At 33.8% G+C, this 60,948-nt stretch overlaps 3 protein-coding genes, 1 long non-coding RNA gene and 4 pseudogenes across 4 annotated transcripts; 5 read left to right on the top strand and 3 right to left on the bottom strand.

Moving 5' to 3' along the window:
- The first annotated feature begins 390 nt into the window (after window positions 1-390).
- On the top strand, window positions 391-4,386 carry LOC128173335 (uncharacterized). The gene is made up of 5 exons (XM_052839032.1): window positions 391-416; window positions 581-586; window positions 3,299-3,413; window positions 3,915-3,979; window positions 4,275-4,386. Exons 1-5 carry the CDS (start codon window positions 391-393, stop codon window positions 4,384-4,386), a joined length of 324 nt encoding a protein of 107 aa, XP_052694992.1.
- Window positions 4,387-10,240: 5,854 nt separating this feature from the next.
- LOC128174604 (uncharacterized) lies at window positions 10,241-11,180 on the bottom strand. Its single transcript, XM_052840117.1, has 3 exons — window positions 11,113-11,180; window positions 10,797-11,015; window positions 10,241-10,706 (listed from the first exon to the last, which is right to left on the bottom strand). The coding sequence occupies exons 1-3, from the start codon at window positions 11,178-11,180 to the stop codon at window positions 10,241-10,243; spliced, it is 753 nt and encodes a 250-aa protein (XP_052696077.1).
- A 9,543-nt stretch (window positions 11,181-20,723) lies between these two features.
- Window positions 20,724-24,101, top strand: LOC128173315 (uncharacterized; annotated as a pseudogene).
- A 10,005-nt stretch (window positions 24,102-34,106) lies between these two features.
- On the top strand, window positions 34,107-35,774 carry LOC128173318 (uncharacterized; annotated as a pseudogene).
- Window positions 35,775-40,993: 5,219 nt separating this feature from the next.
- Window positions 40,994-43,420, top strand: LOC128173343 (uncharacterized). Its single transcript, XM_052839038.1, has 3 exons — window positions 40,994-42,153; window positions 42,454-42,627; window positions 42,956-43,420. Exons 1-3 carry the CDS (start codon window positions 41,993-41,995, stop codon window positions 43,305-43,307), a joined length of 687 nt encoding a protein of 228 aa, XP_052694998.1. The 5' UTR covers window positions 40,994-41,992; the 3' UTR covers window positions 43,308-43,420.
- Window positions 43,421-52,290: 8,870 nt separating this feature from the next.
- LOC128174603 (uncharacterized) lies at window positions 52,291-54,773 on the bottom strand (annotated as a pseudogene).
- Window positions 54,774-55,638: 865 nt separating this feature from the next.
- On the bottom strand, window positions 55,639-56,744 carry LOC128173352 (uncharacterized). The gene is made up of 7 exons (XR_008242479.1): window positions 56,714-56,744; window positions 56,576-56,608; window positions 56,448-56,483; window positions 56,266-56,286; window positions 56,097-56,132; window positions 55,838-55,957; window positions 55,639-55,697 (listed from the first exon to the last, which is right to left on the bottom strand). It is a non-coding gene; the product is annotated as an uncharacterized LOC128173352 (long non-coding RNA).
- An 838-nt stretch (window positions 56,745-57,582) lies between these two features.
- Window positions 57,583-59,419, top strand: LOC128173332 (uncharacterized; annotated as a pseudogene).
- Window positions 59,420-60,948: the final 1,529 nt, after the last annotated feature.

Genomic DNA, 60,948 nt, shown 5'->3' with positions numbered 1-60,948 from the left:
TGAATAGACTGAACAGTCCAATAAGGTGTCAGCATTTTGTGCGAATGGCCAAGAAAGGATCTTCCCATCAGCAAAGGAACAGGAAACATACTAGGCCACAATATAGCAACCTTGGTAATTAATTAATCGCATAACCTTGGCAATGACGGTGTAATGTGCAAATATCTGGATAAACATACACAAGTGCACGCCCGCACACACACACATGCACACACACACAAAAGCTCAGCAGTCAAGACAATGTTTAAAAGAGACTGCAAGTTCTATAACTTACTTTTTCAATGCAGACAGATTTTCAGAAAAAAAAGATTTCATATATTTTTATATTATGTTATTCAATGTAATTTTTAACAGTTTTCAACACACATCAAAGCTAAGCTGAAGGAAATAATGGAATTAGAGGAAGGTGACAAGAGGTAATCAAATGATAAACAATAAAAGAAGCCAAAATAATGTCATCTCCATATCATTTTTATGGCAATGAAATAAAATATCATATGATGTTTTTTATAATGTAACCCTAACTGTTTCAATAATATGATTTCAAAATTTTAGATTAATTAGACTTCTTATATTACAGGTGTTATTAGCTCACCTGAGCTGAAAGCTCAAGTGAGCTATTCTGATCACTTTTTGTCCGTCGTCCGTCCGTCCGTCCGTCTGTCCGTCCGTCTGTCCGTCTGTCCGTCTGTAAACTTTTTACATTTTGAACTTCTTCTCTAAAACCGCTTATCCAATTTCAACCAAATTTGGCACAAAGCATCCTTATGGGAGGGCGAATATAAATTGCAGAAATAAAAGTCAGATCTGTATTCAAAGCGGAGAAAACCTTGAAACTGTAAAAAAAGGGGGGTGCATTTTAAAAAATCTTCTTCTCAAGAACTACTGATTCCAATTCAACGTTGTTTAGCATAAATTATCCTTATGGGAAGGAAAATATAAATTGCAAAAATTAAGGTCTAATTATGTTTCAAATCTGAGTTATTACGAAAATAATAATAAAGGAAAGGCGTGTTTCAATCAGTTTAATAGCTTCGGATTCGGCATTCGGTAAAATGGGTAGACAAGACTTGGCCTAGGCAAAACAAAAGATTGGCAGTTATTAATCTGCCAATCTCATTAAAATTTCAGGATATTTGATGGACCAGTATATTTGTATTTGCTGTAAATATTGCTGCAAAATAATGCGTATTTGGAATTGACGATTGCCGATCTGCCCCGGCTTTTATTTTGCCACGGCCCAGGTTTGCGTACCCATTTTACCAAGACTCGTATTCCATACATCTAAAACGAGGTTCTTTGTTTAAAGCAGCCATGACATTATACGAAAAAGGGTCGATCTGACTATGATGAATTTGCTTGTTGTGCAACAGTTCGCGAATGAAGGAAGAGTTTTGAAACATGCAAAATGTATTTGTGCCGATTTTGTGAAGTAAATTGAGGCTAAATATTTCAATGCGTTGACAGTTTTCACACATGACGTTGGTGTTAGCTTGTTCTGATTTTCGTTTCGTTTTCATTATTTATGCTTTGTAACCTGGGAACTATCGTCTGTATTTCGTGATTTTTACGTATCAAATCAAACAGAGACTTCGGTAAATCAAACAGTTAACTGTTTACCTGCGCAAATTAAGCAAAATCTGATGTATCAAAAAAGTACTGAAATACAATTCATTCTATCGGTAATTCGGCATTATATTTTGCGTAATGGTATATTAATGCAATAGGTTTTGTTGAGATGCTCGGCATTTTCTCGAGTTTATTCAGTTTAAATAGAGTTTGATATCGCTGTCGGAAATATGTAGGTATATACATGTACATGTATATATATGATTCATTTCGAAAAAATAAATTGTGTTCTTTATTTGTTATAGTGCATGTTTCTTGTGTTTTATATAATTGTTTACAATTTCTATTTACTAACCATATTTGAGTGTTAAGCTTCGAATTATAAGCAAGATACAGAGATTTGCTCACAATTCTATGTTTGTACACAGATCTTAAAAACTAAAGATTAAAAAACTAAAAAAAATTTCAATATTTATTAAGAAAATTTTCAAAGTCTCTTCTTCCAGAAACCAACTTTAACAACTTATTGCATTGTAAACTTAACCTTTTTTAGCTCACCTGAGCCAAAGTCTTCTCAAAATCTATTAGGCCAGGAAAGCTCAAATTTGAGTGGAAGCATCCTCAGATAGTGTAGATTCAAGTTTGTTCAAATCATGGTTCCCGGGGGTAGGGTGGGGCCACAATAGGGGGATCATGTTTTACATAAGAATATATAGAGAAAATCTTTAAAAATCTTCTCAAAAACTATTAGGCCAGAAAAGTTCAAATTGAAATGAAAGCATCCTCAGGTAGTGTAGATTCAAGTTTGTTCAAATCATGATCCCCGGGGGTAGGGTGGGGCCACAATTGGGAGATCAAGTTTTACATAGGAATATATTGAGAAAATCTTTTAAAAATCTTCTTCTCAAAAATATTTGGCCAAGAAATCTCAAATTGGCATGTAACCATCCTTAGGAAGTGTAGATTCAAGTTTGTTCAAATCATGGTCCCTGGGGGTAGGGCGGGGTCACAATGGGGGATGAATTTTTATAGATAGAGAAAATCTTTAAAAGTCTTCTTCTCAAAATTATTAGGCCAGGAAAGCCCAAATTTGAGTGGAAGCATCCCCAGATCGTATAGATTCAAGTTTGTTTAAATAATAGTCCAGGGGTAGGGTGAGGCCACAATGGGGGATGAATTTTTACTTAGGAATATATAGAGAAAATCTTTAAAAATCTTCTTTTTAAAGAATTTTTGGCCAGAAAGGGTTTAAACTTGTGTAGAGGCATCCTCGGGTAGTGTAAATTCAAGTTTGCAAAATCACAGTCCCTAGTGGTAGGGCGGGACCGTGATGGCGGTTTGAATTTTTACATAGGAATATGAAGAGAAAATCTTTAAAACTATTCTGGGAAAGTGTTCGGTTCAAAACTCAGTACTTAGTGTGAAAGCAAAGGTTATGCAGATTTAAGTCTGATGAAACCATGATTCCCTAGAGAAAAATGGGGCCATGAAATGGGGGGAGGGGGGGGGGTATATAGGAATAGAGACAAATCTTCTTACAGGTACAACAACAAAAGGGGCTTGGTATTTACCAAAAAATAAGAGGTTGATAAAAATTGGCAGATTTTCAATTTTTTTTAGCAAGATCTACTGTACTCAGTTGTCAAGATATTTTGATACTGTAATGCTAATTTGATCAGAATTAAGGCAATTGTTGCTCAGGTGAGCGATGTGGCCCCTGGGCCTCTTGTAAGCCACACTGGAGACATATGCGGTGGATTGACAGAAATTATCTCACAGACCACAACATTATGAATAAATCTTTTAAAGGAATGGAAGGAAGAATTAAACTTTTATCTAAAAAGGTAGCTTACACACAAACACATATAAATATATATTTATATATACAATTAAACACACAGTGTATTTTACTAAGTTTTGACTGCATTTACATAAATTCAAGTTCAATAATAGAGAATGTTTTAATGCATGACTTTCTGTCCATATGAGGCATCTGGCAAATTTAACTATGTGTGCATGCATTAATTGCACCTTAGGTTACTGAAAGTACAATTTGCATACTATGAAAAAGTTTTCCAGAATACATGTACATGTGTAGCAATTATTGCTAACATGTACATGTATTCTGGAAATCCACAAAATGTTGGGATATATCCAATAGATCATGTTTATTGCATGTACCGTAATGCTTTCGCATTACATTTAGAGAGCTTGCCAATGATATATTACATGCTAATCATTCCTTTAGAAGGAATAGTTGTTAGTTCTGTATTGAAGTTTTTTTTATATACATGCATGTACATTACAATAAAAAAAATAAATTACTTTATTTTTCCTTACCATAGAGTTTTACAGAAATTAGTGCCCTTGTTTTGGAAGATTTTGCCTTGTTTAAACCAAAAACAGTCATGTAAGTATTTGTTGCAATTTAATTTGCATTGTAAATGAGCTTACCATAAGATATTTAATCATCCCGGCCTGAACTTTACAAAATTTGAAATCTTTAAGTTCACCTTGATTTTATTCAAACTCTCTTAATTTAGTCATGTTTACTTTGATTTATATATTTTATTTCCTTAAGACATTTAAGTAATATGAAAATATTTAAATATACGACTGCTTAATAAAAGAGAGTGGTGAAGGCCTCCATTTAATAGATGTTGCCTTCATAAATGTACATAGTGGTTCTTTTCTTTTTATTTAAGTGGTCTCCCGAGTCCCCCAGGATATTACCTGAGCGTGAAAAATTGCAGGAATGAGAAGTTAATGGCAACACTTGAGGATGGGTATGATAGTTTATACTCGCCTATTATATAAAAAACAAGAGGCCCATGGGGCCACATCGCTCACCTGAGCAACAATGGGCGTTCAAAAAGTATTGTGCCTCGGTAGAATAACAAAAAATATATATTGTAAAATATTCGAATTTTACACTTATTTTTGCATACACGTAATTGTACATTGTACCTTCATGAAATATTATTTTTTACCAGAATAAGAAAATCCTACGCAAGATAAAAAACTAACCATTTGGTAGGGGTACACTGTTAAGTTGTTAACTTCCAATTTCCTATATTTTCGTTCTCCCCCCCCCCCCCCCCCCAACTTTGTAAAGCGATCAAAATATATGAGAGCATATAGGTACATTTTTTCATCATCTACTTACTAGTTATTGTATTTAAAAAAAAATATAATAGTTATTGTTTTCTATTTTAAAAATCCTACATGTATAGATGTGAAAAAGAAAATTGCACCTCAATGTGCTCAATTCCTCAAATTAAAAACATTCAAAAATTTAATTTGTCTTCTCCATTATAATTAAATGCCTGTTATTTACCTCGCGTACAAACCAGGATAATTTTCCGTTGTGATATTTTATTAGGAATATGAGGCATGGATATTAAAGTCCCCTAAATGGTTGGAACATAACTGATAAATTCCTCTTAATGGTTTGGGCATGACTGTTAAATCTCTTAAAAGATATGAATGCAGCAGTCCCTAAATTGCGGGTTAGTTATAAAGTTATTTGTATATTATATGCGACAAACCAGGTTTGTAAATCAACTAATGTTTAGGCTGTGACATACATGTTAGAGTTCTTATAATGTGTGATCTGTAGTTTCACAGGAAAATTCCTCTATAAGCAGGAATATATGATATCAGAGTAGTTTTGATATGCATCGCCATATTAATTGCCATTAGTGATACAAGTAATCAGTTAAATGTTTGTATTTGTTTATCTATTGCAACATTAATATTTGCAGTTGCAGAAAGAAAAAAATTATACAGTGAAAACAAATTCCTTTTCAGTTTTGTCATACCGTGCTTATAATGATTGCAATCGAATACATTGGTGTGTACGTACTGAATTTTAGATGAATGTCCAATCTGGTGGAAGTCGTCGGAGGGGCAGGAGATCAAAGCGTTGCAGCTGGATCAGCAGAACAGGCGGCGCAAAATCAGGCCAAGACGATTCAACCCCCGCTGGTAGCAGTAGTAACGAAGAACGTACTGCAATCATTGAGGGAAGAGAGGACAGTCGCCAAAGAGGCTGTAAGCAGAAAAGGGACAGTGTACGATCAGTCTTATCAAGTACATGTACCACTTCGTGTAAAAGTGATTTTGGCTTAGACAGCCCAGATTCCAGTGAATGTGATTCGGTAGATTCGGACGATGAGCAGCAATTGTTATCAACTCATATTGCGGCACAAATTGACGTCAAGATATGGCAAACTATGTACATAGAATTTAAAAAACTATTGCCCAATGAAGAGTTAGGTTTTGAGAACATGTCAGTGCATCTACAAAGCTCAGTGAAATCTGATTTCTAATTGGTTAAGTAAAAAAACAGGAGCATCATAAAATAAACTGATCAATGGATATTTGCTTTCCTGAAAAATTTTACGATATATTCAGAGAAATTTCCAAAATTGGTTTCAGCGTGTAAACATGATGAAATTGTCAGGGCCCTATCATGTAGCATGTCATGGTATGTGTATGTCAGATAAGATAATGAGGCCATGCAGAGCCACACCATGCGGAAAGATACACTATGAAGAGATATACTAAGTCTCAGTGTAATGTTTCATCATTAAAAAATGTCATGGATTACTTTATTGTCCCTGTACCTCGTCATATTAATCATATATATCATTATCAAATGCTAATAACGTTTTGTGACAGAATCAATCCTTATTTACCTGATCTTGAAGAAATGTATGCACTTTGTATCTTGATTAAACACATGAGGCTAATGTCACTTGTTTTTGTTTTCTTAGTTTGAATAGATATTTAAAGAAAATCAGCAACAGCATTCATAAGTAATCCTTGATTAGTGTGACGCCGCTATGGAGGATTAAAGTTTTACATTAAAAAAAACATGACCCCAGGGTCAGGGGTTCAGATCATAGGGTGGGACCAATATCGTCACAAAGTCAAAATGTATTAAAACTTAAAAATCTTCCTTCCCATTTACTATACATTGAATGTATGTATAACTTAACATAAACACACGGCTACTAATAAGTCTGTAAATTTTGCCGTTTTCAAATGTTAGTTTTTTCATGTTTTTTTTTTCTTTCATAAAATGGGGTTTGGTGAAGTTGGTAAACACCCATCGTAATATTTCTTGTTAAGACAAAGATGGAAAGTCACAGTTTATTTTAAATCTACGAGTGGAAACGTGCTTCTTTTTTTTGAGAAAGTTTCCTGGTGCCAGCAACTTGAGTAGTTGATATGGTTGTTAAGCTTCATTTAATATTTCATTTAACAATCCTTCTCGGTGAAAAAAATGGTGGTGAGAAAGTGGCAATGACGCTTGTGGAAAAAAATGTGCAGCAGATAATTGCGATATGTAAATGGAAATATATTTATTTCATCGTTTTCGGAGAAGTACAGACTTCAGAACCTGTACAGATAATGATGTACTTCCAAAGCTTACTTTTACAATGATATCACTAAGGCCTAACAAAAAAAGTTGTGTGTTTCGGGTAACCCGACCTAACCTACAAAAATGGCCCGATCCTACCATTTTTAGACTGTTTTCCCAGGCCGATTTTGCATGGCGGTACCGCCATTGAAGATCCCCCGCCATGCATCACACAGTGCCGCCATGCTTCCCGCTATGCATGTTTATTTCAAAGCAAAATTCTTTTTCCGATTATTACACATCTTACCTGTAATTAGTAGATATAAAGTTATCGTTTATCCGCTCAAACTTTAGAAAAACACTTGCACCCGCAGTGAGCGCAGTTAATTTCGACATCGATCTCAGCAATGGGGCACACGTGGTTTACGGTTTAAGGACTTAGCTTATGATTAAGATATATTTAAACTGAGTTTATTAATTGGTGATTAATGCATAAATAGGGACGTGATTACTTCTTGTTTTAATATAATATGCTTTTTTCGACATCTCCGCCATTATCGAATGTTGTGGATTTTCCAAGATCTAAAAATAGCACAATGTTCACTCGATGGTGTTAGCTTGGATTCTATATGCTTGAACTCTTTATTTGCCGCAAGGATATTGGACACTTGAAAAAATGTACACAATAAAGAAAAAAAACGACAGTTATTTGCAGAAATGCACGGAAGCGATGTCACATGACTAGAAACATATTGTATGCCTATTAAAATGATTGACTGTGTACATACACGTAAACGGGGAAGGGGACTGGTGTCAAGATATCACAGAAACTTTCATATGAACCCCCAATTTAAACAAGAAATATTAACTGCCCAGAATAAGTTGAATCAAGTTTTATGTAATTGTATGGACTTGTTCTGCCTATTTCTTGTTCAACACCCCCCTAAAAAATCTCTTCTATAAGGAGTGGGAGTGGAGTGGGACAGAAGCTGATGTTGAACTGCCATGTGAATCTATATTTCTTGTGTTTTGTGAAAACTTGTGAGGACCAACCTCTTAAAAAACTGATTTTGAAAAAAAAAATGTTATTAGTTTTGCAAGAAAAACCCCCAGAAAAATTGTATATTAAATATACACAGATATTAAAATATAATTATGAATTGAAATGATACTTGTTGATGTAGATTTCATGAAAATGCATCGATTATAGTACATATCATGTAGTACGTTTCATCAAATGGTTATATTATTACACACAGTGATTTTGCCGGCTTAAGCGCTTTAATGCCGCACCGCGCACTTACTCTGACAAACTTCCCCCCATGCTTCAAAATTTTCTGGGGAAATACTGTTAGATGTCTGATTTTATCCGATTGTGAATTTTATCTTATTTCCAATAAAAATTACGTTTTTAAATATAAAACAAAGAAACATTCTTATGATTCATACAAAAAAAATATGATAAAATTAAAAAAATCCCTACCTTCCTAACCTAATTTTTTCATCAGTGTTACCCTAAACACACAATTTATTTTTTTAGGCCTAACGATTCTATGACTCTAGATGGACACATATCTATATAGCTATAATTTCATTATCAATTCTTTAAAAAAAATAGGAAAAGGAGGGATGTCATGTTAAAAGTTGAAAAACATATTTCATAAGAGTATTTTTTTCTCTTTTTTCAAAGATTTCGTTGATGATGTGAGTGAACGGTTCGGTCTTTTGTCCCATTGTTAGAAAAGCAGCATTGTAGGAGTGAGTTCATAATGAGATCTCAAGTCGTGAATGAACTATAATTAAATTGTTTACTTCAAAAATGTTGTTTACTTTATAAACTGACCAAATAAGCATCTTGTAACACTACACATTTCAAAATTAAAAGTGAACAGCTTATAATTTCCTCTTTTAGAGGGTGGTCAATTAAGTTTGCTGGTAGGATAGAATTTCGTTTAAAAGTGTTATATTGTGTTCCAATTTTTTTAGCAAACATATTTAAAATAAAATAATTTTAATCAAAATGTTCAGCGACAGTTCATGTATGTATACTATAAAAAGGTGGTACATTCTTTCAATCTTTATTTACGATTTAATGCGTATGATTCATATTTAATTATCAAATGTCAGATGTGTAAACAGATAGCCATGCTATGACCTTGAATTGCTAGTATTACATAATGGTCACTATGATATTTATGTGTACCTAGATGCTGCGCACTGAATGGTGTTAATGATAATTGACAGAATGAACTCTGTGACTCTTGTAGCAATGCGTAGTATTCCTAAATGATGTTATGAAACCAGGTGCATAATACGGGCATAATAATATCCAAATTGAGAGTTTAACAACAAGTGACATATTTGGCGATTCTGTGTCCGCAACGATAGCTTTAGTACTCTATATTGACTCATGTATTGTGTATTCTATATATTAACCTTTGTAACCTTTTATGCCGTGTATGAATGAACGTATTGTGAGTAAGTGATGCCTCATACTAGGTGGGGGACTCCGAGACCCAGGACTCGGAGACTCACATCCTGCATCCAGACTCTTTGATTGGCAGTTTTGACAGTTTTGTTACTTTATTTAGAAATAAAATATTAATCTTAATTTTGAACACTAAATGTTCACTCATGATCGCCGTAAATGGGCCGAACTAGTCAGAACTGTCCATCATAAGTAAAATGTTATATATACCCATGTAAAATGATGTTGAACAGATTAAGAGAGATTGAGATTTAGAGAGATTCCGCTTATAGATAGATACTGAGACTCCTGATTTGGGCTGCTATTAGCTGATGTAATTGTAACTATACGATCACGCTTAATAAAACCGCTTGAGAAAGAAATACTGGACTTGTCATCTATAAGCTTGAGCTGACCCTCAATTGGATCCGTAAGACGGAAGGCTTACACAAACCTGATTTACATTTATCAAAATGAATATGTTTTTTTCCTCTTAATTAATGAAATAGGTGTAATTTCAATCGAAACTGCTGTAAAATTAATCGGATATTATATCATAATTGCGGGTTTCATGCTTATTTCAATTACAAAACAAAGCAACAAATTAAACGAATATATATGTTTAATTATATTTATCAATTAATATGCTAATAAATACATACAATACAAATAGTTTTCATTTTTATTTCTTGGTTTAGTCTTTAATTTAATTGTCAATGATTTAACGTGTCCATATGAATAATCCACCCATTCCACTGTATAAGTTTACGACAAACGATGGTGGTTGGAGCCTAATATTGAAGGTTTCATTTTTATTTCTTGGTTTAGTCTTTAATTTAATTATCAGTGATTTTAAAGTGTCCATATGAATAACCTTCAATACCATTAGGCTTCAACCACCATCGTTTATTGTCAAAGGAAGACAGGGAAATTTTGTTGATAGCTTTAAGAAACAGATTATGATTTTCACTCCGTATAGAGTTCATTGTATGTCTTTCTAATTTACAGTTTAATAGACAGTCCACGTAATTTTGATATGCTAATTCTTTGTTAACAACAGATTTGGCGATTCCCTTTGCTTTTTTCACTTGGGTTTTTTCCTCATTGTAAACAATGAATGAATACATTTTTGGTCGTAATTCAACACATCCCATTACTGGCTGAGATGCAGTTTCATCTTTCATCTTACCAACAACCTTCTTGTTTATTTCACTAAACAGAAAATGATCTCTAGGATAGTTTGATGTATCGAACAAATCAATATGTTTACTCATCTCTTTATACATATCTTTAACTTCAAACCTACAAAACAAGAAATAAAATAAGATGTATAAAACAATATTGACTCTTAATAAATAACAAAATGCACCAATAAGTCCGAGTATGACATACCTGTAAAACAGGGAATCTGTATCTGTCATCAGCAACTTTGCATTCCCACCATATTGTGTAGATGGGTTTGTTATGACCTTTTTGTTTTTTACTACAACGAGATCTTTATTGAAGATAGTAAAGCTCTCAAAACTCGGTTTACTAACCAGCTTTTGAAGGGTTTTTTTTGTATGAACTAGGTTAAAATTTAATCTGTTTCTTATATTTTCCATGGTTTTTCTGAAATGACATTAAAAAAAAACATATATTACAATGGTACTCTAGTTTTATTTTATCAACCATCTATATTTTCATGATAATTTTCTCAAACACTTACCCGAAAACGATATTGTTGTATGATTTATAAAGGGAGATGTCAAAGTCATTCTGTGCCTGCTGTCTCATTTTAGTGTTATATTCGATGTATGGCTTAAGCCAATCCTCCTGCTCAAAGCTTATAACACGATGTATTTTTGTCAGAATGAGTCCTTGCTGAAGGTAGAATTGTAAGTTTCTATAGTGATCAACATATTTTTCCTTTGTTCGAAGTGTAGGAACGAGTTTTTTCGAAATTTCCCCCTCAGTTTTCCCTTTATGAAGACTTTTATACAGTTCATGGCAGTAAGGAGAGAGATCTTCCATTTTGATAGATAACGACTCTGGTGCTAATGGGAGATCATTATGCAAATCATGCAAATGACTTGGATACTCAATTGTTACCTCTAAGATATATCCTGTTTTAGCATTTTTGTCTATATTCCTGATATCAAATTGTGATATTTCCTCTGCACTAGGCTTGCATTTTATAAAACGTTTAAATCTTTTTTAAATACACATTTAATTTATAAGAATTTTTTATAAGACATGAGGTTATCCCTGTTTTATGCAGATACAAGGTTACTATTTAGAGTTTTTGGACATTCTGGAATTATCTTGAAATTTTAAAAATACAGTTGTTACTAATAATTTTCATATTTTTTTTAACACCTTATATATATTGCAGTTCTTTACATCTTATGCCGGGCATTTATTTTTCGTCATTGTTAATATAATGAGGATGGAATTCAAAGTTTTTTTCACTTCTATATATTAATTGTTTTTCTAGGTTTTTTTTTACATTCGGACAGTTTCGTAGTTTTACATTATCATTTGGAAAACACCAGTTCGAGCTAAATTACATTTTACTTAAATCCGGTGGTTGACGTGGAATCTTCTCTAAGGTTCGAGTCAACTCACTCCCCTGGGTAGATAGGTGGGCCCCAGTCTTCGTTCATAGTCTCGTTTATAGCTCGATTCTCCCTTCCGTTTCTTTTGTTCTAAATTTAACTTGGGAAACCTTTTAGGCTAGTTGTGTATTTCATTCAGTCCGTGCGGGGTGGTACTTATAATTTGTTCGGGTTTCTTGGATTTAATATTAACAATAAGGTAGGCTTAGTAATTTATTGCAGCCCGGAGGACCGGGCTGCTCTATACATATAAGTTTAAGTTTTGGTGTATGGGATTGAGGAGGGAGAAGTTATTCAGAATTGAAAGTTAACTATACATTAAATAGATTGTACATTAGAAGGTTCTTTCTCTTAAAAAATTACAAGATAAGATCTATTTTTACTTCCATAAAGTGCATCATTTAAAATATAAACCTTTTTATATGGAATATATAAAATTGCTTATTATTTACTAGGGACAAAGCGACAGGTCCCTATTTTTAGAAAAATAAATTTTAGTAATCGCATAAAAACGTACGATACACACATTTTTGTGTTTTATATACATGATGTCAAATATATTTTTGATTATAGATGATACACATATCTGATTTTAAACTTATTTTATGCAGTAAACAGTTACTTGAGGAATCAATAAAGTATAAAACGTTATCGTTTTTGTTCGATTTCCATCCAAATAGAAGTATTCCGTAAATCTTCTCGACTAGTCTCGATCATTCAGATGCATGACTTTATCACACCAAATCGAAGCTGTTTAATGACCAAGACTACTTTCCATTGTTTTCGGAAGAATTTGGCGGCAAATCGAGTTGGTGGGAACTGTCAGATCGGCGCAGACAAAATGGTAAGACACGTAATGGGTAGAATTCATCAAGGAATTGAAAAGTTTTGTCCTTTCAATGGACTTCAAAGTACAGCTATTGCATTTTTAGCTCTTGTAGTCTTCACTGGCATGTCGAGGGATCGCCCACAAACATGGGTAAACGATGTTACCTCTAGTGATATAGATAATCTAGTAAACGAAGGTACATCGTTGTACGCATATATTGCCAGAGTACGGGGTGTTTCGGGATATCTTACACACAATGATTTACCAAGGTCTCAACGAGATTGGATGCCGCATAGCATGCACTCTCCTGATTATGAAATTCAAACCGATATCGGTAGGGTAGGTGGCAATAATGAATTTGAATTCGGACAAAATACTCTTGAAAATTCCATGTATCAGGCGTCAATCATAAGTCCTTACTTAATGTTTACAGCTAGGGGATTGACTATTTCAGTCATATGTGATCTTGAAAATGACAGGTATGCTATTTTTGATTCACATCAAAGAAATGAAGATGGTTTGTTGGATGAATCTGGAAATGCAATTTTGCTTTACTTTGACAGTATTCACAGCATACTTGATTTTTTAAACCGTGATTATGGTGGATTTTCATATGAATTAAGCCCAGTTATTTTTAATTATGAAGTACATCAGCAACCTGAGCCTCACTTTTTCCATTCATATGCAAAACAGACAGAAAAAAGTTTTAAGTTGAAAAAAAGCACCATTCGTAAAAGAAAACGCACATCTCAAGATGAAATGTTTGTAAGTACATGTGCAGAAACATTTCCAATTATTTCTGATCATGCCGATGTTGCAAATGAAAACAACACAATTAATGGGTTTAATATGACTAATGTAGGTTACACTTGTACAGTAGAAACATTAGAACCATCAGTGGAATTCTTAAATTGTGATTTTCACAATTCAGAATATGAACTTCATATTCGACAGAAGCCATCAAGTTATTGCAGGTGATGTGATAGAATTTTATTTCCTGATCAGATAGTTAACCTGAAACAAATTACAGCTACTGCAGAAATGTTAAACTTGTCATATGATGATGTTCTCTGTCGTTATTGTCATGGTAGAATAAAACAAATAAAATGTGTCCGTTGAGTACTAAGCTTAACAACCTTGATAATGGTCGTGTACCAACAGAACTGAGAAAACTATCATTACTAGAGAAACGCATGATTTCCTTAATTCAAGTTTTTTTGTCAATTCATATTTTACCCGGTGGCCAGTATGCTGAGAAGGGATTGGTGCTAAACTTGCCAATGAATGTACAGGAAATAGCTAATCAGTTGCCCAGAAATTTTGAAGAAAATGCAACTTTATCTGTGCATTTTTTACATAGTGAACCAGCCGTCACTAATAAACACTTTATCAGTTGCAAAAATTTGAAAGATGCTCTTACGTGGCTTATAGAAAACAACCCACTGTATAAGGAAATCAAACTTGAACAAAGTATTGACATACTTTCTGATCTAAATAATGAATTGTTAAATGGGTATGAATCATCATCTCATTTAGATAGCAATTTTAACTATTCCTCTTTGACACCTTTAGATGTAAATACACCTAAACTCAATGCTTCATCCTTTTTAAGAGAGGGGGTAATTAAGGTTTCAAGCTCTACTCATCAACCTGTTAACATTTTTGATCTAACATCAGGAGAAGAAATGGCATTTCCCTGGCTCTTTCCATTTGGAGTTAATGGTTTAAGACATAACAGAGATATCCATGTTAATCCTTCCATGTATTTCAAATATAGGTTATAAAATAGACATGCAGAGTTTAGGTATAACTTAACATATTTGTTACACTCGTGTGTTTCTTACAATGTCTCATTGCTTAAAAGTGAAATAGGGGTTCATATGCGTATGTGTAAAAGTAGAGATGACAGATTTACAGCTGCTGACATAAGACATAGTAGCCAGGCCTCTGATGTGTTGGAAAATTCATACATGTTCATGAAGAACATAAAAGGGACTATTACTTATTTCAAAAATGCACTTTATAATTTACTGTCAATGGTTGGATGTCTTGGACCCCCTACAATCTTTTTGACCTTGTCTGCTGATGACAATCATTGGACCGAATTTGGAATGTGCCTTAAAAACTTGACCTATGAGGAAGCATTCAGACGTGAAAGTTTCTCATCTTTTATGAAGGATGATCCTTTGATGACAGCTTTGTGTTTTAATCGTCGTTTTAAATATTTGTTGAATGATGTGATATTAGGCAAAGACCAGCCGTTTGGACAGATTCAAGATTATTTTGGAAGAATAGAATTCCAGAATAGAGGAAGTCCTCATATGCATATGTTTTTATGGGTGAAAGATTTTCCAACAGAAGTTACAGAAAATAATAAACAATTTTTTGTTAGATATATTGATAAAACAATACATGCTAATATTCCAATAAATGATTCTGAATTGTGTAAGTATGTGACTAAGTTTCAAACACACTCTCATACTACTTATTGCCAGAATCGACAAACAAGATGTAGATTTCACTTTCCACATCCAGTATCACCTGACACAAAAATTGTACAAAATATAGACATGTCTAAATCAAACAAAGGAAAATTGTATGTTCTTAAAAGGAATAAACAGTCAACCATGATTAATCCATACAATCCTGTTATATTACGACATTGGCGTGCTAATATAGATGTCCAACTTGAGTGTAATGCAGAGGGAGTTGCATACTATGTTTGCAGTTATCTATGCAAATCTGAGCCAGAAGATTTAAGGTCTGCATTAGGCAACCTGATTTTAAATGTATTTAAACAAAATCCAGACTTAGAAAAGCACAAAAAATTATTACAAATTGGATTATGTGTTCTCAAACACCGTCGTCTTAGCTCCCAAGAGGCAGCATATCGTCTAGGGGATTTAAACTTGCTTCACACTAGCCGCTCCTTTGTAAATTTGAATACAAGATTACCAGAAAAAAGGTTTCGACTCCTAAAAGGAGCTCAAGAAATAGCATCACTAGAAAATAATAGCACAGATATATTTCATTCCAATATGTTAGATTATTATCAAAATAGGCCTTTGAGTATTGAAGCAATGTCCTATTTTAAATTTGCATCATTATATGTCAAAGCTCAACCCTTAAAAGAGCATTCACGCTGCAATGCAAGTGAAAGAATTTACATTCAAAAGTATGATTTATATATGAGACCTAAAAAGATTCCAAACATAGTTAGATTTACTAATTTGCCAATACACAGTGATGATTACTTTTACAGTCTACTACTGATGTTACTTCCTCATCGAGATGAAAAGGAATTGACTTGTAATTTCCCATGTGCAAAAGAAGCATTTGTTGCCAAACGCCATCTTTTAAATGTGTCAGTTCCATATGAAAAATTTTCATTTGTTGAAAAAATAGAAACTATTATGCGTCGTATTCAGATGTGTGAACAGGAACTAGAAAACAGCCAGTTTGATTTACACTTCCAAGAAACTAATGATAGAGTGCAGTCTTTTGAAAATTTGTACTCAAATGAAATAAGTGAAGTGTCGCATGTGACACAAACTGATAGCTCAGCTATATCATATTTACCATTTACTTCACAAGAACAACTGCATGTGCATTCTTTACAGTGCTCAATGTCGTTTGTGGAATATGAAGCATGTGTCAGTAAGTTGTCGGAGACTCAGTTATTTTCTCTTGGTATAATTAAAAATCATTTTCAAACAAACCAGAAAAATTCATTTCATTTATTCATAACTGGTGGTGCAGGCACTGGTAAATCTTTTTTATCAAAAGTAATAATTGCATATTTAGAACTTTACACGTCTCGCATTTCTGGGGCTAAACCTGTTTTGGTCTGTGCACCCACTGGTACTGCTGCTAATGTCATTGCTGGTCAAACAATACATTCTGCATTTATGATTCCTGTGTCTAATTATGGAGAATATCAACCATTATCACCATTTTGTTTGTCAAAGCTGAGAAATATGTATGTAACTATTCATACACTAATTATAGACGAAATCAGTATGGTCAGTAGCAGTATGCTCACTTATATCAGTAGAAGATTAAGTGATATTAAGCAATGTGAATTACCCTTTGGAGGATTAAATGTAATAGCTATTGGTGATTTTTTTCAACTTCGACCTGTTAAAGCATCATTTGTATTTGAAAACACTATCTTGTGGGAATTATTTAAGCCAATTTTTCTGAAGGAGAACATGCGTCAACGAGATGATAATCTTTATGCCTCTTTGTTAAATAGAGCTAGAGTTGGTATGTTGACAAATAATGACATCTCCATATTATAAAAAAGATTGATTAATCCTAATGCTAGTTGATATGAGACTGCTTTGAGGGTTTTTTCCAACTAGGGCAAAAGTAAATTCCTACAATGAATATAGGCAAAATCTGTTGAGTAATAATCTTGAAACATTGCATGCAACCCACTACTTTGCATCAAATGATCCGAATGCAGGAAATGATGTTCCCAATTCATTCATACCACAAGATGACAATGCGGCAGGTGGTTTACCATCATGTGTTCAGCTTTCCATTAAATCAAGAGTCATGTTGATTAGAAATCTAAATACACAAAACGGTTTGGTCAATGGTGCAATGGGTTATGTAGAATCTTTCACTAGATCTCTAAGTGGTAAAATTGTATCTGTAAATGTGCTTTTTGATAATCAAATTAACGATCGAAGAAATGCTACTCAAGAACTATCACAAAGAAACAATGCAATACCAATTGAACAATTACACCAATTTATTATCCATGGACGACACATAGTAAGAGTGCAATTTCCACTCATTTTGTGTTATGCACGCACTATACATAAGGTTCAAGGAATGTCACTAGACAAAATCTGTGTTGATATTGGACCCGATGTTTTTGAACGAGGAATGGCGTATGTAGCTTTAAGTAGAGTGAAGTGTTTAGATAGTCTTGGAATAATTTCTTTTGATCCTAAAGTAGTCTTGCCTTATGATAAAGTTCTTGAAGAATATGATCGTTTGCGTAAATTCAGTTACAGAAAGTAACTACCAGTACAGTACTTTTCTTATTGTGAAAAGATGCATCGAATTTCATTGATTTTCCAGTTATCCTTGAAATCCTTACCCTTAAAATGATTTCTGAATCATTATAAACTGGTAAAATCTAATCTTATTTGCATATATAAATTTATTTCCAATTGTGTAACAGTAGACTCTTGGTGTCTCTTTTTAGTGTATTCAATGTTTTTTTGTGGAATCGACAAATTAAATGCTTTATCTTGTGAACAGTAACATTATACAAATGGCCATTTTATCTTAAAACTTGAAAATTGGAAAATCAATGATACCGTAATGCAATGTATGGGGGGAAAAAAAGACTTGGTTGCATTTTAGATTTTCTTGTTGAAGTGTTTGACTCAAATATATGTTTTTTGTATTTACAGAAATCTTCATTTACTCATAGGACATGTTTCACAAAATCATTTATTCAGAGATCAGTTTTAATACTATTTGACAATCTCGTTGTATATATGAAAGTTGTCATTTTAAATCTGTTATCATTGAGCGTTAAACTTTTTATTTAACAGGAGCAAAATGAAACATTGCAGTGCAAATTTTTCAAAAAGTCACAAGAACTTCAACAGTACACAAACAATGGCGTCCAAATGATGTTCTTCAACTTAGTCTGTGCAGATAAAACGAAGTTTTACAATTTAAGAGTTTACCAGAAACACAAGTTCAACAATATTTCTGTTGGAAGGTGCTACAAGTTCATAAACACTATCAACAAAGGTGAAAACAGATATTGGGTTGTTGCAAGCAGTCTGATAGCGTTCACTTCACGAGTTGATGTCCCTAAACAAGTGAAAAGCTGTCAATGTGACAGCAAACCGGGTTTTCTTTTATGTAAACTTTATCCATAATCCATGTCAACCCTTATCCAGTGAAATGGAGTACCCTACATGTATATGCAACATTTTGCCAAAAAATGACTAAGTTCAAAAGCTAGTATTTTTTCGAGAAATTATCGGAAATCAAAATCCTAGCAATATGCACACCTCTGATATATGTACAATTGATCTGCAAAAGAACAACTTCCTATCTTGAGAACTGTAGGAGGAGTTATCCGTACAATGAGGGTACCCTATATGCAACATTTTGCCAAAAAATGACTAAGTTCAAAAGCTGGTATTTTTTCGATAAATATCGGAAATCAAAATCCTAGCAATATGCACACCTCTGATATATGTACAATTGATCTGCAAAAGAACAACTTCCTATCTTGAAAACTGTAGGAGGAGTTATCCGTACAATGAGGGTACCCTATTTGCAATATTTTGCCAAAAAATGACTAAGTTCAAAAGCTGGTATTTTTTCGATTTATTATCGGAAATCAAAATCCTAGCAATATGCACACCTCTGATATATGTACAATTTATCTGCAAAAGAACAACTTCCTATCTTGAGAATTGTAGGAGGAGTTATCCGTACAATGAGGGTACCCTTTATGCAATATTTTGCCAAAAAATGACTAAGTTCAAAAGTTGGTATTTTTTCGATAAATTATCGGAAATCAAAATCCTAGCAATATGCACACCTCTGATATATGTACAATTGATCTGCAAAAGAACAACTTCCTATCTTGAGAACTGTAGGAGGAGTTATCCGTACAATGAGGGTACCCTATATGCAATATTTTGCCAAAAAATGACTAAGTTCAAAAGCTGGTATTTTTTCGATAAATTATCAGAAATCAAAATCCTAGCAATATGCACACCTCTGATATATGTACAATTGATCTGCAAAAGAACAACTTCCTATCTTGAGAACTGTAGGAGGAGTTATCTGTACAATGAGGGTACCCTATATGCAACATTTTGCCAAAAAATGACTAAGTTCAAAAGCTGGTATTTTTTCGATAAATTATCAGAAATCAAAATCCTAGCAATATGCACACCTCTGATATATGTACAATTGATCTGCAAAAGAACAACTTCCTATCTTGAAAACTGTAGGAGGAGTTATCCGTACAATGAGGGTACCCTTTTGACAGCCGCCCGCCCGCCCGCCCGCCCGCCCATCCGCCCGCCCGCCCGCCATTTTCACCATTTTAATAACCGGATTTTTCCGTTGGAAAACCCGGTTAAAAACTGCTAAAAAATATTCCACTCTTACCAGAGGAAACGCCAATAACTGGGGTAAAGAGAAAGCTAAATGAAGCAACTGCATGTTATGAAAGATCAACAATAACAGGCTAAGTTGTGCAGGTATAAAAATGTATCCACAAGTTTCAAATTTTTAGTCATAATTATCAAGATTTTTAAAAAAGAAAGGTTAATTTGTTAATATGTTAATTGGTTGGAAAATTTGATAAGTGTAATGAATTCAATATTTAGAAAATAGTAATTTCTTTTCTACCCTGAGCCTTTTAAATTTTTCGGTTGTCAACTTTTTTTTTTCGTTTTTAGCTCACATGAGCTGAAAGCTCAAGAGAGCTTTTCTAATCACTTTTTGTCCAGTGTCATCTGTCTGTCTGTGTCTCTTTTCGCATTATCAACTTCCAGAAAAAACCAGTAGACCAAATTTAACCAAACTTAGCACAACGCATCCTTGGGTAAACGGGTTCAAATTTAAAATAGAGGATCACACCCCTCTACAAGGGAAAATGATTTAGATTAATTAAAAACTGTTGGTATTCAAATAAACTTGCTTAAAACCATTTTACCAAATAAGCTGGAACTTTGTGCAAGAATCCTCATGTAGTGTAGAGCCAGGAGTAATTAGGCGCCCCAATGGGGTTGAATTTTTACATAGTGATACATAGAGCAAAAAAAATAAGCAGAAAAGTTTAAACTTGTAATTGAGTCATAGGTTGTATTTGATAGCATAAAGCAGTTTTGATCAATGAATATGGCTATTTTTGTTCAGGTGAATGACGTGGCCTTGAGCCTCTTGTTAGAATTGACTTTTACAGAATTTACACAATTGTACCAATCTTACTGACCACCTTTAACATGGTATATTTTTAAGGCATCACCAGTAAAGTATCTGGTACAGCAAAAGTATGCTTATTTGGGGACAATGCTGAGATGAACTTTGAAGTGAATGATGGTGTTGAAGAAGTGGCTTGTACCGGAAAACTTGCATGGGAAAGCAGCAACTTACATCATCACGTGTAACAACATGCAGGGTAAGTTAAAAAGAAATTCAATCATTCACTGCACAAGAAATATTTAGAAATCTACCAAGCCAAAGTTGAAACAGGATTTATAAAAAAAAAAAAAAAATTACATGGTAAATGGTATAAATTGCACCACATGCAAAAATACATGGTATGAAACAGTATTTTGACTGCCCAGCAATAGTTGCTTATAACGACAAACTTCTAAATCAATTACATATAACGAGACAGGAATTAGTAAAAACGTCTTTAAAATTGGACGCACTCAACTTTCTTATACCCCAACGCAATGAAAGTAATTACAGTTTTATTAGTCCATAACACATTTCCATCTCAGCTTTCATAGTAACTAGTTGTTGCAGATGCTAAGCAATTTTCAATTGCGCTCTTTTTTCAGGCATGCTATTCAGATTCATTTTTTTTCAAATCAGATATCAAATTCTTGTTAAATGATGATTTTTACCCCTGCAAATTTTAATCATAATTTTTTCAACAAGTGCTTATTGCTAAGGCATGACACATAATGGGATTCTTTTTTTGTGGAAATCAGATGTCAACTTCCTGTTAAGTGATGACTGTTTTTAGTATTCACATCTGGAGGGGGGGTTCTTGTTTCATCATCAAAATAATTTCTTTTATAGTTCCAAGATGTTGAAGGCATTTCCATTACTTCAACAGACCTAATGGATGATGATGACTTCCTTCCAGATGACATAGATGGCAAAAGAACTGTTTAAATCACAGTAACAGACATAATGGATTTTGATGTTTGCCATTGCTGTCCATCGAGAAGTACATTTACACACATTAGAAAATAAATTAAAATACAGCAAAACTTGAATATAATGAAATCGGGTATAGCGAATTTACAGCTATAACATTCTTATTTTTGTCCTGGCAAAGTCCTCATATATACTTAAAGAAAATTGCCATATATAATGAACACTGCTATAACAAATTTTCAGTTATAATAAAGTAATTTTAAGGTCCATGCTGGCATAATTTTAACATATTTTATCATTTATATAATGAACATTTTGCCATTGCAAATGTTATTGAAGACAAATGCAATTTAAGATGCTTATATAAAGTACTCAAATTCAAAATATTATACAGATATTCTTAAAAATTGAAGTGAAAAAGTTATATTGACATATTTTCTACACATGTAAATGATTGTAATATTGATTTTATGAATTATGATAGTATAAAATACGATACTCTAGGCTGAGTATTTTATAACCTCTTTATCATGAATTGGCTAAAATTGTATAACAAACTTTGTCTATAAATTGGCCATCAGATTCAACTTCATTTTTTAAATATAATTTCTAAACTATTATTATTAAAATTTTATCCTAATCCCATATCTTTATATGGAACTCTTCATCTCTGGGAGATGGGTATGTTCTAAGAATGGCCACAATCCCATGCACTCTTTCATGTGATAATAAAGAACTGGTGCATGTATTTAGTATATACTTAATATCCTCATTAGGGTCTTCCGTTTCCAACGGAAGACCCTATTGTTTTTGTTAGGTTTCTTTTTCTCTATTTTTCACTATTATTATTCTTTTTTTTCTTAACATTTTTCTTAAAACTTAAATATCTCAAATATGCTACAATGGATTTTTATGAAAATTTCACGAATAATACAAAATATCAAGGTCTTTTATCATGTACATTTTTGTTGATGACGTCACTTCCGGTGGGCCGTTATATTCGTTTTTCTCTTTGTAAAAAGTGATCTTGTCCTCCCTTTTTCGCAAAAACGATTAAAGATAGAAAATTGAAAGTTTCAGGAATGATAGATTTTTGAATTTCTAGGGCCGATCAGGTAAAACTACGATCGTCCGTCACTTCCGGTCCGCTCAAACAGCATTTTTGGAAAATTATGTTTTAAAATTTTTTTAAATCAAATAATCTACAATTTTTTCCCATCAGAATATGTTTTAAACTTATCAAATTTTAATATGAGCAGGTCGTCCGTCACTTCCGGTCGTCACCGGAAGTGATTCTAATATTTCGATTTTTGGGATTTTAAAGCATATGCGTTTTGTTGACATTTTTGTACTGAATACAAAACTAAAAACCGTTTTAAAATCGGACAACGCATTGCAAAGATATTGAAGTTTAAAAATGACGTTTTCCGGAAATCTGCATTTCGCAGTGTATGTTGAGAAATTACTTTAAAAGGAAGTTAATATGATAGTTAATCGTACCAAATGTCAACAGTTTAATTGAACCCTATCAATTCAAAATCAAACGAAAGACCCACTTGTTGCTCGCAACAAGGTGCTTTCAGGTAATTCAGGCATTCTCGAGAAATTAAGCGTCAAGTAGCTCAGTCGATTGAGTCGTGGACATATCCCAGGTGACCCGGGTTCAAGCACCGATTGCCGCAATTTTTTTTTTTTTTGCTATTTTTCGCTTAGATCTACGATTTTCTCTTTGAAGTGATAAGTTTAATCTAATCTATTCAAAAATCGGACGGAAGACCCACTCGTTGCTCGCAACGAGATCGTGTCTAGTTTATTCTATACTTTAGGATGCTATGACAAGAAATTAGTAAACAAAAAGTGTCCAACATGTGGAAGAGAAGAGGAGCAGGAAAAAAAATAATGCAGAGTTCAACTACTGTACAGCACTTTTGAAAAAACAAATCAGAAGATCACAATCTGGAGACCAACTTTGTCCGAAATCATAAAACAGGAAGTAAACCTTGGATCCAGTGATGAGTTTTTGGAGCAAATTTCAAGTCTTCTTCCAATTTCTTTTGAAGCCGATATCATAGACAACAAATTGCAAAACATTAAGTAATGTGCGTGCTCCTGTATTGTGTAGGTGACGTGTGATAACTGCCAAACAACGCTCTTTTAAAAATCATTGTTAAGTGTATTCCTATTTTGCTTTGAATTATTTCTTGTGCTACATGTAGTAGACTGATTTGGCAGACATGATTGTTTATTCCAAAACCAGCGCACTTCCAAAGATTTTTTTTTCATTTGTTTTATTTATATAGATACTAGAAAATATCTATTCTTTAAACTTTCTTTAATCTAAGTTGCGGTTTTTTTCAGTAAATACTAACTACTAGTATAATGTGCTATTTATATATATATATATATATACATATATATTTATTTATATATATATATATATATATATATATATATATATATATATATATATATTTATAATTTTCATAGCAACAAATACTTGCATACTGTACTTGTTTATATCATGTATATTAAATAGTACAGACACATTTTATCTGTTTCACTTATTTTTTTCTTCAATATTTAGATGTGTTATTCACTCTATTCTGTTTTACTGCAAAGGTCAACATATAGTCATATGCGCAAATCAAAAAATGTCCACACAAAACATCAGTGGTTTGAAAATTGCTTGAGCTCATAATTGATCTTGCTCATAGTAAAAATTTGTCCCCACTAAGAGTTAGCACATCTTGCATAAATATTTGGTCATCTTTTCCACACTTAACTCAGGAGTGATTTGAGGTCTTAAGGTCAAGGGTAATGTTTATACATGTATATTCATAAAGTATTGAGTTCCTAGGCATAACCACAGGACTATGGAATCTATTGCACTCAGTCTGGGAGATTAATTTGCTTGATTAAGAGTTGTTGACAGATTAAACTCGACTATATATGAAAAAAAAAACGTTAACAAAAATGATGGCATTGGTACCTTGCGAAAATAGCAATAATCCGAATTAAAGGCATGTCTTAATCAAACAAAATAATGATATTTTACTTCTTTTATTTCCCGGGCGACAATTGATGGCAACATCAATGTTTTCTTGTCTATTTGGTTAGGACGGTAAATTTAATGTTAGTATTCCTAGATATTTTTCATTGTGAATATCATTTTTGTGTGTCTCATTTCATGCTCATTATTAAATATATATGGAACTTCTGGTATAAATTAAAGTTAAAACCACTATACGATTACAGAAGGTTAAACACAAACTTATCATTACTTTGTTGAAATAAGTTTACATTCATCTATATTTTTCTTGTTTAACATAATTTGAGGAAAGAAAACGGACAATGACTTTAAATAAGTCATCCGAAGAAAGTTTATTTAAGTTTTTATTTTTTTTCGGGGCGCCAAGGGGGAACGGATCTGATATATTTAAACTATATTTTACATATAAATGTAACAAGCATGCCATATATGTATTACATGTGTTGTGAGAAGAGATTCCCAAAGAATTTGCTAATGAAACTTAATGTAATTAAATAAGTAAAATAGAGTAAGAAATTAATTTCCTCTTATCTGCGAATTAGTTTAAGAATGACCTACTTTCCACTATTTCAGGTATGATTTGATAGCTCGACCTTAAGTTATTCGTCATGAGAATTTACGACAAAGTACTTTCATAAGCTGAACGTTAAAATTTCTTCATAGCACTATATACCTACCACAAAACTGAGTACGTTACATTTCATCTAGATTAAATACGGTTTTGTTGTATGCAAACAAGTAAGCCTTTTAAAAGTCTAATGAAGTTGGCAAGCGGTATATGAATTTTGGACAAAATTGAATATTTAACACATATAATCATGACAATAATAAAATCAAGCGCACAATTTCTGTTATGCCGTCATTATATCTTACGGTCCTTTTTGTCATCTTTAGAATAAAGTGTTCCGCTACAGTCCTCGATGTCGGCGGAATTATCGAAGGATCCGGATGAACGGAGCATTCAGAGTCGTCTTCAGCGACGTTAACATTGTCGTCATTCTTCAATGGAATCATGGGCTCTGTACTCTCACACACCAGTATCTTGTCCACCATAGCGTCCATCTTTTTCCTGTTTGTTGAAGTCAAAAGTTCTCTTTACATTTCTGAGTTAATTGACAACCAATCCTCATCCTCGCTTATCGGTTCATTGTCAATGGAGTGTTGGGGAGAATCCGGGGGCATTATATTCTCATAAAGTAAATCATCAAAAACAGCTCTATTTGCATTTTCCAATTGTTCGCTTGACATTTTCTTCTTTTTGCAGTGTTTCACCTCATTGTCTGAAATATTGGGAAAAACAAATAATACAATGAACGTTTGATTAGGTGAGCAATGTGGCCGATGGGCCTCTTGTTTAATAATTCTTACATCGAATTCCTGTTTAATAACGACTTAAATAACGACTGTAAATAAGGTAATATCACATCGGATAATCACTAGTGAGTTTTGGTTTACAGATTTATTGCTTTTGATCAGCTGAAGTGGACCATGCCAGGGTGTCTAGTTTCAACACATTGAATAAGACATTGTAAAAAAAAGTATAAATCACGGTGTTTTCTAGTTGTAAACTTAATTTTTAAAAATTGAAGCTATACTAACAATTTTGTCATTTTTAGACGCGTAGCCGCATTGAGTTTGCGTGGTACAATGTACATGTATGAAGAAGTTTTTATGATGTTCAAGGGTTTAGCCTGTTTAACACTTCCTCGTTGACGGTGCTATTTGTATCAGAGACGGTCTCTCCAACAAGGTCTGAATCTGGAGGTCTTCCACACAGATTTAACTGCAGATCCAATAAACACACATAAAGAATTGATTTAAGATATACGAGCTAAAAGTGAAGAAATGGACAATTTAAAATATTCCATTGTTACGCATTTCACCACAACAGAAACACCTTCTTGGTTAATCTTGTTAATCATGTCATCTCCCCACAATGTTAGTTCTACTTATCCTGTTTGGTCTGTTATGGTGATTACTCTTCTCCAAGAATTATTGCCGAACAGGATAACCAGCAACTGATTTGGCACGCGGTATTGCAATTTAATGTATATAATGCTCAGATGGCCCAACTGAATCAAATGTCTGGGCTAAACTGACGCAGGTAAATAACAGTTGACAAAATGGTCATAGTTAAGACCTTCTTTTACGATCTAAAAATAACACAGTTTTATTCAACAGAAATGCTGGGAAATATTTTGTCATAAGTGCTACTGATTTGAATTTTCTCTATTTATACAGATTAACCAGGATATCCTTGAACAGAGCATAAGTATCCATCATCATTTGCACATTTCGCTAGAATACAGGACATACATACATTTTAATATATCAGCAAATTTTAAGATCTCTATATTCATAAATGAATTTCTTGGAAATGAGAAAGCAATATACACATGCATCAAGGTTTAATACAATTGGAATTATGTTATGCTTTTAAATTTTCATTCCATTTCAATGTACAAAGAAAAATTTGGGCATGTTCAAATCAAAATGCAAACTCCATTAAAATGGAAGATGGACCCTTGAAACCATTTAAAAGATAACAAATTTGACATGTTCACAAAAAACTCCTAATTCAGACAGCAGTGTGAGCATTAAACACCAGACACATAAGAATAATTACTGGAGGAGTAGATTATCAATGTCCTCCATCACCACCTCTGCTTCATTATCAACATTGCCTTTTTCAAGTAGCTCATATTCAGCTCTGTCCTCACCAACTACTGCCACAACATCCTCAACTAGTTCAACATCCATGACATCTTCCCTAAAATTTAAAACAAAATATTTACATTCAGTGTCTATTTCCACTAATGTTTGCATGGGAATTCTACGACATTCACTATCTAGTCCTTAATTAAAAATATTTCTCTATACAAAAGTCCTGGCACTTTATTTCCTTCAGCGGAAGTGTACCATATAACATGTTAATATAGCTGTTCCATGTACGTTTCATATCCCTGATTGGGAACATATATAATGGCTTTACAGCGACGACACACGTATCGTCCTTGCAAAAAAATATTAGTAGCTAACGCGCAGTATTCAATTTATCTGCACCGCATTGGTGTGTCATAGGACAGACTACTTCCTAAAATAAGAATTCAATGCTTAAATAAATACAATTTCAATGCAATAGTTTTCACTTGATGTCATATTTTTCCATCTTAAATCCATTTAAAACTAATTTGAACAACTATCACATATATTTGTATTTTAACAATGTTGCTCTCCATCACAAATCTGAAATAAAACTATACTCAGCCTCAAGTTTTTGCTTTTAACACGTTCTCCTTGACATTTAATAATCATAAGATACCTTTGTGCTTAAACTATGTTTATCCACTGAAATGTAAAAAGCCCAGTTCATCTGTAATGAAACATCCCCTCCGTCGCTTAAGTTTTAAATACATAAAAAGAAAAGAATATATATGTGGATTTTGCATTCCATCAGCCATTATCTAGTCGGCATGATAATGTTGGGAAATAGTACAAATGTATGAGTGAGCGAAAAATGAAAATTCGTCTAGTTCATGAAATGACTGAATAATAAATTAATTCCAATGAATATATCTTCGATGTATTCCCATTTATTGATTTAAACTGTATTTCTCTCACAGGTATGTATATTTTCATTAAAAATCATAATAAAGAGATTAAAGCAATAAGTTGGGATAAAATATGTAGGCAAAACCACAATAATCAATAAGTTGGGATAAAATATGTAGGCAAAACCACAATAATCAACTGAATATTCCCTTTTTAAAAAGTTACCATAACATATATATAAACTCCTGTAAAAATCACCTTCAAAGCTGCTTGGACTGATATTATTTCACCATCTGACAACATTGCCCAACAAAGGTGTTGTTTAGCTAGTGTATGTGAATTATGTTTAAATTGGCAGTACATTTCAGTGCAACAAAACAATGAAATCCACAAGATGTCAGTTCAGTTCAAAATTTTAAACTGCGTTTTTTCATGAAACTGGTCACAATATTCACTCCTATGAAATCAATGCATGAGCTAAGATTGAAACAAGTTTTATGTGTTAATAAAACGTTTGTTGTATTATCTGAAAATGTAACTAACTTGTCTATACATTGGTCGTTGGTTAGCCCCCCTCCTTCTTCTAGTAGTAGCTAAATTATTGTCAAAAAAATCACATCCCAACCCATTAACCCTACCCCTATCAATTATCTCTAGCAAAATTTCTAACTTTTCCCGCCTCCACTCAGCATCCATGATGATCTGTAAAACATCCTCTCTGAGACCTAGACTCCCCATTGGTAGTGAAATGATGCTGAACAAGTCCGATAAATAGAATCCCTTACCTTCCGAATTGCCTCGCTGCAGGTTGCACTACAGTATTAAATTCTCCTATATATACTTTCCAAAATTACCTACCTTTACATGGTCATCACTGATTCAAAATGAACTTCTCAGAAAATACCTGTTCATATCTTGTAGTACTAGTCTTACTTTAATAGTAATTTAGGATCAGTTAATGCAATATTCATTTTCATTTCTCTCATCATACAGCTGATATCTAACCTTTCTATAATATTTTCGTTTACTTATAAACAACTTAGATTGTTGTCTTTATCTAAATAGGCGTGTCTTTTTTCTTGCTATTTCAGGAGGTGCACAACCTTCCCACCGTTAACAACAGGTGCCCCTACAGCTTCACACAGTTTAAAGGTAGAATTCCCATATCCTTCATTTAAGCTCTGAACAACTCTATGGATTTTAGGTTCAAAGTTTCTACTATTTGTTATACATTTTGAATTTGACCTTAAGTATGCCCTGTTAACAGATTCACATTTTTGCGAGGACGTATGAAATCTTATCCTGCACAAATATTTTGGCCCAAGAGTTTAATTAACACAGTCTCTTAATAAATGTTCATCATTGTCATTCATGTTCAATTTGAAGATTTTGGTAACACTGATGATTTCCAGAGGCTCTTTTTCAAACCCTTACAAGCAAATTAATGTTTCTGGCAAGATCGGCCACATTCCCCGCGGTAGCAGATGAGAATAGAGTCTACGTCATAGGACATTGCGCGCGTCAACTTCCCGATATCACCACCAAAGTGATCGTATGCATTTTCGTATTCACTTCTGCAACGCATTTTTAAATCCTGTGCAAATCGTTTTTGTACAGATTCACGGTCAGTCTTAGTTCTGCCAGGAAACATCGAGGCCCTTAACGGTGCTTTGCTAGTCTGTTTCCTTAGCGATTCAAAGAAATGTCTCAAGTCCTTCAGGTTCTCTTCAGGTTTTCCTTGCATTTGTATTTCAGAAGCCCCTGTTGCGGCGGCGCTGTCTCCATCCGTTGTGAGTTGTGAAACAGTAAGAGGATGGGGGTCCCGCTGGATTTCACGGATGCACTCTCCCGTCCACCTTTTTTTAGTTTCCGATGTACGTATCTGCAGCTACGTTTGCGGTACAGTCTGGGTGGTCTGGACAGTTAACATTCGCCCCTCTCCTTCGCAGGACCTCTCCTTTTTTACACAGTTTGTTTCCACAAAACACTGCAAAGACTCTTTTTACTGGTTACCTTTTCACACATAGTGCAAGTCACTTGAGTTGCTGCCTGAAAAGGAGTTTTACCGACGGCGCTGAATGTTGAATTGTTGTATCTTGCGTCCCCCTCCGCTCGTATAGTTGAGGTTGCAGGAAATCCGCAATTTGTAGTGTTTTCTTGAATTGTTTTACGAATACCTCTCATACTATATTGATTTGTTTCCGTATTTTTCCCCGACTTTGTTCGCCGTTTCCTGCATACTACTGGCTGACCCTGGGTGGATATTGGCTGAGCGGATCATTCCGCGCATCCCCTGACCCTGGGTGGATATTGGCTGAGCGGATCATTCCGCGCATCCCCTCGGTCGTCAGACAGGTGGCCATACGACCCACCGACATGGCTAAGATGAGGCGTGCCGCTTTCCTCCCTGGACCTGGGGACTTTACCTCCTCATATAGCTTACATGGAGGACTCTGGTACCCGCAGTGGAGAGATGTTATCCATACCAGACCTCGTTTTTGGTCGCGAGAGTAGTTCCAATCTAGACTTCCCTCACAGGTTGGTTTCAGGGATCGATGATCCTTAAATGAATCGTTCCATTACTCGAAAGTCTATTTATTGTGTAAAAGTCTATAAGTTTCACTTTCTGGGCTTCCTGCAGCTTCACTGTCACCGTATAAATAAATGGCCCTGGGCTCTCTCCCCCGGGGTCTCAGAATCATCATGTTGCTGTCCCTGCCCGCTGCGTCATTATTAGTCATTAACTAGCCATTGTTAGTAATTGTAACCAATTCATCATATAGCTCACTACTGAGCCTAACTGTCTGTGGTTTCTTCGATTCGGGATAATTGCTCCCTTGAGATTTCTTTCCCTTGTTGTGTGGCACACTCCCTTTTCTGAGTTCAAAATTGGACAGCCATTTAAGTTTTTTTTACCCATTTTACATATACTGTGAACAGTTATATCAATAATTACAGTATGGTTCTATGAACATTTAACCCCGAATACTACTCACCTAGACTCAGGTCTTATTTATTTGGTTTAGCATGCACTTGACCTTTTCAAACGACCAGAACTGGCTTTGAAGACAGTTTAAGGAACAGCCGATAAAGAAGCCATTATCTTAATTACTAATTGCAAGTGGGTCCCGTCCGTGCTCAAACAGTAACATGTAATAAATGGGGTTTTTTGGCACCAAATGCAGATGCAGATTCTATTAACACTTTCAAATTTCATTTTTTTTGGTTAAAAATTTTTGTTTCTCAGTACGTTTTTTCGAAGCAATTAGCAATACATTAATTTTTGTCCCCCGCCGCAACGCGGTGCGGGGACATAGAAATGCCGGGCGTCCGTCCGTGTGTCCGTGCGTCTGTGTGTCCGTCCGTCACACTTTTTTGTAAGCGCTCTCATGCCTACAAATTTCGACGGATTTTCATTAAATTTATACCAAATGTATATACCACTATTACCTTGGTCAAGTTCGAAAATCAGCATTGGTCGATACCTTTTTGTAGGAGTTATGAGACTTTGACCGCAGTAATGACTCTGTTTTATCCAAATATTGACCTTGTAAGCGCTCTCATGCTTACAAATTTTGACAGATTTTCACTAAATTTATACCAAATGTTTATACCACTATTACCTTGGTCAAGTTCGAAAATCAGCATTGGTCGATACTTTTTGTTGGAGTTATGGTACTTTGACCGCAATAATGACTCCGTTTTATCCAAAAATTGACCTTGTAAGCGCTCTCATGCCTACAAATTTTGACAGATTTTCATTAAATTTATACCAAATGTTTATACCACTAATACTTTGGTCAAGTTCGAAAATCAGCATTGGTCGATGGACTCGATACTAGTATACTGCTTGACCGGCGGGGGACCCAGGAATTCTATTCTTGTTCTGATTCAATTCAGAATCAGTCTTTTTATTGAAATTATCGGAACAAATATCGATCTAACTAATGTAGGTAATTTCAAGTAAATATCTCCCACCGTTACCAACTTATGACAGTTAAACTTGTACCACAAATTGGTCATATTTTACTAAGAATTGGAGAGCAGTGCAAGCTATTCCCCAAGGGAGATCAATCCTCATATTCTCCGGCTTATCTCCTCCTATTCGTAATTGCTAGTGATATGATGTTCATTATTAATTAGCAGACCTGCTGTGCTAATTTGGCATTGAATTAAGACATATTAGTTGTCTTCAAGGTATCACACCGGTAATCGCTCTATGAAAATGAACTTAGTCAATTGTAATTCCATACATTTATAAGGAATTTTTTTTTCTTTTACCCGAATATTGCTAATCCCATATTTGATTTTAATAAAATGGATATCTATGATTAGGGAAATTTCTGTACTTTGTAAATTTGGTGTTACTTTTAACAGTAACTATTTCTTAAAGGGGTGTGTTCCCGTTTTGCACACATTTGTTAATTAGGTATAGAACAATAGGTGTGATTTGTGTTGTGATAGCAATTATAGTCTGCTTTCAATCAAAGAATTTACCTGGATTTTTACCTGTATTTTATCAGTGCCCTACAATGAATAGGGAAAAAGAATATAGATAGTTTGTTGTATTTTATGTCATTGCCTTCAACCTTAAGAATGATATGATCTGGCTGGAATGTTTTAATGAAAGGTACATCGTGACGTAACATGCCATAAATAGTACGACCCCCTGTTTCTTTGTACTTTATTGCATGTGAGTTAATACACAGATCATCAACATACCCTAAATCTTCATCGTCAATAAAAAAAATGATGGAAACGACGAACAATAGTGTCCGAGAATCAAAACGTTGGTTGAATTAATTGTAAGCGTATACGATAAAAACTAAAATAAAATTGCTTGTAATAGATACAAACTAAATCTTATAGTATATACAACGCTTACTGTTTGAATTTTTATAGGAATGGTCCGAAGGAACAGAATCAGTATTCAAAGGTGTTACCCGTGCGGCGTCCTTAAAGAAAGTGAATTAGCGCGCCTTTCTAAACACGGAGAGTCGCTAGAATTCCCGCGTTTAATTCCATTGGTCAAATGATGACACCAACATTACGTGACCAAATAGTGCACTCTCTACTTGATAATACACATAAAAAAGTGCGATAACTCATAGGGCGAGACATTGTAAAAATTAATATGTATAAAGCAATTTAAGTAAACTTGAAATTAAAATTCCTTAATATAAAAAATCATAATATGATCTTATACGTTTTACGCAAAAATTATAGGTTTCATTGTCCTTTTAAGAAAGATGTGTTTGAGATTAAGGATACTCTTTCAAAACGTACATCGACATTTAAGCCATTAATGCTGACGTCCTCACCAGTGCTGGTTAGTTTGTTCATGTTGGGTTCCCACATTTTTAGATGTATTGTTCCTCTTTGGTCTGAAATGGTCGATACTTTTTTTGGAAATCTTAGTTTCCAAAATGTTTGTAATTTAAAATCGTTTGATATCTGAATATTTTACAAAGATTACAGATTTTAATAAATTATTTTCGGTATATTGGGACAACACTAGTACACAATGATTTGTAGTGGTGGTTTAATAATTAATTTAATAATTGTCGGGGGAGGGGGTTGTTTTTATTTTTGTCAAAAGTATTTTTGATAAATTTAATTACAGCCGATGTTGTCAATTATTATCAATTTAACAATACACACAAAGTCACTATATTTCAATCCTGAAATTCATACCATTATTTGTCTTGGTTTTCCTGATTGCATTCATTCATACCAAGATATTTTTTGGAGGACCTATCTAAATATTATAATACTGTATAACAGAATCCATTTCACCATACTACTAAATAAAAATGTTATAAAATACTGAGATTCTGATTGTTCACTAGCCTAAATACATAACTAGCCTAACATCTGTCATTACAATATATGCATTTTTAGCTATAAATAAGCATAAAAGTAATAAAGTCTCTCGATTCAGGTATACGCATGTACATTTACATGTACAAAACAAGATAATGATTTCAATAGCAGCAAACACTCACTTCCTATGCATCAAATATGACACTTTTTTTTAAAATTGTGTCCCACTTTCTACGGTGTAACACACCGTTATTGGCCTTGCTTTTATTATGGCTTCTCTACATTCATACATTCCTGGACATTTTTTTCCAGAAAACTTTTAAAGTAGAGCTGAATTTCTCGGATCTCTTCTTCCGTCCACTTAAGTCTTTCTGCTGTGAATTGCCAAGGTAAAATAATATTCTTCAAATTTCCAATTATAAAGTCTCCAACTTCAGGTTCAAAGTTAGTTAATTACAAACAAGAAGCCCAAAGGCCACAATGCTCACCTGTGTAACATTGCGAATAACTCTAATCATCAAGCACTAGCATTTACAGTCGAGTCTTGTTAAGTCTAACATATGAACATTGAATCTATGTGCAGTGTCAATCTATTTGTTTCAGCTGCAAGGTGTCACGTGACCGATTCATGTGACGTCTAAAAACAGAATTTTTTACTGTAACGATTTCCGGAAAACGTCGAGCGCATGATCGAGTTAAGAAAGTAATGGCAAACGTCAACAAATGTCAATCGAAAAGTTCAACTTCTGACCAGCCAAGAGTGAAAGGGAAATTTGTTTAAAAAAAGGTACAGCAAGCAGATCAAACCGTTTAAAATATGTAAATAAAGTTAATTATGACCTGAGTAAAACCAGAGAAACAGAGCACTCGTATTCACGCGAAGCAGACGATTGCTATAATACACAAACATCTGATCATGATGTTTACTACAATGCGGACATTGCGCTCGTTGAGACAGTGGCAGAAGACAGTGACATTTCATGGAGGGACGGGAGGAGGATAGTTGAACTGAAGCATATAGCTGACCAGATGTTTTGCGTCAAGTGTTCTCACCCTCTTCATCTGTCTCATATCGTAGAGGAAAAGATCAGTGGCCTAGGAAGCTTCCTACATATTCAGTGCCCCAGTGTCTTTATATTAACACCGTAACCACCGGCAAAAGAAACGAGAAGGGTGTATTTGACATGAATAATAAAGCCACTGTATGTAAGTTTGATAATTTACAATCACAACTATCTGTAAAACCATGCAACCCACGAAGTCAGACACTGCTAAATTTATAAATGAAAATCTGATTTATTGATATGTTTACAATACATATTACAATTTCAGTTAATGGGTTATCACTCAGTCATGAAGAGATGAATGTAAAAAAGATGAAAAACAATCATGCATTGTACCACTGTGTAATGACACCCCTTCACTCTCATAGCAGACACATATACAATCTGGAGCAATACATGTAAATGACAAAAACTGCAGAACCATTTTTGTTGGCATTCAAGCAAGATTCATTTGGTCTGAGAAAGTGAAAGATTATGAATTTTTTTAACATCAAACACAGCAAAGATTCATGTATATTAAGTATTAATATTAATTGGTATATATAACATTTATATATGAATGAATGTGTGCAATCCATTTGACTTGTTTGAAAGATACATACATTACTGTTGGGGTTCTTGCATCTTATTGAACATTTTCGGAATCTCAGACACCAGACAGAGGACTTCAGACTGCGGACCTTTTAGTTGAGGGGACATGTCAAACACGAAAATTGAAGAAAATATGTGTTCAAAAAATTGTTTTCATTGAACTTAATTTTTGACTTCGGGTGCGTTGTTTAAAAGAATAAGCATGTTGATTTCTTTCAATTATGATATTTTTAAAGATTAATTTCACGTAATTTAAGGTACACGTATATAATGTATAATATTGTTTATGTTTTCGAAGTAATTTCAAGATATTCCATAATGATACTTGACGACATATTTAATTTGACCGAAACGTTATCAATGTTTAAAAAAATACCGCAAAATTGTTTATACATATTATAACAAGTTAAGGAAATGTATCCCTTTTTAATGAAATTAAAAAATATACAGGAAACGAGTTCTTCAAGTGTTTTATTAAATTAATCAGACTCGTCAGAGTCAACACCAAGAGCTTTAAGAAGTTTTGGTACTTTTTTTGTTATAAAAATGTTATACGCCTCTTGATTTTCCCGCATAACGCTCAGAAGTGGCCGTTTGCGAACTCCTTTTTGAGATGGTGAAGGTCTAAAAGTACCAGGCGTAGATGAAAATCTAGATGAACCGGGCACAGATGAAGATTTTGACCGACCGGGCAAAGATGAAGACGTAGATGTAGACGGACCGGTCAAAGATGCAGATTTAGAAGGAGCAGGCGTAGACGAATCGGAATTGGCCTCATTCAAATCCTCTTCGGAAGAGGACAGATCTTGCATCATTTGAGATCTTGCATCCAATTCGTTCAAATCAGTGGTCGCACGTACCCCGGTCTGTTTTTTTATGAACAGGTTGTGCTAATTTGATTTCTATGTCCCTTACCTTCTTCAATTCATTCCTAAAAAAACAAAAATAGTTATCAACTATATTTATAAAATTGAAGCTGGTTGAATTTTATATGAACATTTATTTAGAAATAATTTTGAACCTTACAAATAGTTCTATTTAAACAATATATAAACTACCTGATCGTGATATTCTTTATATCGAGGTCTGATACAGACAGCAATTTAGATAACTTTGTAGAAAGCCTATCTTTTATTTGTTTTGCATTAGAGGAATTGTACAAATTCTGCGTTTCTAATGGAAGCTGATGGATGTTATCAATCATCGATTTGTGTATTTGGACCCAAGCACATGGATAAGTCTGGTAGCTCCTCAACATCAACAGGATTTCCTGATCGCAAAACTTTACCACCCGTTTTCGTTTTACATTTACCAAAGGCTGTTGATGTTCGAAATTATCTGCAATTAAAAAATATGATTGATAGAATTTTAAATGTACTTCAATGCTTATTAATTTTTTATGGAAATAAGGAGATGTCTTTCAAAAATTATTATTTTATATTTAATCATAGATAAGGATGAAGGGATAACGCCTCCGTCAAGTTTGCACTTGCGAGGGGTGTTCGGGTGGAAGCCTTGTCTTAAAAAAAAAAGAGTTATTGGCCTTTTCTCTTGTGAAATCACTTGTATTTTACTGTTGCCGAGAGAGGGTCGGTTTTTATTTTATTATCATTTAAACTTAAGCATATGACAATTCACAGTTTTGAATATTTTCATTTTTATGATATATCTATTTAAATGTATTTAACATGTACTTTGCATGTTTTCACTATAAAATGAAATGCACGTCGTTTTCAATAGAAAATAAAATACATATATGTATTTAGATATTGATAAAAAAGATTACATGTAAATGAAAGCTTACCATCTTGGATATCTGGCAAATCATCCATATCTAAGTAAGTCCGTGTTCTCGGAAGAAATTGAGCGGAATGAAAGAATAGGAAGAGCGGTACAAAAAAACCCAAACAAACAAAAAACTAAAGGGTCATATCAAAAGTAATAAAAAATGTAAGCAAAGGTTGGTTGTATTTAGAGTAAAGGGTGTTAATTTTGTGAAGGATTTTAAATAATATTAGGTTACGAATGCAATCAATTAATCTGTTTAGGATCCGTTCAACTCAACACAAAGGATGTAATTATTTATATCGTTTTAAATTATATTAGTAATATTATTTATTTATTATGATAGTATAGAAAAGTATATTCAATGAATGAATGCGATCATTAAGATTGATTGGGGTCTTGACCCAACTGTAACTTAAATTAGAATTACGAATTAAATGGATTTCTAAAAATAATATATAATTTTACATAGACCCCGTAGACTTCCATAAAATCCCCAATAACCCAGAATCAATTAAATTGTGATGCCATAATGTTCTAGAATTTCGTTGGTTACTCTCACCAGCAAATAAACCTAGGGGGTGGGGGGTGTCAAATAATATGAAATGCAAGTAATCTTCCTACATTATATGTACATGTATTAGCAAATATAACATTCTCATTAAATAGTAACAACCAACGATAATTGACCCCAATAGTTTTAATTGATTCAGTAACTCTCTTGCTACCCCCACCCCCCACCTTCCTCCAATCCCCCGGTAAATATAAACTATAGAAATATAAAACAGGTAATTTTTATTAAGAATTGTTTCAATTTCAGGTAAACATGGATTTTGATGTTGTGGTTGCAGCTCTCCCAGCTTTTGCTTCGTGTCCGCCCGATTGTTTTATTGTTAAACAATTTTTATCAATATTGATGATTATCACTAAACCCCCACCTGATCCTTTGGTGGATGTGCGACATCGTCTTTGTACAGGTGAACACGGTGTGTGGCAAGGAAGAGATATATTCTGCATGTTTTCAGACCATTCCTATGGCTTTTATGAGATAACAGGCGAGAGTCTTGAAACTTTTCTAGACCTTGTGCAGAAAATAACTAACGCTATGGGTAGGAAAATGACTGGCCATAATCTGTCACCAAAAAACCGTACGCTTTTATTTATGATTTGGTTGAGATGTTATCCATCTTACAATTTCTTGTCTCAACTGTTTGATGTAAGTACCACAACAATTCATGAAGAAATTGACCAGTTAATGCCTGCATTCCATGCTGTAGCAAATTCATTTATCACGTGGCCATCAGTTGATGAATGGCGGGATATGATACATATTTGGCCAAAATTATGAAAATGCAGTTGGTGCAATCGACGGAACATCAGTCGAAATATATTGTCCCAGAACGGAACCACAAAGACCTTATTACTCTGGTCATAGAAAATATCACGCGTTACATGCACAAATCATAATTGACAATTCGGGGTTGATTCGTCATCTAGAAAGTGGGTTTCTTGGACATCAAAACGACGCTCAGCAGTATTCCTTAATGTCCTACAAAATTGGAAGAGACCTCCCTTTCCCATTAGACTGTTTCATTTTAGGTGACAAAATATATCAAAACAGATATCCAATTGTAACACCCTTTTCTCAAAACCAAATAGTTACAAGAAATCATCAAGAACAAAGAAAGCGCCGAAAGTTTAATAAAATTGTATCATCTTATAGAACACTTGTAGAACGAACAATTTGTAAGATGAAAACATATAAAATTTTAAGCAGTGTATGGCGGCATCCAAGAACAAAATTGGCATATGTTGTAGATATTGTAGCAGGACTTGTTTGTAGACAATACCATCTCTGATTTAAGCAAACACCTTGTCCATTCTTAATAAATGCATAAATTATGCATATACAACTGCATTATAAGTATTTTAAACGTATTACAATATTTATGAAACACAAATCTTTTTTGCCCAATATATAGAGCTGACAATGCACGAAATCTTCCTTTAATGTATCAATTTTATCTAAGAAATTAACGAAAAAAAAAAACCCGTCGGCGTGAACAGGTAAATTCTAATTAAGTTTAAAAACGTGTTTTGATACGTTCCACAAGAACAGTCTTTTGTTTGCGGTCCGCAGTCAGCAGTCCGCAGTCGGGTGTCTTGATATTCCGAAAATGTTCATTAGTTGCTATGCACACATATTTGCTGGGAAGGGGTCAGGCCACTGATATTAATATTTGTTATTTAATCTAAACCTCCGTAATAAACTAAGGTTAATTTAAGGACCATTTTTAAAAATATATTTGTTCCCATAAAAATCAGTAATAACATATTTCACTAGCTCTTCTTTTTTTAGCCATGATTCACTCTGGAATGGGACCAACCCACTTTGTTTAGCTGCATGAAATATTCCACCACCAAACCAATCAACAATCATTAGGCGAAAAAAGGAAATGTCCAAATCCTTATTAAGTCAGGTTAAAATTGATTTAGATTGTAATATTTTGGTTTTTATAATTAAGAAATCTTAGAATTATATAAATACTAGCAGTCACAGTGGTTTTTTGAATGTTTCCTGAATACCAATTTTCGTGGATTTCATTGTTAAGTTTATTCATGAAATTAAATGTGATTTTCACTTTATCCCCTAAAAATTGTAGCTGCAGGTCTGTACTCCCGGTCTGAAAAAAATCAAATGGATGACCTTGGATTTACCTATTCTATAAAGAAGATTCAGCCTAAAACAAAACATAAAAAATTAAGACACATTGGTGCACCCACCAAATTTATGGGCCGTACAAAATTCCAGGAGTAGGATTGCTTCTATCGAGTAAGGTTTCTTAAAACTATGATTAGACAATATCATGTGTCCATAAACGCATAAACCTTTCAATCTTCAGTAGCTATTGATGACAAAGTTCATGTCCATAATGGAGAATTCTCTGTAAATTGAGTGGATTAATTTTTAAGAGCAGTATGGCATCAACTTTAACTTCTGTGACATCAAAATGGTCTACAAGTTATTCAGCTTCGTGGATGTTGCAACTTCGATGAATATTTTCTAGATCTTTTGAAGATTAAAACAAGAGTTTACAAAAAAAAAACACCAAAAATAACCAGACACATACTCAGATATATCAAGATAGAAACGGCCTTTATCATTCACAGACTTATATTCCTTTAACAACAACTCAAGATTTTCTTTATCATACTTGGAAAATCTACAATAGAATTTAGTATTTCCAATTTTTCATGCATGTTTTCTAATTAAGCAAACCAATTAAATATACATTTCATTGAATACATATAAATTAAAGTTTTATATAAATTTTCTGAATTATATACAATTCTGAATATACATGACCTAACCTTGTTTGATTTTTATAGGAATCCATCACAAATCTGATGTCCTTATCTAATGGATAGAAGCGTCTATTCTGGGTAGATGTCTCTCCAAGATCTTTTGTACTAAAGTTCTAAATGTGACGCTTCATTTTAGCCACTTTTATTCACCCTTATCCATTAGACATTGTATTTTCTTTTTAATTATAATCACCTCATAATAGTCATGTTCAAAGAATGAGTCCGTATTACGTAAATAAATACATCAATGCTAAATAAAACAAGCATAAATAGCGGAAAGAACTCTGCACAAACCATATACTAAACACAGACGTCATGTTAGTGAAATAACAAGAATGTATAATTATTAATATGAGAAATAATGAGCAACATTCGTTAATGTATCTTTTAAGCTTCAATAAAAACATTACCCCCTTTTGTGCTATTAAAGAAGCTTGCTATTTCTTCACTCGTCTCATATATCAACTCCTGAAACTCTCTTTGGCTAGTTTTTTGGTCTCACTTTGATTTGAACTCTGAAATTAGTAATAAGCAACTAGAGCACAGCTCGTGGCAAAACGACGAGTAAGTCTTCCGTTGTTGCTGGATGTTGAAAATATATATGATATGGTGTCAAACGATTATAATGACTAAACATTCAGTTCTGCTTTTGTTATAAAAACGTGTTGTGATTTAAAGCCAGTGTATAAAACGTGTTTTGCAAAAGACATGAAGAAAATGTTTTAGGAAAACTATTTATCGAACACAGTTTCTGTAATCGTTTCAATAATTCTTTAAACAATGAGATGTTTATTGGCGAGTTAAATTTTCGTTAAAACAGTATGTACTCATGATTCAGGACAGGAATTGTATTTTTTTAAACACCGAACCCGCCTACAAAACACATAACCTTTTCTCTAAGATTACTTCTTTATTTAAATCTTCCAGAATTTTTGAAGACTACGTGTAAGTTTAGAATTCCCGATTTTCGATAGTCAAATCATGCAAGAGTTATCCTTTGTGAGTGCAGGTATTGTTTACTTCCGGTTATAAACAATAACATGGGGAAAAATTACTGTGCCGTTAAAGACTGTCACAATGTCTCTGGGCGTATTGGTAGATTTGGTAAATCGGTAAAACTGCATGAATTACTAAAGAAACAACACCTTCGCACTGCGTGGCTTAGAGCTATAAGCCGTAAACACTTTAATCCCAAGCGAACTCAGGGATGAATTTCTCTCAGTAAATTAGAGGCACATATAAATCGCCGCCACCTTACATGTTATAAAAAACGCAGTTTTCTCAACAAATCAGGACCCTCTCCCTTGCCTCCCCCTCTCTCTCTCTCTCTCTCCCCGAAAGCTTATTGATGATGAACTTTTTCATTGGAGGCACGTACAAATCGCCGCCACCTTACAAGTTATAAAAAAAGCACTTTCTTCAACAAATCAGACCCACTTCCGTGCCTCCCCCTCTCTCTCTCTCTCCGAATGCTTATTGATTATGAACTTTTTCATTGAATTCAGGTGTGTTCTGACCACTTCCCTGAAGGAAATGGAAGGACTTGGAACAATCAAGTTCCAACCCTTTTCCTTCCTCACAAGACAGTGAAATCAGTTAAAGTAAGACTGTTAACGAACAGTAATAAGATGAACATAGAAAGCCCAGCCCAGGCAGTAGATGTTAATGACAACAAGTGAGTTCTGTAACACTTTGTATCATAATAACATGTTATACTTTATCATGTATATAAAAAAATATTCTAGTTAAAAAATCAAGTACACATATTTGTAACCATTACAACCTGAATGAACATTTTAACAGTGTTATTTACTTATATTTATTATTTATTATAAAAGTCAGATAATGAGCATAACTATATATGCAGTTATTCTGAGAATGTCAGAAATATGATCCTTTGACTATGGTAGTTGAAAAGTTTACACAAAATCAAGTGTTTGCTACATGTACTATTGGACAAAATTGAATTGTAAATTTTAACATTAATTATCTTATTTTTTCAGTTATTCTGTACATCAAATAGTGCAAGAACCATCCCCCCAACATCGAAATTTAGATATCGATCCTACTGATAGCAAAGCTAGCAAGGATATTCTGCCATCCTCTTTAGACAACTTCTCGAACTGTGAACTCCCAGGGATAACCATTGACGATATTAAGGACAATAATGACAAAATGTTGTTTTATACTGGACTCCCTGATTATGGCACATACAACGCATTATTTGAAAGCCTAATACAACAAGGAGCAGACAAGCTTGTGTTGGATTCTTCAGCTATGAAAACAGAAACTGATGCAAAGAAAGGGGGAGCCAAAAGGAAGCTTAGAATTGAGGATATGCTGCACTGCTTTTAGACAAATCCTTGGCATTCCCTCTTCAACATTTTACGCAGTCCGAAAAATGTTTTTGAGTACGTATAAACAAGTTGTTTTTTATGAAATGCATGGTTTTTAATTAAATTGATCTCCCTTAATGGTTGGTGTTTTGTTGTTGTTGTTTTTATTGGTGTCTTATTAGATATTCGAGGACATACATGGTCCCATATACACAGCTCCGGATCAGGGATGAGGTTGATTACTTTCAAAAGTAATCGATTAAATTACAATTACTTTGGGTTTTAAAAGTAATCGATTACAGGCTAATTACATCCATTTTTAAAAGTAATTGATTACAGTAGATTACTTTTCCTCATTGTAATCATGATTACTTGTGATTACTTTAGATTACATTATTTGTTTTTCAGTTTTTTTTTCATAGTTTAAATGTTTCATTTAAAAAAAACCAGTGCATTTTTCGACAGGACTCTTTATTCTGGTATCAATGTACAAATGTAATTTGTTGCATTATTTACTATTTGAAGTAGTTTTTGCATTCCCCGATATGTATGCAGAACAGTATCTACATTTGGCTTTCACAATACCCGATGATGGTTGATCATCAGAAAACTCAAAATGTTGTACAGCAGACTTTTTTTTTTTAAACAAAGTCCAACTAAAAGTGACCCTTTAAATAATTTTCCCAATTAAATAAGCACAGTATGTGAACTGTTTTCTAATGCGCCTAAAAGCAAGGACTGTTGAATAGCAAACTCATTGTATCATGACTGGACATGAATTTAAACATGCCCAGGGGCAATAAAGGAATACTGACCAACTTTAAAACTGAACCTTATTCACTAAATATAAGATCCAATGAATAATGATTTCAACCTATTGAATTTTGCCATTGTAATCATTAAAGTAATCAAAAATTAATCATGATTACAGGACTTTTTCACAGAGTAATCGATTAAATTACGATTACTTGTAATCAGAAAAAAAGATGATTACTGATTACTCCTGATTACTCAGCAACCTGTAATCGATTACAGCTGATTACGATTACTGATTATGATTACCCCATCCCTGCTCCGGATGTAATCATATCTATAAAAAAAAAATTCACAGCATCACCAATTCAAAAATTAATATGTTGTGTTTCATGTTTACACATATTAGTTAATAATTTAATTCTGGTTGTAACGCAGCATTTAATTGGATAGAAAAATTTTGCTAAATTTGTATAACATGACTGCGTTTTACAAAAACACTTACGACAAAGTCATGAACGCAGTTCGCAATTCAAAATTTAGAATTCATATTTGGGGTCCGAAATTTTCAGGGGCATCTACTAGTGGTATTTCACTACCACTGTGAAAATATGGTGATGCAGTTATTAATGGTTTTTTGAGATTCGGGCTTATCACTATTCAATTGCATATAAGCCCGATTCACTAAAACCATTGAAAAGTGCATCACCATATTTTTACAATGGTAGTGAAAAATCACTAGTAGATGCCCCTGAAAATTTCGGGCCCCAAATATGAATTCTAAAGAAGATGGGTGGATAAGGCTTATAAAGTGCCCATACACGGTCGGACAAGTTACTGAAAATTAAAATATCAATAAATCTGATTTTTGTTTTTAAAAATTATCTAAAACAATATATATAGATTTAACATATAATTGATTTGTAACCTAAAAATATGTTCAATACTTGGAATATGTTGACTCAAACAGGCGTATACGTATCAAAACCTGCAAATAGTGTCATTTCTTAGACCTCCAGGGCATTTTCTATCATAGAGTGGGTTTATGCTCCAAATTTTTCTCATAGTCTAAATAAAGTCTAATGGAAAACAAACAGATTTCAATCAACAGAAACGTGGAGAGATGACCCACTATACTTTAAAATATAATTCTTGTATTCCAACAATTGAACGTTTTGAAAAAATAATACAAGTCCGTAAATTCGTGGCCAAAGTCACACATAGTATTTAAACAACCTACTCTCTTGTGTCTGAAATGGCTCAGTGGTTAGAGCACCTGACATAAACTAATCTTATAAATCTAGGGTTTTATATATTTAAAACTGAATATAGTTAGAAATTGCACTTTTGCAAACTTGTATAATGATATATTTGAATGGATTTAATTGGGAAAAAAAAAATTCAAAATTGTTTTTTCACGACAGAATCGAATTGACAGAATGCTCGCTATCTTATCCCCCATCTTCTTTTGAATTGCGAACTGCTTTCTAGAACACAGTTCACTATTCAATTGCGAAAAGGCCAAAATTTCAAAAACCAGAGAAGACCACCTCACCAAATTTTCATGGTGGCAGTGGTATACCACCAGTAAATGCCCCTGAAAATTTCGAGCCCCAAATATGAATTTTAAATTTTGAATTGCAAACTGCGTTCTAGAACGCAGTTCACTATTCAATCGCATATAAGCCCGATTCACAAAAACCATTGATAACTGCATCACCATATTTTCACAGTGGTAGTGAAATACCACTAGTAGATGCCCCTGAAAATTTCGGACCCCAAATATGAATTATAATTTTTGAAAAATATTTCTCTACCTACTTTATTGAAATAGAACAATGCTTCCATCATGCTTGTGACTCCCGAAAAAAATCAAGTAATAATCGAAATAAATGACTTTCACTCGTCACTTACACAAACATTAATTTACATAACGCTTTTCTAGATAAACAAAGATTAATAATCAACAGGAAGGAGAGACAAAGGATGACAAAATCAAAGTTGGCTGTCGAGTGGTTGAAATATTACGCAACCAGCTTCGGGGAGAAATTACCAAACACTTGTCAGATACATTTGCCCCCATGTTCAACCAAATTACATGTGTATGAAAGGATGGTATCAGAATCTCAAGTGGATTTTCCTGAACCTATTTCATATTCTCATTTCTTGAGATTGTGGAGGGAAGAGGCTTCATATATAGCCATTCCCAAGGTATACAGCATAGCATAACATAAACTCATATTAACTTCTCTAATCAAGATTACATGTACATGCAAACAATCTTTCATTACTTTGAAAAAGCTTTCTATTAAATGGAAAAGATAAAGATTTTTATATAAAAAAAACAATATATTAGTAGTGCCAGCAAAGAGACTGAAAATATCAAAATTTTAACAGACGACCCAGAAAGACAAAAATATCAATAGTTAAAAATGCTGTATATTATGTTTTAGCACAACAGATTTTCGAAATGCGACACAAGTACTTTAATAAAGACCAAACTAGGAGAAACACGAGATCCTGCAAAGAGAGCAATTCTGATTGAAAAAAGAGAAAAACTTCTTCGATTACAAAAGTAAGACGAGCATCATTATCATACACGAACATTACACATGTAAATAAATGTATGATAAAAAATTCTTTCATAATTTCATTTTACATGATATAAGACTGTAATTATACTTTAGAAAAACAGAAGAAAAAAATAGCATTGGCATTAATTTTTAGCTCACCTTAGCTGAAAGCTTAAGTGAGCTTTTCTGATCACATTTTGTCCGTCGTTCGTGTGTCTGTATGTCCGTCTTTAACCTTTTCACAATTTCAACATCTTCCTCAGGTGGGGTAAATTCAAGGGGGGGGGGGTGCAATTTGTTTACATAGGATTATATAGAGAAAAACTTTAAAATCTTCTAAAGCCAATAGCCTATAAAAGCTGTAACTTTAGTGAAAGCAATTTTAGATAGTGTAGAATCGAAGGGTTTATTTACCAGGCTCCGTCGTCACCAACTTTCCTCAAGTCAACACTCGCCTCAAATTTTTCTCCCCCAGACCAACCAGCATCCGAACCTCTGATGTGTACAACATCACAGAATGGCTGACCCCACACATTAATACAATAAAGAATCACTCTCGACCCCATGTCTTTAAGATAACATCGGACGAGTCTGGCAAGGCTAGACTCTTTTGGAAAGAATGGTCCACGGACAAGGTGACAATTCATTGAATATGTCACTCATAACGTTTTAACTGGGTGGGAGGTGGAGGGGTTTTGAAAATTAAAGATAAATAATATTAAATTTTGGGATTATCCATCATCCTTTTATTCCCTAGAATATAAGACTTTTTCATAATTGTAATTTAACATGTTTTAGAAATGGAATGAGACTACTGAATACATCCTTAAATCTGATGTGGAGGGTGAACCTGACATCGTTGTCCCCTCCTATGACGGAATACATGACAATATCGACAGACTTGAAAACGATGTCAAGACCAGTACAAGAGTTTCGCAAAGGAGGAGGACAAGAATGGTGGAATTGCTTTTTCCGAAATTATGATGCCAATGGTAATTAGACTGCCAATTGCAATCAAAATTAAATAAGAATTAAAATTATGATTACTTTTTTACAAGTGAACGTTTTGTTATTCTAGACACCAATCCATCATGGCCATTAGAGGACCTTGCTGCAGAAAAACGAAGTAAGCTGAAATTTTACATTGATATTAGATATATTTAGTTTAAATTTGTGCTGCAAATTAGATTTACACTTGTAATTGAAAACCTATTTTACTTGCCTTTTTTGTTTTCATTTGAAAAACAAATAAATTTAAAAACTGATCTTACATTACAGAGAAACACTCACATGCAAGTGAAGAAGAGTTAGGGGATCCCTTCACATTTCATTTACAAGAAGAAACCCCCATATTGCCAGTAAGTTTATTTGTTAAGAACCTAATAATTATTTATTATTCATGATAATTGCTAAAATTCATTTTAGATTTTTCTAAAAAAAAAATGTTTTGTTAACATAGGTTATATCGGCAAAGGCAGTTCCGCTTTAAAACCCAGGGCTGTCAGTAATGACGACTTTGTCCTGGTGGACATACCGAAATATGCCGGCGAGTGGCCCCAGCTGTGTCAAGTAATCAATGTGGCTGGAGACCAATTCACAGTATATTGGTATAGAGGTTCAAGAACTACTGCCTGGACTCCATGCAAGAGAAGAATTCAAGGAACCCGAAGAAAGCAAGAGGCATAGACAGAGAAAATTAACAAACAACAGATATGGTCCTCAGCTTTTAAACTTACACCTTCAGGACATATTCCCAAAAAGATAAGAGACGAACTAGAGTCGTATGAACATTATTAATACATGTTCATGTATCATCCGTAGTTGTATACATATTATTGTATATTAATATTTCATAAATATCAGAAGTGTTTCTATCGGGGGAAGAAATTTGACCATTCCATGTACATATTATATTGTGTAGTAATATTTCATAAATTATATCAGGAGTGTTTCTATCAGGGGCGGAAATTTGACCACTCCATGTACATATTACATTGTGTAGAAATAATTCATTAATTATATCAGGAGTGTTTCTATCGGGGGCGGAAATTTGACCATTCCATATACATATTATATTGTGTAGTAATATTTCATAAATTATATCAGGGGTGTTTCTATCAGGGGCGGAAATTTGACCACTCCATGTACATATTATATTTTGTAGTAATATTTCATAAATTATATCTGGAGTGTTTCTATCAGGGGCGGAAATTTGACCACTCCATGTACATATTACATGTGTAGTAATATTTCATAAATTATATCTGGAGTGTTTCTATCGGGGGCGGAAAGGTGACCACTCCATGTACATATTATTTTGTGTAGTAATATTTCATAAACTATATCAGGAGTGTTTCTTTTGGGGGCGGAAATGTTTTCACTCCATGTACTGTTTGTAAAATTGTTTAGTAATATTTCATAAATTATATCAGGAGTGTTTCAATCGGGGGCGGAAATGCTACCGCTCCATATAATATAGAAAAGTTTATCATATAAAATGATATAACAATGTAAAATAAATTGGTGTTAAATATTTTATTGGATTTTAAACAGAAGTGTATAAAAAAAATCACATTACGTATAAAACACCTGCGTTTGATTTATAAACATATACATGTATACGCATTCTATTCTGATGTTCAAAAAGTGTTTGCCTTAAACACGAGTGTTCAAAAACCATTTATCAGCAATTACATGTTGATGAGTATTGATTATACTGGAGGCAGTTGCTAATTTTGTTCTACAAAACTAAAAAAACCTGACACAATCTTAAATATTTATAGCAGAGAATAAATATGCATACCCAAACAAGAAGTTCACTCAAGATCGTATAAAAAACGGTGACCATTACAATTATTGAGTATCCTACCCCTTTTTAACCATGATTATCATTTTCTACTTGTAAAAAAAAATTGGATATCGGCAGGGCCTCTGGCATTTATTCTTAAAGACCGAGCTGCTGACGTTATTTTGGAACAAACCATATGATTTCTATTCATTCAGAAATTATAATTGAGGTCATGTGCTATAATTGTAAATGAGGTGTGCACAGAGAGAGAGAGAGAGAGAGAGAGAGAGAGAGAGAGATTATATTAACATTCAATTTGTTATATTTACATTACACATTTAATCTGACGCGCGTGACTGAATTTGAAAGCATACACCGCTACATCTTTCATTAAATAATGATTCAATGCATCAGGCCACACCAATATAATTTTTTGTGCGTCGGACATCCAATAAAAAAAAATAGCGGCGGACGAGCTATTAAATAATCACTGATTAAATTATATTTTTAATTTAGTTATATTTATAAATTAATTTTTATTATAGTCAAAATGTTATAGAAAACATCTTAATGTTGATCTGTTTAAAAGAGCAAAAAAAATAATAATAATTGACACACGCATATATATATATATATATATATATATATATATATATATATATATATATATATATATATATATTATACAGACTACGTGTAAATATTACACTGCAACGTTCTGTACTGATCTCCCTTACTTAATATGACGTCATAATCACGGTGCTTGCATCACCAGCCAAACGACACCCCTTCAATTTGGTGCAATACTATATAGTAGCGTAAAAATGTCTTGGAGTTTCTTAGAGGAAAATGAGAGTATATTCGTGTTATTAAATGATCGGAAGGTTGTAGATTTAGACAGTGGGGAAGAGTATGGACCCGTGGAGACAATTGACCATGGATGAGTTGTGGGTGAGTTTTTTTATTTAATCATCATTGTCATCTTTTGCATAATATGCACTAACGCAAATTTTTGATATCAATAAATAAAATCAACATTTAAAAGAAAAAAAAGTAAAAATTGACATAAGCGTCGAAACCGGGGGGGGGGGGGGGGGGGGGGGGGGCGTAGCCATCCCCCCCCCCCCCCCCGCCACTTTTTTGCAACGTTATAGACCTAGCCGCCAGGATTAGAAATTTCATGATTCTGGGAATTAGCGGTGGGTTTTTTTCTGTTTTGCTTGTAAAGATTCCTGATGATTAGTCTAGCACCCCCCCCCCCCCCCCCTCCCCGTTTCCAATTTGCCTCCGACGGCACTGCTTGAAAATTAATCTCATCATATAGGCATGAGATATTTGCATACGTGTACATCCTCTCTCTCTCTCTCTCTCTCTCTCTCATATATTTTAGGGAAGTAAACACGAATGGAGTTTTCACAGTTAGAAATAATTATATAGCCTATATAAACACTACGAAATGGTTTGGTTTCCATTGGATTTCCGGTATTGAATCACCTAACAAATTTGTCCACAATATGTAGACAGTCCCCTGATCCTGTTGCTTTTTACTTGTAAAAGGGAAAAATGTTCTATTTCATACTTTCCTAACAGTTTGTCCTCCATACAAAGGATAAACAGATCTTACTGGTCTGTTTAAAACGTTGGCAAGAGCTGCCATCTGCCATGCTCCCATGTAAGTGCCTGATTTTCGGATAGAAAAGACTTCTTTTTCAAAGATTCTTTGTACTGCTAGGTCTGTTTAGTTCTCTCCACTGAAGATTTCAGAGAACATTGCAAATATACGCGCATCATTTGTGGACTTCAGTCTGTCATTTCTAATAAAGTCTGCATTCAGATAAATTTCCTTATATTTCACTAAGTGTAACACAATTCTTGCTCGAATATCTAAATGTTTATTCTCCGTTCCATATGCAAAAAGGCTACCACATCTAGGAAGGCAGTTTCCATCTCCATATATTAGACATGGGAAAAGATTCTCCAGGCCATCATCGTTTCGTACAAGTGACATCGATGCCTTATCAACAGTTCTCTTGTGTGTAGTTATCGTCACGTCAGGAGTTTTTTTTCTGAAATGGATGATAGCTGTAATTGATCTGCTACAATTTCTAGATCTTCACAACTCTGGCATGCCATTATAGACAAATAGGCTGAAATTCAGATGCTCCTTCACTGTCCTTGCACACATTTATCTGTTTTTTGTTTCCCTCCTTCACATCCTCCAGAGGACCTCGTCTGATTTCCTGATTAGATAAACTAACCTTTGGATTTTTTTCTTTTTTCTTGACAACCCTTCCAGACCTTTTCCTTTTTAACTTTGATGCTTTGATTTCCGTTTGGGTCTTCTTAGTTTTCTTGCAGTCTCCCAGTTCTGTTTCTCTGTTTTCTTTACCATCCTTATCAGCATTTAATTGCTTTCTTAAGTTTCTTTGCATCAACAGTTTCGCTTTTTTTGTCAACATTGTCTCTATGTGTTTCTTTGTTGCCACTTTATTCTCGTTTGTTACAGTCTCTTTTCCTTTATTTGCATCTTGTTTCAACAAACTAATCTTCTTTGACTGGTAAGCAGATACATAATCAGAATTCAGGCAATTTTCAAATATTCTTTTCACACAGTTAACACAAAAACAAGATAGGTTCCTTACTTTGATCAAGTATGGTTCAGTTGTGTTTTAATATTGTGCAGTTTTCTTGTATTTGGGATCGTTTTGACATTTGTCAAAACGATCCCAAATACAAGAACAATGAAAGGTCTGATGACAGTCTGGGCACTTGTAGGTTAGCTCACAAGGAATTCCACCACCCTCCATAGGTAGTTTATGACGTAAAAAGCAGGCGTCCGAACGACAGGTGCGGTGACATTCCGTACACGTACTGGTCTCTTTTTTAGTTCAGTTGTCGGACAGACAGACGTTGCAGTGTTTTATGCAACTGTGTTTGTAAGGCTTTTCATAAGGTTTGAGACAATGGGTGCAGAATCGCGAGCGACTGAAGAATCCCGTAATTTTCGTGATGGCATGAAAATGCTCGGCTCCCTCTATGTCATTGTGATAGAGAAACACTTTTTTTCGTTCTTCGTCCGTATTGCGGCTAACATATGAAAATGAATCTCCCATGCGAGCACTGACGACATAGATGTTGATATTCAAGAAATCTTCCAACTGTGAAAGGTAGGCATAGGTCAAGGGTTGGTCTGTGTGTATACCCAAGGTGACACAGACTCTATCGGTTAAAGTGTCTTGTGTTTTTTCTTGTTTGCGCGCAGCTCGTAATAATACCATGTGGGACATCGCGAAAAATGAACGAGAATTTCCCCAGTCGTGTAGGTCGGGTGCAGAGCTTTGAATCTTCGAAACTCGGCTGGGTGAACTTTACAGGCGCTGGCCATGGCAACAAGAGTAGCACGAACGAGACACACAGGATGAATCTCTGCCATTCAGTCAACAGAATGATAACTGAATGGTCTGGAAAGGTGACTGAATGGCACACATATGCCATTCAGTCACATTTCGGTTACCTTTCAGTCACCTTTCAATTGACTGAATGGCAGAGATTCATCCTGTGACACTTGTTGTCGAGGTTTCTAATCTCGACAATCGAAAGTTTCTTTTTGATTTTCTGGGATAGGGTTGGCATCTTGACTCCTCGACCCCCCCCCCCCCCCCCCCCCCCCCCCCCCCCCGCGGATACTTGATGGCGTCAACATCTATTCGACAGGAGGAGTCAAATGGAATATCCTCGTTGCTGTTGAGAACATTTTCCAGACAATTCAGCATGGCTTCTGCATTCATGTCTTCCATGGGACGGAAGAGAACGAACACTGGTAGGTCCAACCCGTCGTTATGAATGACAGCTCTCATTACATCTCCAGGGCGAAGGTCTTTCTTTGCGTGCTCTATGATGTTTTTAAAAGCATCCTTTAAAAGATCTTTTGCTTCATTCATCTTCTTAGGATGACGAAAGAGATGATCTTTAAAAGTCAACTCGAAAGTAGCTTCTTTCACTCCCATTGATTTTAATGTCTTTTCTTGTAAAAGTTGAATATCGAAATCATCTCTCCCCGCTTCAATCTGTATTGGACCATTAAAGAGATCCTCCTGTATATCTCGAATGAGAGAGTCTTCCTCGTGAAAAGAGCCGTCCGCCACATCCCAAAAGTCAGAGAATACGGGGCCATTTAGATCGTCTATGTCCATATTCATCAGATCTGTATCAAAAGAGCATTCACTAATATCTTCGAAATCGTTTTCTGTCCTATCTTGAGTAAGGGTGGTGTCCTTTAGTAAATCGTCTACCGAGCTAGGAGACGAAACAGCACATTCCATATCTTGAATGTCTTGATACAAGTCCTGTTCTCTTACACTGAAACAAAAAAATAGTTCTTTCAGTTTTAATCAATTTTTGCAAAAATGGGTGGCCATAATTGTTTTTATCCTATTAATTCATTAATCATTTCAATTTCACTGTTTTAAGTATTGATACAAGTCCTGTTTTCTTACACTAAAAACAAAATAAAATCTTACTTGTTATTTATTTAAAAAAAAAAAAAAACAAAAAAAACACACACACACACACACACACAAAATTCTTTCAGTTTTAATCAATTTTTACAAAAATGAGTGACCATAATTGTTTTATTCAATTAATTCGTTCATCTTTTTAACTAAAATACATATATATCTACAAAGGCATCAGCATAGATGTCTAAAAAGAATAATGAAAATCTTTTTTTTTAGATAAAAAAAAAAAATCAAAATAAATTTAACAGCAAAAAAAAATAAACCCAACTCAAAACAGTCAAACAAAAAAAAAATCATTTTAAATTTATCGCTTACTTTTCTGAATATCATGCCCGATAATACTGATGATGATAATTATAATAAAAAAAGCTTACAAATAGAAAAAAAATCGTACCAAAGAAATAAGTGATGTATTTCTATTTAATAAAAGAAAAAATATTTTGTAACATGATGTTGTTTTTATACATGAAGCATGTAGTCTAAGTTTATGATTTAAGACTCTTTTGGCATGGGAAGATAACTACGTAGTACTTAATGCAAACAACATCATGTGTCACTCACTCGTATTTCCTCCCTTTAACCACTCTCTACCTGTTTTCTCAATAACTTATTTTCATTTTATCTTTACACTTCGATAACGTAGACGAAGTAATTCGTTTAAAAGAGAAATACAGACCAAAAAATATAATAATAATATTGATTCATAAAATAAAATATCATAAGATAAATAAAATAATAATGATTATCTGGTAAATAATTAAATAAATGAAAAATAAATAACATCTTATATCTTACTTTTCTTGGAATGATTGGCGATTATTTTCCAATTCGTGACCTTTTTCATGATTTGCCATGCTCATAAAATCCCCAAACATTAAATGACAATAACAACATTGAAACATTTTCGATTTTCACAAAAATCAACGTCCTCTCTAATCAAAACTTTCTTGTAGAATGAGATTGAGAAAACTCTGTAACTCAATTAATATAACAACTAATGTTAAAAAATAATTACAATCTCTTTGTATTCAATTATTGATGTGTAAAAAACATTTCGTTGTCATAGAGATTTCATATTTTAAAAATATCATTGGATTCATTTATTTTTTCTTTGTCACATCAAATGACAATCAATTCTGTTTTGTTTTTTTTCAAAATGTTAATCTTATATCTAAAGAAGCATTGATTATAAAAATGACACATTTCTTAATTTTGCGACAGTATATATTAATTTCTTCTGATGTTTGTAATGCATTTGGCTAGCATAGAAACCGTTCACCATACTTAATATAATGACCATTTATAAAATATGGTCAATAATTGTTAATTTGATTGATTTTTTTCTAAAAAGTTGAAAATTACGCACTATGCAAATCGTTTTGCTCACACGTTTACTTTCTTCAAAAGACTTTTGTCTCAAAAATATTAATAGATACAATTTGATGCCAGAGTTTTCTTGAGATCTTAAATCCGTCATTCATAAGTTCACCAAATGAAGATTAGATTTGAAAAAAAAAAATACATAACATTTTTTCAATGAAAAAAATATATCAATTAAAATAGAAAAATCTTTACTCTTGTTTTAAATTGAAACTTTATCTTTAGATATTTTTTTTAAAAAGTGATCATATTTTTTTTCGACTAATCTTCATTTCGTGTACCTAAACACACTCCTTTTGTTGTAAAATCATAACAAAAACAAATCATAAACATTTTTTCATTTAATTTCAATTAGGAGAACAAGAAACATCGGTGACTTGGTCCTGGTTTTAAGTGGCCTATGTGAAAAGGAAAAAAAAGAAAATAATTAGTTTAATTTCTAAATCATTAAAAAAAAAAATAGAGAAACTGAATATTTACTGTTTTAAATTTTTTTTTTTTGATTGCATCTAAATTTTTATTTTAAAAATGTACTTACAAAAAGTCTTCTGTAATTAAGGTGTAACCTTAATTACTCCGATGTTTTCGTCTCCTAATGGCCCCGGCTGGCTAACGCTCAGCGGCCGGGGACTTATCCTCCACGGGTGGAGAGTCCACACTGAGGAAAAAACAAGAAAACGAATAAAAAGTAGTAATATAGTCATCGTCAATTTAAAGAGTATTGTTTTACGAAATGGACAGCAGACAATGACCTCTCTACAATTGTCTTTTGTAGTTTTGGAAATAATAATACTTACACGGTGTCTGCCATGAAGGCAGAGTCCATCTCTTTTCTATGAGAAAATGGAAAAAGGACATACATTTAGTTTCTTAAATATATATATATATATATATGTGTGTGTGTGTGTGTATCAAGTTTTAATAATAATCAGGATCACAATTAGATAATTCTTAGAAATCACTCACATCAAACACGCAGAAGACAGGCTGTAAAAAAGGTTTAAAGCAATATATAAATGTCATGTTAATATTCAGATACAAGCATATAATTCACGATAGGTTTTCATTAACACGGTAGTGACATGTTAGTGAGTTTTACATTAAAATATGTAATATGTGTTAAAATTAAAAAAAACAAAAAAACAAACCTTTGACTTAAATTGAATTCTTCCAAAGAGGTAGATCTTAAACAGAAAAATCGACACTAAGCATAAATATGAGTGAGGGGGTGTAAAAAACCAGATCTTAAACATCAATATCAAGGATATTTACTTACTCATCACTGATGGTGATGACCTCCTCTTCATTACTACATAATAAATAAATACGTTATATGAATTTAACTCGAAGGAAATTTAGTCAAGCAATCATAAAATTCAAAAAACATGATATTTTGTAAATTTATGATACTAACATCAATCTTCTCGGGGCATTGGGTGGTAACCTAAAAAAATATTTATTTTTTTTTTTTTTTTTTTTTTTTTGTAAAATTGCATATGTGATTTTATTTATTTTATTAGGATGTTTCGTTACTGATTACTAACCCTAGTCCACAAGGACGTTTATTCGGCGTGCTACAAATTAAAGATATATTTATGAGTATACCATATGAAAGCAGTATTTTAAGTATGTGAATGTAGTTATAAATACCATAAAGTTAGTTTTCATCACATGTATTACTCACGTGATAGGTGTACTGAAATGTAAATGTTAAAGAAATTTGTAAGAACAGAAAGAGTGTTAAAAGCCATAAGAAGAGGAATAAAGTTGTAACTGTACAGTGTTATGTGAAAGAAATTATTTCCAGTGAGCCCATCGGACAGTTATTAAATAATGGACAGTGTGCTTCCATTGAAAATTTTGTACATTTTTGTTTTAACAATAACATACGGGAAATTGTGATGCTGGAGGCAAAGTCAGAACCTCTCATTTGTTCAGGTAATTTTTTGTTAACAAATCGTTCTGTCCTAAAAACACACTCCGTCTTCCAAAGTGTAAGGGGGGGGGGGTCAGATAAAATCATCCTTTCTATCTATCTTTTCTTTCTTTCTCTAAACATCTAAGGGTACCGTCTCGTGGGAAAACTCCACCTCCTGTCCGATTACACACTTTCAGCCAATCGCTACCTTGTAAAATACTGCTGACTACAAAGGAAAGTGTGCGCGACTCGTGATCTCAGATTTCATTTCGTAACGATGCCTTGCGAGCTAGTGAACGGGAATCATATCTGTCCGCCAGGTACATATCATAATTGCATAACTTACATGTGTTCAATACGATGATATGATTACGTTTTTAATTGAAATAATTATGATTTCAGAAGTAACACCATCACCCCAGATGCCTGGGGAAACAGACGAATGCAAGTCATTATTTGTTGAGTTAGTTTTGTTCTGTCCTCGTTCCTTTTTTTCGTTATCATGTTATTTTTATTGTTATTTTGGAATTTTGTTACTGTTTATTTTTTCCAGTTATTTAATATTTACTGTAGATACGAGTTCGCATCGTTCAACTTCGACGGGTACAACAATCGTCATTGATCGGACACAACATTTTAGATCCACACCAATGCCTACTACTCAGCTACATACTCAAACATCCATTTTTTACTATACACAGTCATCAATATTTTCCCGATTTCATGAACATACTTCCACTCCCGTTATTACTTGGTCTACTATACACGCATCCACCCCCCTCAGTACTCAGTCTAGGACACGTGTGCATGTATCCGTCCCCCTCAGAACTCAGTCTTGGGCACCCTTAACCACCCCCTCACTACTCAGGCTAGAACACGTGCCACCACCCCCCTTACTACTCAGGCTAGAACACATAGAAACAAAAATCTTTAAGAGACATGAAATCCATGAAAACAAATGAAACTTGGATTTAATTTTTTGTTTTGTTTGTATATAATATATAAAATTTTCATGTGAAATAAAGATTGCGTTACCTTTAATTTGTATGCATTGCATGTTATTAATTTTTCATTTCATTGCATTATGTCTTAATTTTATTTCTTCCATGCTTTTTTTTCTTTTTGTACTAATTCCTGTTGCTGAATGGTTTGTGCATATAAGTAACTGAGTCACTCAATATTTAAGAAAAAAAAATGTATTGATTGGATCCTGTTTTAGTTTTTTTTAGCATGATTTTTTCTTTTTCTGCATGATATAATAACACCTGTTGCAGCAAGTCATATATATGTAAGTAACTGAGTTACTAAACTATTTTTAATATATATATATATATATATATATATATATATATATATATATATATATATATATATATATATATATATATTCATGTGTTAATATTTTAGATGTCATTCCATACATTTTTTAAAGGAGAATTAATTTCATGTCCCTTTTTTTCAGATTTTGAGATAAGTGTCACCAGTCTAGTGTTGGCCCTCCTCCTCCTCCTTGGCTGGGTCATCAAGACACTCTTCCGGAGGTGGGCCTGGATCAGGAGGAGGAGGAGAGGGGACACTGTCCCTAAGGAGACAGCTGTAAGTAATAATTTGTTTTACATTCATATTTTAAATACCTTTATTATACAATCTGTTACATATTATTTTAAGATTGTGTATTGAGGCTTCCTCTAAATAAAATGTTCCATCAATGTATCCTAAATTTTGCATTTGTTTTATATTAGATGGAAATGGAGAGAAGAAGACAACCACCCCCACCACCCCAGATGGGTCCCTTTCCACGCCAGGTAGTAAGTACAGTACCACCACCCCGGGCGGGGGCCACACTACACCCACCCCGGGCGACACCCTGCCCCGCTCCTCGAGTGGCCCCCACACCACCACCAGCCAGGGGTGGTGGGAGATACCACCTCCGTCCTGCGAAGAGGTAAAACTACTTCTATTTCTTATTACTCTGTTTGAATTTTATATATGTAAATATATTTTTGTTCTTTATGATTTCTTTCTGTTTTATGATCAAGTGTGTGTATTTAAATTCTGATGTCTGACCTAACTTCATACATTAGACCAAGAACTGAGTGATTCAGAAGATAGTGTAGTAGGAATGGAAGTCCCCATTGGCGCAAATCTAGTCTTGACTCATTTGTGAGACTGTAAATTTGATTTCAGAAGATACTGAAATCACAAAATATTCCCGTTGGCGCAACTCTAGCCTTGACTCATTTGTGAGACTGTAAATTTGATTTCAGAAGATACTGAAATCAAAAAATATCCCCATTGGCGCAAATCTAGCCTTGACTCATTTGTGAGACTGTAAATTTGATTTCAGAAGATACTGAAATCACAAAATATATTCTGGTTTAATTAAAAGTGTAATAACATTGTTTTATTTTTTTTTTATTATTTAGTCACAGTAAAAACCTTTAGCCACATATTATACTTGTCAGACATGACCCTCGTATTAGTACCATATTTGCCTTTAAATACTTTATGAATGTAACTTTTAATTTCTTTACCGAAACATCTTTTTACAGGTATATATTTTGGTTCAAATTCTTAAAGAGCACATCGATCTTTTTCGTGATAAAATGACATCTATTTTGAGTCAAAGTGTAATCAGATTCGTTGTAAAAATGAATCTTATTGTTAACAGGATTGGAGAGGATGCCTAAAAGTCTGCACCACGCAATCATATTTACTGAAGCCAAACAAATAGTATTTTGTGTGTGATAGATTACTCATTATTCTAAGGTCGACTCGAACTCTTGTATTATATCAAAAAAGCAATTTGAAATAAAATACGCTTTTCATGGGTGTCAACCATCATTGTAGAGGCGTACCGTAAGATTTATGAGTTTGCTATAGACATAAATACCATTATATATAAAAAAAAATGTTCCTATCATCACTTGTTTCTATTGTATGAGATCATTCTAGGTCAACTGGGGTCAGACGCACACTGTGTCATGTCGTAGAGGACTTATCTTGAAACTGTGTCGTTTATTGTTTATCGGTGTACTGGAAAGATACTAGAGTGATTGCTCTTTGTACGTATGTGACATGATACCATGATAATTTTTACTCGTCCATTCATTGTAAATTTTAGCTCATGCATTGATTTCATAGGAGTGAATATTGTGACCGGTTTCATGAAAAAATGCAGTTGAACAATTTGAACTGAACTGACATCTTGTGGATTTCATTGTTTTGTTGCACTGAAATGTACTGCCAATTTAAACATAATTCACATACACTAGCTAAACAACACCTTTGTTGGGAAATGTTGTCAGATGGTGAAATATTATCAGTCCAAACAGCTTTACAGGAGTTTATATTTATATATATTTATTGTGAACATACAGTCACTAGGGTCACTGTTACAAAACTCTAGTGATCATCATTGTGAAAATCCAGCAATGAATTTTTACATCACAAACAGGGCCTATGCATTACTGGCAGAGCAGAGTGCTCCTACTGCTATTTCAAGTCCACAGAAGTGAAGCTTCATACAACATTTAAGAAAAAGAGAGGGCCTGAAACCGGTACCTTGAACTGTAAAAATAATTACTACACCGAGAACTCCATTTCCTCGAGCGAAGCAAAACTGCTGCGGAAGAATCTGGACTTCATTCAAACAAGAATATCTTGACCCCCCGCTCAGTTACCAGTGATGCCTCGGCCCAAGTGGAAAAAAACCATCAGAGACTATTCGG

Source organism: Crassostrea angulata, chromosome 2, assembly GCF_025612915.1.
Source record: "Crassostrea angulata isolate pt1a10 chromosome 2, ASM2561291v2, whole genome shotgun sequence".
NCBI lineage: Eukaryota > Metazoa > Mollusca > Bivalvia > Ostreida > Ostreidae > Magallana > Magallana angulata.
Note: the sequence above shows the minus strand (reverse complement) of the source record. Positions and strands in the feature narration are given on the sequence as shown.

Bases quoted from the DNA above. Each gene is read 5' to 3' on its own strand.
- LOC128173335 (XM_052839032.1), top strand. From the start codon at position 391: ATGGAATTAGAGGAAGGTGACAAGAG. The intron at 3,414-3,914 runs GTAGCTTACACA...TCCTTACCATAG, and splicing joins TTAAACTTTTATCTAAAAAG to AGTTTTACAGAAATTAGTGC. The intron at 3,980-4,274 runs GTAAGTATTTGT...TTTTTATTTAAG, and splicing joins TTTAAACCAAAAACAGTCAT to TGGTCTCCCGAGTCCCCCAG.
- LOC128174604 (XM_052840117.1), bottom strand. From the start codon at position 11,180: ATGAGACAGCAGGCACAGAATGACTTTGACATCTCCCTTTATAAATCA. The intron at 11,016-11,112 runs GTAAGTGTTTGA...ATGTCATTTCAG, and splicing joins TACAACAATATCGTTTTCGG to AAAAACCATGGAAAATATAA. The intron at 10,707-10,796 runs GTATGTCATACT...CTTGTTTTGTAG, and splicing joins ACAGATTCCCTGTTTTACAG to GTTTGAAGTTAAAGATATGT.
- LOC128173343 (XM_052839038.1), top strand. From the start codon at position 41,993: ATGGGGAAAAATTACTGTGCCGTTAAAGACTGTCACAATGTCTCTGGG. The intron at 42,154-42,453 runs TCAGGGATGAAT...TTTTCATTGAAT, and splicing joins CACTTTAATCCCAAGCGAAC to TCAGGTGTGTTCTGACCACT. The intron at 42,628-42,955 runs GTGAGTTCTGTA...TTATTTTTTCAG, and splicing joins GTAGATGTTAATGACAACAA to TTATTCTGTACATCAAATAG.